General features: G+C 48.2%; 5 protein-coding genes and 1 pseudogene across 6 annotated transcripts; all 6 read left to right on the forward strand.

Moving 5' to 3' along the window:
- The first annotated feature begins 3,695 nt into the window (after positions 1 to 3,695).
- LOC101763036 lies at positions 3,696 to 4,726 on the forward strand (annotated as a pseudogene).
- Positions 4,727 to 17,749: 13,023 nt separating this feature from the next.
- On the forward strand, positions 17,750 to 18,418 carry LOC101774645 (ethylene-responsive transcription factor ERF018). Its single transcript, XM_004973553.1, has one exon. It carries the CDS (start codon positions 17,750 to 17,752, stop codon positions 18,416 to 18,418), a length of 669 nt encoding a protein of 222 aa, XP_004973610.1.
- Positions 18,419 to 24,775: 6,357 nt separating this feature from the next.
- On the forward strand, positions 24,776 to 26,204 carry LOC101775041 (serine/threonine-protein phosphatase PP1). Its single transcript, XM_004973554.3, has 2 exons — positions 24,776 to 25,647; positions 25,740 to 26,204. The coding sequence occupies exons 1-2, from the start codon at positions 24,901 to 24,903 to the stop codon at positions 25,911 to 25,913; spliced, it is 921 nt and encodes a 306-aa protein (XP_004973611.1). The 5' UTR covers positions 24,776 to 24,900; the 3' UTR covers positions 25,914 to 26,204.
- A 7,823-nt stretch (positions 26,205 to 34,027) lies between these two features.
- On the forward strand, positions 34,028 to 37,428 carry LOC101775446 (exocyst complex component EXO70B1). 2 transcript variants are annotated; one of them, XM_022827865.1, is made up of 3 exons: positions 34,028 to 36,418; positions 36,911 to 36,948; positions 37,175 to 37,428. In XM_022827865.1, exon 1 carries the CDS (start codon positions 34,311 to 34,313, stop codon positions 36,216 to 36,218), a length of 1,908 nt encoding a protein of 635 aa, XP_022683600.1. In that variant the 5' UTR covers positions 34,028 to 34,310; the 3' UTR covers positions 36,219 to 36,418; positions 36,911 to 36,948; positions 37,175 to 37,428. The 2 variants fall into 2 exon arrangements, with proteins under 2 accessions (XP_022683600.1, XP_004973612.1); XM_004973555.3 differs by having other exon boundaries at positions 36,911 to 37,428.
- Positions 37,429 to 51,854: 14,426 nt separating this feature from the next.
- On the forward strand, positions 51,855 to 54,665 carry LOC101775860. Its single transcript, XM_004973556.3, has 3 exons — positions 51,855 to 52,217; positions 53,824 to 53,945; positions 54,062 to 54,665. The coding sequence occupies exons 1-3, from the start codon at positions 52,082 to 52,084 to the stop codon at positions 54,386 to 54,388; spliced, it is 585 nt and encodes a 194-aa protein (XP_004973613.1). The 5' UTR covers positions 51,855 to 52,081; the 3' UTR covers positions 54,389 to 54,665.
- Positions 54,666 to 64,356: 9,691 nt separating this feature from the next.
- LOC101763850 (cytochrome P450 750A1-like) lies at positions 64,357 to 65,019 on the forward strand. The gene has a single exon (XM_004974704.1). The coding sequence runs from the start codon at positions 64,357 to 64,359 to the stop codon at positions 65,017 to 65,019; it is 663 nt and encodes a 220-aa protein (XP_004974761.1).
- The last annotated feature ends 86 nt before the right edge of the window (positions 65,020 to 65,105 follow it).

The following is a 65,105-nucleotide window of genomic DNA, read 5'->3' on the forward strand; positions in this document are numbered from 1 at the left end:
CCAACCGCCCCGACCTCTCCTAGCGCGTGTTCTGGCCCGACTGCGACCGCCCCGACCTCTCCTGGTGCGCGTTCTGGCCCGACCACGACCACACCGATCTCTCCTAGCGCGACACACACGCCGACCGCGACCATCCCGACCTCTCCTGGCGCGCATTCTGGCCCGACCGCGACCGTGTCGGCTCCAGCCTCCCTGACTCCGCTGTGTGGGGGGGGGTCTTTGCGCTAGCGGGTGAGTCCGTGCCTGCGCCGAGTCCGTGTCGCCGTCCGATGTTGATCCGGTGCCTAGAGATGTGTTGATGGTTCCTATTTCGCCACTGAGACGGAGAACACAGCTCCAAAGTGGCATAACTAAACCAAAACAATTCAAGGATATGGTCAGGTATGGTTTATTTTTGGCTACTGGGGAACCACAAGATTTTCATGAAGTGCTAAGTGATTCTAGATGGAAGGAAGCTATGCAAAATGAATTTGATACTCTCATCAGAAATAAGACTTGGCATTTGATTCCAGAAAAGAAGGGTAACAATATTATTAATTACAAATGGGTGTTCAAAATTAAAAGAAAATCAGATGGGACAATAGATAGATATAAAGCAAGGCTTGTTGCAAAGGGCTTTCGACAACGGTATGGCATTGATTACGAAGATACTTTCAGTCCAGTCGTTAAAATTGCAACTGTCATGCTTGTTCTTTCAATTGCTATTTCAAAAGGATGGTATCTCAAACAGTTAGATGTACAGAATGTGTTTCTTCATGGTGTTCTGGAAGAAGAGGTATATATGAGGTAACCCCCGGGTTTTGAAAGTAAAGGAGCTTCATGTCTTGTTTGCAAGTTGGACAAGGCTATTTATGGTTTGAAGCAAGCTCCACGAGCTTGGTATGCAAGATTGAGTTCTAAACTCATTGCTCTTGGTCTTGTGGCGTCAAAATCAGACACCTAATTGTTCATTTATTAAAGGATGGATGTCACAATATATATGTTGATTTATGTGGATGATATTATTGTCACAAGTTCATCAAGTGAAGCTGTTGCGGCATTGCTAGTTGATCTCAAGGAAGACTTTGCCTTAAAAGATTTGGGGGACCTCAGTTATTTCCTGGTATGGTGAAAAATATGCAAAGGAGATTTTAACGAGTAGGTATGGTGAATTGTAAACCATCATCTACTCCGCTATCTACTAGTGAAAAGCTATCTAAGCATGAAGGTGAACTGTTGAGTTCAGTTGATAGTACAAGGTATAGAAGTCTTGTTGGTGCATTGCAATACCTCACGCTTACTAGGCCTGATTTAGCATTCTCAGTGAACAAAGTCTGTCAGTTTCTACATGCTCCCACTACTATGCATTAGACTGCTATGGAAAGGATACTTTGGAATATTAAGTCTACTTTGGATCTTGGACTGAATTTCTAGGTGTCGCCTTCTACCTTGATTAGTGCATTTTCTGATGCTGATTGGGCAGGAAGTATTGATGATAGAAAGTCGACCAGAGGTTTTGCTATTTTCTTTGGACCGAATTTGATTTCTTGGAGTGCTAGGAAGCAAGCTACTGTGTCAAGATCAAGCACAGAAGCTGAATATAAGTCTATGGCAAATGCTACTGCTGAACTGATATGGTTGGAGTCTTTGTTAAAAAAACTTGGGATACGGATAGATCAGCCACCTTGCTTATGGTGTGATAACTTGGGCGCCACATACTTATCAGCGAATCCAGTATTTCATGCAAGTGCTAAGCATATAGAAATTGACTTTCACTTTGTTCGAGAGCATGTTGTGAATAAGGAACTACAGGTGCGGTTGGTTGCTTCCAAAGATCAACTTGCAGATGGGTTCACCAAAGCATTGCCGTGTGGTATGCTAGAGGCATTCAAGAGCAATCTAAATCTCAAAAGGAAGAGAAGTTTAGATTGAGAGGGGCTATTAGAAGTTGTCGTCGTATGTGACACGGTTTGTAATCGTTAGAGATATTTGGTGTTATGGATTATGGTTTGGCTGATAGATAGAGATAGAGATATACTTTTTGATGTATTTGAACACCAGTTGGACATCTATCTGTAACTATCTCCATTGTAACCTGTTGGGACTTTCCCCCTGAATAAACATGCAACCACGGCGAGCCAAGATAGGCAACCGTGTTTTGATCTTTGACAGTGACGGACATGATCGGAACCCCCGCGCTCGTGGTCATGGTGGAGCTCGGCGTCCCGTCGTACGTGTTCTTCACGTCACCGTGGATGGCGTTGTCCCTCTTCCTGCGCCTCCCGGAGCTCGACATCCTGTGCTTTGGCGAGCACCACGATGCCACAGAGTCCATCTTCCTGCTCGGGTACACTTCGATCCACGCGCACGAGCTGCTGAGGTAGATGCTCGCGGGTCGGAGTAGCGAGTCGTACGTTGGAATGTTGTCCATGGCCGAGGAGTTCAGAGGAGTTGACAACATCCTCGTGAACACGTTCCGTGATCTCGAGCCGGCAGTGGGCGACAGTCTGGAAGGTCTGGAGGTGCTGGTTCACCCAGTCGGGCCGCTGGTCTTGACCAGATCGGTCAGCATGGACTGGGACCATGAGAGTCTAAGGTGGTTGGACCGGCAGCCACGTCGATCGGCGGTCTAAGTGTCATTTAGCAGCGGTGGCACGCTTACATGGTAGCAAACGGCTGAGCTAGTGCTCGGGCTAGAGCTCAGCAAGCATAGGTTCATGGTTGTTAAGAGGCCGGATCAAGATACATCAAGTGGATCATTCTTTGGAGCTACTCAAGGAGAAGAAACTTCAATGGATTTCCTGCCCAAGGGTTTCATTGAGAGGACCAAAGGGATAGGGCTAATGATCCAAGCGTGGGTCCCGCAGTCATCGATACTTGCCCACACGTCAGTTGGGTGCTTCATCACACACAGCGGGTGGAACTCATCGCTAGAGAGTACTATGCCGTTCCTATGATTGCGTGGCCACTCTTAGCAGAGCAACATATGAACGCTTCAATGCTAGAGGTTCAGGTATGGGTGGCGACCGTTGGGCCGAATCGGTTTACAAGCAAAGAGGAGGTTGCAACTGCAATTCATCATGGTATGGAAGGGGAGGAATCTAAAAAGATGATGAAGCGAGCAAGTGAACTTAAAGAGAAATCAGAGCATGCTCTGAGCAAGGTTGGTTGTTCAACTCAAGCCCTAGCACAAATCACAGATACCTGGAAACAAGTTGCTGGTGCGAATGGTGGGAATAGATGAAGAAATTTTAGGAGTCCTGCTTTCGCTATTGTTACACTAGATAGATGACACCTCTCATCAATTTCAAGTTAGTGCAAATCATTCTACACACAAAATAGAACCCATCAGCCAAGTGTTTTCCCTTTAGAATTCCATCTTTATTATGGCCAAGGGGAGAGAAGAGACAGGGGGTCACAGCCTCACAGGAGTTGGTGAGAATTTGAAATACTAAAAATTAGCTGCAAATAAATCTGCAATCTAAAAAAATAGCGGAAATGTTAGTAGGAAGATAATAGTCCTTTGCAAACGGTTGTCGAATTAATGCATGCCTGAACTTCTTTATCGGTTTAATTGATGATGGCTATTGACATGACACGCGACTACTTGACAGAGATCTCTTTGATGGATGAGATAAGTGGTGCGCAGCCATGCTTCATCCCAAGACATATTTTCTTGCTATCTTTCCATAGCCGTAGCATACTACCATAGTACCATGGCGATGTCCTGCAACCGATTCGGCAAAGAAGAAGCCACGGTGGCGAGCGAGGGTGACGAGCTCACCTTAACCCCCGAGATCGTCGCCTCCCTTCCCAAAGGGCCACACTGCCCCGCGTTCCTAGGCATCCACCAGTACCGCGGGTTCTGGATCCCCGACAGCACCCTGCTACTCCTCCAGAGAGTCCACGCCGCCTTCGAGAGCCGCCCCACCGACATCCTCCTTGCAAGCTTCCCCAAGACCGGCACCACCTAGCTCAAGGCCCTCGCCTTCACCACCTTGCGCAGGACCGCGCACTCGCCGCTCGACGGCGGCGCCGCTGGCCACCCGCTCCTCTCTACCACCTCCCACGACCTCGTCAAGTTCATCGACACCCTGCAGTTCCTCGATGACGTCGACGACGGCAACACAGCGCCACGTCTCCTCAGCACGCACCTGACCTACTCCCTGCTGGATCGTGTACATCACCCGGGACCCCAAGGACACGCTGGTCACCCTGTGGCACTTCGAGTCCCACATGCAGCTGGAAGCCCGCTTCCAGCCTTCTCTGCCGACGGCCGACGGTGGAGGCAGCTTTGAGGAGGCGTTCGAGCGGTACTACTGGGGCCAGTGCGGGCTGGGCCCGTAGTGGGAGCACGCCCGTGAGTACTGGGAGGTGAGCAGGCGGCGGCCGGGGCACGTGCTCTGCCTCCGGTACGAGGTGTTGTTGCGTGACACGGTGGGCAGCCTGAGGACGATGGCGGAGTTCATGGGGTGCCCATTCTCGGCGGCGGAGGAGGCGGCCGGCGTGCCACGCGCGCGCCATAGCCGAGCTGTGTAGCCTGAAGAGGAAGCAGAGCGTGCCAAAGAACAGGATCGGGGCCATGGTCACCAAGGGCTTGATGAGGATAGAGAACAGTAGTTACTTCAGGAAGGGGGTGGTCGGGGACTGGAGTAACCACATGATGCCGGAGATGGCGGCAAGGCTGGATGGCGTCATCGAGGAGGTGCTCAGGGGATAGGGGTGTAGCTTTGCCGACACCAAGTAATTGATTGACATGTTCATCGTAGCTTCTCTCTATTTAAATGCATGATTGTGCATCATGCCGGCCATTCGTATTAATGTTTTCAAATCGTATAATCGCAAGACCACCGATAAGTTGACTAATCATGATTAGTCATCGATAAGACTGATTAGTTGAGCCTAGTCGGTACCTAGTCGTCCAGCGTAAATACCCTTACACAAAGGATGTATATATACTATACAGTTGCCTAGTTGGTCACTTCTCACCTGAGATTACGAGTATTGAGTACACAGATGTTGAAATTAATAGTAAGCCATCAATTACTGTGAGGCGTAAGCGCCGAGCAAATGAGCAAACAAGAGAGCAATATGAAGCTCGAGGATGAAGAGCAATAGGAGATACATTTTTTCACTCACCATCAAAGAAGGAACTCATCTTCGCTATCCAGTATAGCTTTGAGCGGACGGCCATGGCAGGGGTTGAATATGGCAGACGGCCGGCCAGTGTAGAGGAATAGGTTTTTTTAGAACGTGCAAAGCACATTTTTCAACGTTTGTTACAACTGTTGGTTACAGACCAAGAGCACAAAGAAGAGGGAAAAAATAACAGATCACCTAAAGAGAAAGCAACATGGAGAGAAAAGAAAAGGAAGGGGATATGAAAGGGAAACTATAACTGCAAAGGACCTAGTAGCGACCTTATTCCTAGAAAGCCCGCCTGCACCCAAAGCTTCGCCTCGTCCAGTACCAAAGGGGCCAAAGTGACCGGCTGTAAGGCTACCCGCTCATGGATTCTCCTATTCCGTTCTTTCCACAACGACCAAGCGTGGAGCCATACAAGCGAATCAAAACATTTTCATTGCGTCTTGGCGATTCTCTTCCTAGCTCGCAGCCACCATTCAACAAAGGGTTCCTCCCGCAATGGGGTTAGCGCCTGGAGTTGAACATAGCGAAGGACCTTGAACCACGTTTCTCTACTATGAGCACAACCTGTGAGCAAATGGTCCATGGTTTTCGACCTCTTGGGCACATAGGGCGCAATCATCTCTATCTCACAGACCGTGCCGTCGCAACCTGTGGGAGGTCCAGCAGCAACCGTGTAGCACCAGCCAACCGAAAAAATAGCATTTTCCTAGCGCTTGAACCTTCCAAAGTTGAGTGGCGCCTAGCATTTCGATGCGACCCTGAAAAATAGCACGGTACGTGGAGGCCGTCGTGAACTCCCCCATACTCGACCAGCGCCATATGAACCTATCCGGAACCTGACTCAAGGACCATCCAAGAAGGAGGTCCCATATCCTGAGGTATTGCAAAACCACCTGGACAGTAAAAGCATGTGTGATGTCACGCACCCACGCTCGATTTGTGAGACCGTCCCTTACGAATCTCGATCGGCTAGTGCGCACTAGAACTGCCGCCCATAGATTTGGGGCCAGCGAGCGAATGGAGCATCCGTTGATCCAGTTGTCCATCCAGAAGAGCACAACCTCTCCATTGCCCATATGTACCGAGATGGAAGCATCAAAGAAGGCCTTCGTTAGCTTGTTAGTTGTGAAAGGAAGACAAATCCAGGTTCGTGACATATCGACCCGTTCAAGCCAAAGCCAGCTCATACGCAGGGCCATCCCCATAAGTTGGAAATTTGGTATGCCAAGCCCTCCAAGCTCCTTTGGCAGCAGACATTGATCCAAGCGACCGCACATTTTCCACCCGAAGTGACCTCCGTGCCACTCTAGAGGAACCCTCTGATTAAGGTGTTGATGGCTTTGATAGCCCATGGAGACACTGTGATTGCCATGGAAATGTGCACTGGAATGGCACTTAATGTAGATTTTGCAAGCACTAAGCGACCACTCCTGTTAAGAAGCCTCCCCTTCCAAGCTAGAATGCGACCAGCGACCTTGTTGACCAAAGGCTACATAGCTGCCTTACGTAGCTTGTGAATTGAAAGAGGCACTCCTAGGTAAGTGCACGTAAACTCTAAGATCTGGCAGCATAGCACATCTTTAGATAACGCAATGTGCTCCTCGGAACATCTGATCAGAAAAATGTTGCTCTTGGTGTAGTTTGCCGCGAGCCCCGAAGCCTTTACGAAGCATGCCAAGATCTCCCTTGTCAAAACCAAATCATGCTCGACCAGTGATAGAAAAATGACCACATCATCCACGTAAACGGAGGCGCAGTGCTTGATCCCGGAGTGACCCAAGGATTGAAACAGACCACGATTGTCAGCTAGGTTGATCATTGCGTTGAAGCATTCCATGATGAGAACAAATAACATTGGTGAGAGCGGGTCCCCTTGCCTTAGACCCCGACCGTGGCAGATTCTTATTCCGGGAACACCATTCATAAGTATTTGGTGCTGGTCGTAGAGAGGATGACCGAGATCCAATCTGTCCAAGTCCTCGGACAACCTATGGCCGAGATAAGCTCTAGCAGAAAAATCCAGTCAACGGAGTCAAAAGCTTTGGCTAGGTCTATCTTAAATAAGACCCTCGGGATTTTCTTTGCTGCCAAGGCCTTTGTCGTACCATGGACATAGCGAAAGTTATTTTGTATGTGGTGACCCTTGATGAAAGCGCATTGGTTAGGCGAGATGAGCATGTGTACGTATAGGGCGAAGCGGTTTGCCAAGGCTTTAGACAACATTTTGCCAAAGCTATGAATGAGGCTGATGGGGCGATAGTCTCCTAGGGTAGTTGGGTCGATTTTATTGGGCAGGAGAGCTAGCAGTGCATCATTCAAGTGATGGAAGCTCCTGCTATCCATCGAAGATAGAGCGTTGAAAGCTCTGACCAAGTCGCTCTTAATGATAGGCCAGGCCGACTGGTAGAAATGACCTGTGAATCCGTCAGGACCCGGGGCTTTATCCATTGGCAATTCTCTGATGACATCCCATATTTTGGTTTCAGTAAAAGGGTGACCCAAGACAGATAGGTCCAGCTGTGGCATGCCCAGCGCCTAAAAGTCCAACACTCATGATCTATCATGACTCGACCCCAGAATTTTATCAAAGTAACTAAATGACGCGTCGGCCTTTTCATTTTCATCGACCCCAGTGTGACCGTCGACCTCCAGCGAGACAATGTGGTTCAGGCGGCGACGATGGTTCGTGTGTAAGTGGAAAAACTTGGTGTTAGCGTCCCCCTCGTGCAACCATCGCATACTGAGCGCTGTCGCGCTATAGTGCACTCCAGGAAGGTGAGGTCTAGGTATCGTATCTTCAGGAAGCGCCTCAACGACTGCTCTGCCTGAGAAAGCGACCAGTGGTCCTATGCCAACTCAAGTTGAAAGATGACCTCTTTGGTGACCTGAATTGGTGTGCAAATGCTCCCGACCGCTTTCGCACTCCATCTCTTAAGGCTTTTTGCACTCTCCCTTAGTAAGTGGTCGACGGTGCGCAGGGGGGTCTATAACCGGCCATGGTCCGTCCCAAGCCTCCTTGACCGTGTCCAGGAACCCCTCGAATTGCGGCCAAATGGCTTCAAACCGAAAGTGACATTTCAGGTGGAAGCCATCATCAAATCGTAGTAGCAAAGGGGCGTGGTTAGAGCATCGTGTCGCAAGAGCCTGCAGGAAGCAGCATGGGAAAAGGGCCTCCCAGTCAATTGAGATAAAGATTTTGTCAATACGTTCCAGGTAGGGTGCAAATGCTCATTACTCCAAGTGAAGAGTCGACCGTGGAGGTGTAGCTCTTTTAGTTCAAGGTCATCAAGGAACCTCCGGAAGCGACCCATCATCCTCCTTGACAACCTATTATTGTTTTTGTCCACTGCCTGGTAGATTAGGTTAAAGTCACCGCATAAGATCCATGGGTAAGTGATTGATGTTCTAACGGATTTTAGTTCCTGAAGGAAGGGTACCTTGTGTTCATCCTCCTGGCGGTCGTAAATCGTTGTGAGCCGCCAGGATTGCCTTGGAGCGCATCACAGAATGACCAAGACTATGATAGAGTGCGACCCCAGCACAGGGTTAGAGATGTCCCAAACATTCACATCCCAAGCGACCAAAATTCCACCCTGAGTGTGAACAACCGAAAGGGCCACGTAATCAAAATTCAATCCTAACATATCCAGCATGAAGGTCTTATTTACATCATTAAGCTTAGTCTCTTGAAGGCATAGGATAGAAACTTTTTCTGACCTGACTAGCTCTTTAACTGTTTTGCACCTAGCGCGCCGGTTTAACCCACATACATTCCAATTTACAAGATTTTCATTCATGGCTGAAAATCAAAAGAAAAGCGACCAAGTAGAATCGGCCGGATCAGGCCTGCCGAGCAGCTGCGCTCGCAAACTTGTCCTGGAACAGCTCCTTCGCAGCCTCCATGAAGTCCTCATCCTCCAAAACACACGCCTGTCCAGACGTGTTGACCATGTGCCCAAACGGCTCCCGGATAGCGAGACAGTGTGCATCCGAAAGACCAAAAGCAAACAAGCGAATATACTCCTTGAACGAGGCTGTATCTGGAGCCTCATCCCGTCTAACCAGCCCCAACCGACGCATGATTACATTTTGTCCTGCAGCCACCGGGTTAATGCCACGTCCTTTGGAAAGCACAGCAGTGCGACTACTGCGGCGGAGCGTCATCCTTGGGGCGGGATCTTCACGCGGTGTACCCTCAGCTTTGCGGGGATGACAGGAGGCTGGGCGCTCGTACACACTGAGGCACAGAATTCAATGACCAGGGCATGTAAGCTACCGAGAGAGGAGCCCCTTGTTGTGGTGACATTGGTTAGGTCCACCACTGGCGTTGAAGGGGTAGCCATGGCAGTTGGAGCCACAGCCACCAACGTCTCTAGTGATCCAAGCTCCTGTGTGGCCGCCGGAAACCCCTCACCCGATGGAGACCCGACCAAAAGTGACCTAGTGGGCGATGACGGATCTTCTGATAGAGCCCCTTCTGAGAGGGTGATATCCGGGAAGCGTACAGTCTCGAGGGCCGGGCCACCCATCAACAGTCGCTCCGCGACCGGGAGAGCAGTGTGCCCTGGGAGTAGCTCCTTCAAAAGTTCAAGGCGATTGAACACCAACCGAACCGAGATGTCTCTTGACGCAAACCACACCCGGCTGGGTGCCCTAGGCGAGGCACCAGCGTCCCAACCGTGCACCTCGTGGTGGGGGAGGTTGGCCTCCCAGAGCATTGGGTCGGGACCTCGCTCCAGGACTTGCGCAGTCTCCACCCCAAGGTCTAGGTCATGGACATCGAGCAGCCTACTGGAGGAGGGTGCAGATGTGGGTGTGCTCCCCCCAATAGAAGCAGCTTGCGCATGGGTCGAAGATTCGGGGAGTAAAGACCCGGTAGAGGGGCGTGACATGAACGCGGAGGATGGGCGCGAAGCAGCAGAGGCTAGTGGGTGGAACAGAGGTGCTAAGGTGGAGAGGTTGGCTTGACGGAGTCACTTGGCCGTAGGTGCTGGTGCATGAATCCCCTGTAGGCCCTAGAGTGGGAAGGAACCCGATCTAGGGGCAGCAGGGGCTGGGCTGGCACCACCGGTGTGCCCATCAACTAGCACCTGCCACTGTAGCCATGGCCGCTCGTGGAAGAAGTAGCCCTCATGAACCGACCCGGTGCATTGCTCGGCGGTTGCAGAGGTGGTGGCGGGTCGGCGCCCCTATGGCCACCCCCGCCACCTCCATGGGCAGCACCCTGGGTTGAAGCACCGCCAGCGGAAGTCAAGGAATCGGCCGGTGGTGTCCGTGCCTCCTGCACGTCCAGGATGTTGATGATGGCACAATAGCGTAGGCAAGGCTGGTACGAGGGGTGGATTGCTGGGATTGGTGTGATCATGACCTTCTCCAAGGGAAGAAGATCAGGGTGGATGCAGCCTATTGTTACCTTGAATTCCTTTAGATTTGCTTTAGACTCAATCTCTGGAGCCAAAGCAATGATGTTGCAAGAAGAGCCTAGAATCTCTTGCACTGTGCTCTGCAATCAATGGTGAACTGGCACCCCCACAATGCCGACCTGGAGCCTGTATTCCATGGAGGCGACGCTGGCCCATGCCTCACGGCACCAACGCCGGAACACGACCTTGAATGCTTCCTCCGAGAGCGGGGCATGAAGCACACGGAGCATGGCATCGGCATCCCGGAAGACTATGAGGAAATCTTCCTGGTGGTGTGGGTGAACGAGGAAGGACCTTGGCTCAACACCGAAACGACCCTCCACATAGGCCGTGATGTCAGCCGGCTACGCCTCCAGTCTCGTGGGCACCCAAGGTAGGGACGGACGCGGGCAGATAGGTGCAGAACTCGAAGGGATGGGATCCGGCAGCAGACCAGGGCATGGCCATGGCAGAAACGGGATTCGGCGGTGGCGGATTCGGGAGCAAGCTCACGCACGGGCAGGAGGTGGTTCGCTCGGACTCGGTAGTCAGGTAGGAGACTGAGATGGATCTAAAATCTAATGAGTTAAGTCGTCAGCCCAAAACACCAAGCTCAGAGTTGGTTCAACCTAGTCGTCCCCTCCCTCATCGGACGACTAATCATCATGATTAGTCGACGATTAATTGGACGACCAGCAGGCTAGTTGACCAAATCGAATCGGTGAGCATTATCGGTGGTAGGGAACCGATAAAGGCGATTGATTGCGATTAATTGGACAACTTAGGGGGTGTTTGGATAGCAGGGGCTAAAGTTTAGCCCTGTCACATCGGATGTTCGAATGCTAATTAGGAGGACTAAACATGAGCTAATTATAAAACTAATAGCAGAACCCCTGGGCTAAATCGCGAGACGAACCTATTAAGCCTAATTAATCCATCATCAGTGAATGGTTACTGTAGCACCACATTGTCAAATCATGGACTAATTAGGTTTAATAGATTCGTCTCGCGATTTAGCCTAGGGGTTGTGCAATTAGTTTTGTAATTAGTCTATGTTTAATACTCCTAATTAGTGTCCAAACATCCGATGTGACAGGGGTTAAAATTTAGCCCATGCCTCCCAAACACCCCCTTAATAACATTCGTATGTTGCTAACTGAAGTGTGAATCAAATTAGTGTCCCTTCTTTGGTAAAAGCAAGACAGTACCGGCCGCGCACTCTAAAAATGGAAAAAGAAAATTACAGCTTTTACCAAAGAGAAAGCTAACTGAACTGTGAATCAAATTAGTGCCTTTTTATTTGCAGCTTCGCGAGCGCGCGGCCCACGGCCCACGAGGCACACCCCACGTAAGGCCCGCGAAACACTTGTAGCTTTGCTTATTATAACGGCTGATTTTAAGTCTCGACTTTTTTAAAGAAATAGACCCTCGTATATACACACACTCTCCTCTATAAATACACTCATACAACCTTGCATGCATGACTATGGGTTGAACCGGCAGATCTCAAGATTGGCCATCTCGAGAAGTCACTACTAGCGTGTCGACGGACACGTTGCCTAGCTACTACTGAAAGAATAGTATCGTTATAGAAAAATATACAAGATCTACCATACCAAATAAATGCACCATTAATTGTTAAGATATATGCGAAATAGTCTCTAGCCTAGTGGTTAGAGCACCTGAGTAGCATCCAGCAGGTCTGGATTCGACTCCCCGTGGGAACAAATTAAATAAGTCTGGAATACAGGCTTCCTCGGCTAACTTCAGTAAAAAAACTGTTAAGATATATTTTATAGTATATTTAATAAAACTAAGTCGATGTTGTAGTTGCTTGATCATTTTTTTTTATCAAAGTTGGAATAGTTGACTTAGACTAAAATATCTAATATTTTTAAACGGATGGACTACTTCTAAATAATATTCTTTATGCATAGCAATGCAATCGAGAAAGATAAACTCCGTCACCCACACACAAGCTTCAACAAAGTAAATGTTCCACTAATGAGCTGGGCTGGTTAGGTTCCTTACGATGGATTTATCTACTTGTGTTTGAGTACTCGGCTCAGTATGAATGCTCGTAATTTTTTAAATTTATTCTAGGAATAGCACTATCTTTCAGTGGCAGGAGACACGCTTATTGACAACGGTAATTTTTTTAATTTATTCTAGGAATAGCACTATCTTTCAGTGGCATGGACATGCTTATTGATAACGGTACACCTATATAAATGGTTTTGCCAATCTCAAGATCCACTTTTCGAAGGTTCGGCTCAAAAAACCTGATGTTATACTATATAGTTCCTAACATTGATACCATTGTGTGGACATTATTAAAACACCAGCAAAAAAGTTGTACGTCCTAAGAGTAAAGTGCGCTGGTTTTTTTTTAACTTTTTCTACATTCTCTAGGTTTAATTTATAAACTCTTAATGCAAAGTGAACATCTAGGTCATTCAAACTTTTAAGAGGTTCCACTTAAGTGAGAATCCAGATCCAGTAGTGAGGCCTTGTTTAGTTGCCTTGAATTTGGGTGTCCAGAATTACTGTTGTAGCACTGTAGCACACTGTAGCATTTCGTTTGTATTTGTGAATTATTGTCCAAATATTGACTGATTAGGCTCAAAAGATTCGTCTCGCAAAGTACAACAAAACTGTGCAATTAGTTTTTGATTTCGTCTACATTTAGTACTCCATACATGTACCGCAAGTTTGATGTGACGGAGAATCTTCTTTTTGCATAGTGTCAAAATTGGGAGTTTGGGTGGAACTAAACAAGGCCTGAGTCACTTGAAAAGGTCCCGGATGCTCACTTGCAGAATTTATGGTCCTAAACAAGAATCCAAAACAAGTTAACCTAGAGCACATTTTACTCAATCCTAATAATCTTTCCATTACAGAACTATAATTTCTTTTATGCATGACAACATAAGGTTGTCAAAATTATGGTGGCAACTGAGAAGCGAAGGTGGAATACAAATCCTTTTGCGCATGATTGTTGCATGGTGGCTTTTGAATTTTTGTTTTTTCAGGCAACTACAGTAGGCATGATACGGACCTGAACTTTTCTTTCTAAACAATGCACTGTAAGAAAAGGTGTTGCACCAAACAACGTCTTTCTGTTACTGTGATATCTTTGATTTATCCGACACGATTTGGTATGTGACAGGGAATGAACATATATACTTGTGTAAGTGTGTAGTGTGTGCTCGTGAGTTAACTAGTACTTAAGGCCAAAGTGGGAGACAGAAGCTTTTTTGCTGTCGCGCATGAACCGTGCATGCTGGTGCAGAGGCAGCTAGCCGGTCACTGGTCTCAGCATTGACTGAATTATCTTTGCACCCTGCATATGTGTGCAGCTAGATTTAAGTTCGTACAACAACAAAAACTGCCCCCACTAAGAATTCATCCTCCATTTAACTATTAGGCCAGCAACATCCTGTCTTCATGAAGCCATCAACTAGACTTATAGCAGGTTAAATAGGTTAGCTCTTTACATCTGATTTTTTAGGCATTCTTTTTTCATATGATTTGGGTATGCACTTCCAAGAAAGTTTTGGAAAATTTTATGAATTCAAATTTGGAGATACAGCTCTTTCTTTCCTTCTAGACTTCGTTCTCTATGTTTTATGAAAATCAGTTAAAGGACAACTTCTTCACCTACCCTTATTTTTCTAACAACTCTCGCTCTATTATATTCACAAATAAGACTGTTCTCAAACAAACAAAAAAAATCACAAATAGGACTGCAACGACACATCAACAACTATAACTACAAGAAGCTACACAAACACCACCAGCAAGAAAAAAAAATGTCTAACAAAGTGGCAAAGAACGAAACCACCGCGGCAAGGCCCCAAAATACATGGCCTTATAGGTGCATATAATTAAGAGACTAGCGGTAGGCCAATCTTCCACCTTGGTGTGGTTTGAGCTTGGGATTGTAGCCCGGGGCCTGCGGCATGCATCCTCCTTTAGGTTAAAGTCATATATGCATGGCACTATAGACATTTAAACTAAAGTTTACTTAACTATGAAACGTTAGGCTAAGAACCACATGGAGGAGCTCCCTGGTGACACCCACTCCATTTCACGACACACAAGACCAGCAGAGGACTGGATTCTTTGATTACAAGGAAAGCGACTTACTCCTTCCGTTCCAAATTGTAGATCGTTTTGACTTTTCTAGTTGCATAGATATTATTATGCATCTAGATATAGTGTATATCTAGATGCATAATAATATCTATGAACCTAGAAAAACGAAAAAGGACCTACAATTTGAAAAGAAGTAACTCTTAGAAAGTCTAGCTGTTGGTGGTCGTCGTACTTTCCTTAATTAGGTAGTATGAAACATGTCTGAGATGGTGATTTACTTTCCAGATAAGCGCACTTTGCCGGTGGTGTCACACTGTCGCATGCAGTCAATTTACCTAGGGTATATACTCATTATTTTTAACCTAGCCAGCCTATGGGAACAAAGATGCTGAGTGCTTTGATCAGGACACGCACAATGTCAATGTGAGCAATAGAAAAGTGCACGATTGATTATTCCAGTATGTTTTATTTTGGTTTGGCATGTGTGATACCGGCCGGCATAATGTTTCAAAAGTAATCAAACCACAAGCAGAAGCCAAACAATCCAACGTAACCTACGGTAGGACAAAGACGCTTTTTTTTTTTTCATTTTGATTGCCCTTGCTAGAACATGACCAACTCCACTGGCCCATTTAGAAACACTTCCATCATGAAGTCTCCAGATAGTGAAGGAAAGTGATATTTCCTCATTAGGAATTTAAAGAAATGCTGATTTTATTTCCTCTGTGTTTACATAATATACATAATTTTGCTATGTGTATCTTATGATGCAGATAATTTTATTCCTCATAATATATTAGGCAACATTTACTGTATCTTTAAAAAAAGTCCTAGGAAACCGAGTTTTTACAAAAAATTCTTTGTTCGACCGTATGCTGGGAAAATGGCCATGTGGGACAAATGGCCATGAGCCTGCACAATCCTACCCAATGCAAGCCCGGGCCCCGAGCATGGAACACAGTCTATTAAAATGGCCACAAAACCACCACACAGCCAGCAATTATCCCCGCAGTGCTAAGCGACTACACCAAATTAAAGACTTGACAAAGTGACAGATCGAGAAATGTTCTTGTGTGGAATCTGGGAGGGCTGATCAGGATGTGTTCTTTGAATCCAGCCAACTGTTTTGGCATGGCGTCCCGTGGCCGATCCAAGCCTCTCCCTCCTCTGTCAGACCACGTTTAACTTGATCGGCTTTTTTTAGAAAATGGCTAAATATCCAGCCTCTGCGTGTTCTCAGCACATCAGCTAATCACACAAGTTAAAGAAATAGCATGCAAACAATACGAAGAAATCAAAAATAAAGTCTATTTTTGCTTCTCCATCCATTCCTGACAAAGCTATCCATGGCGATGATCTCCAAAAACTCTTGCAAACTTTATTACTGGAAACGAGCTCACCAGATGATGTTCCTAGATTTTGCACAGCACCCAGTGCACTGCCAAAGACAAATAAACTCATTGGACTTGGTGCCATCAGCGGGAAGCAACTGATCTCAGAGTTTGACTGTCTCTTTCCCTGATGAAGTTGCTATATGCACTCCAAACTTCATTATTACAACGTTATTGATTACTGTACACAAACAAGGACTTGTGTGCTCATCACTTTCGGCTACTGTATCATGTCTCCTACGAACAATAGAACCGGATATTATTGCTCATCACTTGCTTAAAGGAACGTTTACTAGCCAACTATATTCCCAAAAACTCATCTAGATCCCGTTTTGGAAACTAATTAAAGACTTGACAGACAGAAATGTTCTTGTCGTGGCATCTAGGACTAGGAGGATGGAGGGTGTGTTCTTCGAATCCAGCCAACTGTTTGAGCATGGCCGGCGTCCCACACTCGCTCCAGGCCGCCTCTCGATCCCTTGTCTGTCAGACCACGTTTAAATGATCTCACCAAAGATTCTTACAGACTTTATTACTGCAAAAAGCTCATCAGATGATATATTCCTAGATTCTGCACGGCATCCAGTGCCAAAGAAAATAAGCTCATTTAGACTTGCTGCCATCAGGGAGAAGTAATTGGGATATCAGAGTTTGACTGATTCTACCCCCTGAGCCCTGATGAAGTTGCCACATGAAATGAATCTCCATGTGCACTCCAAACTTATTCTAATATTACTGGTTACTGGACACACACACACATGGGTTCATCACAATATCCTACTTCCTATTAGTATTTTTTTTAGCGTAGTAAATGTACCTTTACATGAGTTTCTTTGCAAGTTCCAGATCTAGCTCAGGTTGCTCACATGCACAATATGCACAAAATTATTCAGTAACTGCTTGCACTTTTTTTCTTTTTCCAATAGCACTTCTGGCTATACTTGCAGATCATAAAGAAATGAAGCCCAAGTAGCGCATGTGTATCCTAGAATATCATTATCCACAGATCTGACTTTATTTTAGATCTGAAAGATCACCGTGGCTTCACTCAGCTGGGACAAAACAACAAAAGGCACATACCTGCTGCTCCCTCCATTCCAAATTATAAATCATTCCAACTTTTTGGAGAGTCAAAGCATCTCAAGTTTGACCAAATTTATATAATAAAGTACTAACATTCATGATACCAAATAAGTACCATTAGTTTCTTCATTAAATATATTTTCATAGTATATCTATTCGGTGCAATAAATATTTGTGATCCTCTCTATAATTTTGATCAAACATAAAATGATTTGACTCTCCACGAAAGTTGGAATGACTTATAATTTGGAATGGATGGAATATATACTATTGCATCAGCCACCCACTTGCATTTTCGCAACGTGCTCGTCAAAATGGAGTCACATTGATAGAGATGTAGAATATTCTAATTCTCCGTACCAAACTACCTGATGCGTGTTTCAAAAAAAAAAAACTACCTGATGCACCCATCAACCTCCTTCCTCTTCCCCTCCCCTCTCCCCCATGGCGAGGTTGACCATCAACTTCGTCGTGTTATCCATTGGTCGCACACACGGAGGATTAAGTCATCGCCCCCGCGTCTTCCATGTAGTATAAATCCCTCTCGGTTGGTCCAAGCTTCTTCCACTCGATCGATCACTAGCTCTAAATCAAGCTTAATTGGCGAGCCGTTCCAGTGTTCCACGCACACACACCACGAGGGAGAGCATGGATGATGGCGCCGGTGGAGCAAGCCGCAGCGACGGCGAGGGCTCGCCGCGGCCAGCGGCGGAGCGGCGCTACAAGGGCGTGCGCCTGCGGAAATGGGGCCGGTGGGTGTCGGAGATCCGGATGCCCAACAGCCGCGAGAGGATCTGGCTGGGCTCCTACGAGTCCGCCGAGAAGGCGGCGCGCGCCTTCGACGCCGCCGCCGTTTGCCTCCGGGGCTCCCGCGCCGGGTCGCTCAACTTCCCGGAGTCCCCACCCAACGTCCGGCACGTCCCCGGCGCGCTGCTGACGCCTGAGCAGATCCAGGCCGAAGCAGTCAGGCACGCCAACCAGCCGGCGAGCCCGCTCGCGTCGTCGCCGTCGCAGCAAGCTACCACCCCGGGGGGACGAGCAAGCACTGACAGGACGGCCTTGTCACAGCCATCCACTTACGGTAGTGGAGCTTCCCTCGCCGGCGGTGACGACGCGCTTGATTGGTCTTTCATGGATACATTGCCGTCAATGCCGGCGGCGGGGACTAATGCTCATCATATTGTTCCGGCCTTGGATGATTTCATGTACGGTTCCCCGCACCCAGTGATGCCGCCGAGTGGAGAGCCGTCACAGGATATGATGATCGACGGCGATGATGATCATACATTCATCTCAGATGATCTTTGGAGATTCTGACGGCGGTAACAAAGGCCTATGAGAATTGAGAAGGTTTTGCCCTGGTGGATGGAGTTCAATCGACTTTATGATGACTCTACCATGTCCCACACCAAGAGGTAGTTCCTTAAATTAAAATAGTTACTATTTTTAGTATATGCACTATACATGTATACATGGAGTACACAAACATGGATATATACACATCTGGATTATTATTAGACTTCATTGTTGCAAGCACTGAGGTAAGATGCTCGAGCTGAAGTCTTTTAAGAAATCGAGAATTTCCAAAATTTTGATTTATTTAATTTCCTTGAAGATTGTTCTCGCATCATTCATGGATGCAGGATCATCATCGCATTTTGATGGCGGTGGCTTAAGTTAGTGTGAATCGGTGAAACTAGGTTAATCGTGTTAATATGTGCGTGTGTTGTAATGTTTTTAGTCGTTGAAGTTAAAAAAAAACAGAGGGAGCCAATACAATTTTATTGGCAAGCAACAAGTTTGTTTTTTTTATGAAACATGACTGACATTTAGAAAAGAAAAATACAAGTAGATCAAAGTTTGTCTAATTTACTCTAATTGAACATACCAAGAAGAAGATATGTGCCACAGTGGTAACTAGTAACTTGCCAAATGTTGACAAAAAGAATCATCCACACTCATGGCAGATTGATCTGTAGAGTCCAAGGAGATGTTAGAGGGGGTGGGTTATCCAAGCAGTCATTCCTTAGCGCAATATAGTCATGGTTGCGTTGCGACCTGTGAGGCACCGGAGAGGATGAGAGAGACCCTGAGAGGGCGTGGTTAGCACAAAATTTTATTTATTGGCCAACAAATTTGATTAACAGCTGAAATTTAGGGAAAAAAAAATAAAAATTGATCAAATTTTGTCCACCAAGAAGATCTGCGGTAACCTTGTCGTAACTAGCCCTGTTAATTGGGTTGGGTTTATTGGTTTTAATGGTTTGGTTTATATAATAAGTTCATTTGAATTGGTTTATAATGAGTTGGCCTGCTAGATGGTTTGGTTTGGTTTGGGTTTTACAAATAAATAGTTTGGAAGGTGTTTGGGGTGTGTGGTATTATTTTTGGATCTAAAAGACTCTCAACCCGTGGGTTGAGACCCATTAAGAACCCAAAAGCTTGGAGCCTCATCTATCAAGAGTCGGACCCTAAAAATAAAACCTCGCGTTCACACCTTAAAATTTTGGATAAATTGATCGAAACTTGTTACAGATGAATTAGTTTAACAGTCCGCTACTGTATGCAAAGTAGTACGGCTGGACTTACATGTGGGGCCCGCGTCAAGAGTCGGACCCTAAAACTAAAACCTCATGTTCACACCTTAAAATTTTGGATGAATTGACCGAAACTTGTTGCAGATGAATTAGCTTGACAGTCCGCTACTTTGTGCAAAGTAGTATGGCTAGACTTACATGTGGGCCCCACGTTGAGAGTCACATACAAACTCAAAAAAAAAAGTTAACTAATGGGTTTTTATTGGGTACCTAATGGGTTTCTTATTGGGTTGTAACCATATTTGGCAAGTAATTTGTATAACTTATGCAATGGTAAGTTTGGGGTGGTGTGGTGTGTGATAGTGGAGGTTTGGTTTAGGGTGGGTTATATTTATTTTCTTATGAGAATAGATTGGTGTGGTTACAACATGGGTTACAACCCAATTAACAGGGCTAGTCGTAACTGGCAAAATTTAGACTATCTAGAGGTGGTCAAGGGCACAGGGCTGATTGTAGAGTCCAAGAAAGATGTTGTGGAGGACTGGAATTCAAGCTGTCAATCCTTAGCGCAGTAGTAGTCTCTCATGGGCTTATATTATGGCTGCGTTGTGACTTGTGAGGCATCAGAGAGGATGATGGCGAGAGACCATGAGAGGGTGGTTAGCTAGCATAAATTGAGAAGGGATTTTATAGTCATATCATGTGTGTGTAAGGCGGTGACGGGAATATTTGAAGTTGCGTACCCTTTGTTGTGTACTCTCGGTAATGGACAAAGCTTATCATCAGGTGCATGGAATTGTTCGAGGAAAGTAATTAATACTCAAGCAAGTGACGCGCCTCTGTCCAAATGAGGCGATGCATGTGCCATCACTCGCTTTTTATTTGGGACTAGCATCTTCGTATATCTTAAGTTTCAAGAGACCTGTCCGTCCTATTCTCTTGTTTATTACTGGTAATGAAATCTGCAGTTTTATAATCGCAAACCTGGCGTGCAAAGCGTGCTCTTTTGGTGTCTTCAAATTGTTTGCTAAAGCACACATCATGGCGACACATGGCCTGTACTACTAGTCTAAGCTAGTACTGACGTACCGTTAGTAGTTTAATCCATGCATTAACCGATACATCACCATGCCTTGAGCCTGACCTACTAGCCTGCGCGTTGATCAACAGATCGATTATTGCGCCCACGATGTCAGTGGCTGATGCAGTATTGTACTCCAAAGATGAAAGGCCAAAATAAAGGGATATGCAAAGCTGCACTAGAAGAGCACGCATGCTAGGGCCAGCAAGCCTGCAAAAATTTAACGGACTGCTTCGATCAGGGAGATTAGGTTTTGTTAATGCAAAAGGCGCCAAGTGCTTGGTTCATAATGGATCTTGCATATGATAAACTATAACGAAACAGTGCACGCCGCCGGACCATGCCCCAGATCAATATAAATCCCTATATGCAAAGCGGATATGACCCTATATCGCATGAGGAACTGATGGCTGGTGTGTGGAAATTAAATATACAATATGCTCTCCATCACAGAAGCAAGGCCAGAATCTAGCGGAAAGTGAGAGAAAAGGCATGTGCCGTGCCGTACATCCATGTTGGTTCGAGGGACGGAGGAGGAAGGAAGGGAGGCGAGGCTGAATAATTCCTGATTCTGTTGAACTTACTCCATTTGTTTAGAGGATGTTTTGATCCATGGACTAATTTTTAGTTCGGATCACATCGGATGTTTGGATACCAATTAGAAGGACTAAATGTGAACTAATTATAAAACTAATTGTATAAGCCGTGGCTAATTCGTGAGACCAATCTATTAAGCCTAATTAATCCATAATTAGCACATATTTACTGTAGCATCACATGGTCAAATCAAGAACTAATTAGGCTTAATAGATTCGTCTCGCGAATTAGCCTTCATTTTATGCAATTGGTTTTGTAATTAACCTATATTTAATACTCCTAATTAGCATCTAAACATTCAATGTGATAGGGACCAAACACTCTCTTAGTCCGCTCGAGGAAATAAAGAAATGGTGATGAATAATATTGTGTTATACCTCCATCATCATCATGATGCCATCGTGTGACGTACCAAAATTATCAGTTTGTTTGATTTCTCAAGCCAAACACTCCATTAGGATGCCTCTTATTAATAATGATTAATAAGGTATAGTCCCTCTGTCCTAGAATATAAGAGATTCTAATTTTGTCCCAATCAAACTATTTTAAGTTAATAAGGTAGGAATTATGGAATAAATTTTAAATCACAGAGAATGATTTATTTCTTTTAGGACAGAGGGAGATATTTCAGGATGAAGGGAGCGGTCACCTAACTTCCATGGTATATACATTGAGGAGAGAATATCCATGACAACTACTCCTTTAATCCAAGATGCACGAATCATTTAGTGCCCCTATTACATGTTGACGCGTGTTCAATTCGGAGGACATGACATTCGGTCCACCAATAGGTATCATCTAGAGCTTTGAGTTGACATGAAACAATCTCCTCCAATATGTTGTAGTTTTATAAACTGTCCATAGTATTTACTTGTGATGCACGGGATTAGAGCAATTAAATAATGTATACCTAATTTTATATAGACAAACCCCCCCCCCCTCTCTATCTATCTCCACCCAAAATTTTATTGCCATACCACCAATTTTATGCGGCACTTCATTTATTATGAATGAAATCTATATATGTGCCAGCTCGGCTGCTATAAGCTTGCTTACATCAGCATTTTGCTTAGTAGCACGACTAATAATTTAGCCAGCTGTTGGCTTTATACTACTTCCTCCATTCCTATTTGCAAAATTGATTTTTTTTTTCTCTTTTGATAGTTCTATTTGAGTTGTTGTCTCAAGTTTGACATAGATGGTTGTTCAATCCCAGTGCACAGTAACTTCTCTAGAAAAATAATTGGTGCATATGTATATGATGACATTGATACCAAGGTGCATGTATATGATAACGAGGAGTACATAATGACATGATTCATTACTAGATGATAAGTAGGGTTCATTCTCCTTGGTCAATGTGCTAAGATGAAATAGGTCTATCAAAGGAGAATGGAGGGAGCAGTAACATGCATGTCGCGTATAGTCAATCTAATAATAGCCCACCCATATAACAATTGGCTACTAATGTATACTACACCACTAATAAATGGCCCACAGTCTCATAAAATTTCTTAGAGGCGTGTCTCAGCTGGCTGTAGTTTGCATCCCGCTTTTAATCTCTCTCCTCCACCCTAGCGCCAATCTGATGTTGCAACTTCTACAGCCCGCTTAACTATATGACCTTCGTATACTTGCTCTTACATGACATAAAGTTGATGACATGTGGACGGACCCATATTAACTTTGAAGAATGCGTTGTATTTGATGCCTTTGACATATTGTCTATTATGCTATACGTACTTGGATGATGTGCATATTTCTGGATCTTTCTTACAGATGGTGGTTGACTCCATCTCATTGGATGCTCTAATATGGCACCTATAGATGGCATTTATATTTAGTGGTCGACTATATATTCTTAGAGATGTATTCAGCCCTACCATGTTACCTTTCACTTCAAATTAAAGTACTTACTCTGTTTACTCTGTTCCAAATTGTAGGTCATTTTTGGTATTTCTAGATTCATAACTTTTACTATGTATCTAGACACAGTGTATATCTGGGTGCATAGCAAAAATTATGAACCTGAAAATGCTAAAACAACATATAATTTGGGATGGAGGGAGTACATGTAATGAATCCTAAGCTAATCAACACTACTATCCCTACTGATTTTTGTAGTAGTATCGAGTAGAGATTATTATACCCTTGTAGCGTAAATGCGAGTGCATAAGGACATGCATGAGATGACCTTCTGGGACTGGGGCAACGTAATGAATCATGTTTATTGGACTATGATTTTGTGTATTTGTAGGTTTCAGCATTTTCTTAATCTTGATTCAACCATATGTGAAATCAAAGTCAATATTTCTAATAAATTATTCTAACATTTATGCGAAATGTTGAAAAATATATCTAAAATTGAACATGTATATTTAAAAATATAATGTTGAAGTAGTACATTCTAAATGTTGATTAAAAAAAGTAAGATAAAACATGTAAAATATACACATATTAGATCTCAATTAATTGCAATTATATAAACAACATGTTGGTTCAAACAGAATTAAGATTAGACTCACGATTTGAGAGAGAATGTATTTTAAATCTTAAATTCAAACCAATTAATCACTTATTCATCCCCTCTACAAATTATGCCACATGTCCTGCACATGGTTGGTTGGCTTGTTCTCACTTGCTATCCATCTCCTAGAGCACTAAGCTTGGAGTACGAAAGATACATTGGCTTGAGTGATTATGTCTTGGTGCAGGCCATCTTGTGCAGGCCTACAAATTGGGCCCAAATCCATCTCCGTCAGTACGTTGGCTTGTTCCCTCACTTGCTATCTTCCAGGCCTGACGGAGTTGGGCCGGCCTAGTTTGTACTGCAAGCAACATGCCGTCGCGTGGCCTGCACCCGAAAATGTTTCCTTCCCGAGAGATCGATCTTTTGGAGTGTCGAGCGTGTGTTTCCAACTGGGCCGATCAGAACAACGGCGCTCGACCCGAAAATGTTCCCAGGCCGGACCCTATCTTGGGCTAAAGCTTGAATTGCAAACTCATCGGGCAAAGAGATCAGCCCAGCCAAAAGATGGATCAGCCTTCTTCCCCCACTGGGCCGATCACTCTCGTCCCCCGGGCGGCTGGCGATCGAATTCCCTGTCGAATAAAATGTTGGTTCAATTTTTTTAAGAAACTTTTTTTCAACTTTTTGAAAAAAAATGTTGGTCTAACTTTTTTTTAAAAAATGTTGGACAATATTTTTATTCAATTTTAGTGAACCATCATCAAATGAGCTTTTAGTAGTCATACGCATGGTTGCTTGGTTGCTGGGCTGTGCTGCGGAATGGGCTTTCGTAGCCCCCGGCGGCGATTCACATGGACCCGTCCGGCGAGCCGCTCTTCCCGCCGCCACGTCGCCACCCGTCCCCGATTTGGCAAGTCGCCGCGGGCCAAGCGTTTGCGCGGCATAGCACGGGGAACCGAGGCAACCAGCTCGCACGACACGCGGGGGCCCCTCTCGTCTTCCCCCTCCCGCCCGTCCCAACAAGGGCAAGGCCGCCCCGCCTGTCCGGCCGGACCAAGGACGACGTACGAGAGGCTCGCCGCCGTCGCCGGTGATACTGATACACGCGTGCGTGATGGACGGGGCCGCGGTGGAGGAGCTGATACGGCGGCTGCTGGAGGGGAAGAAGCACGGCAAGGCGGCGGGGAAGACGAAGGTCCAGCTGACGGAGGCCGAGATCCGGCACCTCTGCGCCGCCGCCAAGGAGACCTTCCTCTCCCAGCCCAACCTCCTGGAGCTCGAGGCCCCCATCAACGTCTGCGGCGACATCCACGGGCAGTTCTCGGACCTCCTCCGGCTGTTCGAGTACGGCGGGCTCCCGCCGGCGGCGAACTACCTGTTCCTCGGCGACTACGTGGACCGGGGCAAGCAGAGCATCGAGACCATCTGCCTGCTGCTGGCGTACAAGGTCCGGTACCCGGACAACTTCTTCCTCCTCCGTGGCAACCACGAGTGCGCCTCCATCAACCGCATCTACGGCTTCTACGACGAGTGCAAGCGCCGCTTCAGCGTCCGCCTATGGAAGCTCTTCACCGACTGCTTCAACTGCCTCCCCGTCGCCGCCGTCATCGACGACAAGATCCTCTGCATGCACGGCGGGCTGTCGCCGGACCTCGACAGCCTCGCCCGGATCAGGGAGATCCAGCGCCCCGTCGACGTCCCCGACCAGGGCCTCCTCTGCGACCTCCTCTGGTCCGACCCCGACCGCGACAACTCGGGGTGGGGTGACAACGACCGCGGCGTCTCCTTCACCTTCGGCGCCGACAAGGTCGCCGAGTTCCTCAACAAGCACGACCTCGACCTCATCTGCCGCGCGCACCAGGTAATTCTTCCTCTAGCGGATGAGGCCATGGCTATGATTTCAAGATCGGTTTTGCCAAAAGCCAAATGTCCATTGCTTGCAACGATCGACAGGTCGTGGAGGACGGGTACGAGTTCTTCGCCGACCGGCAGCTCGTCACCATCTTCTCGGCGCCCAACTACTGCGGCGAGTTCAACAACGCCGGCGCGCTCATGAACGTCGACGCCAGCCTGCTCTGCTCCTTCCAGATCCTCAAGCCGTACAGGGGCAAGGCGCAAACGGAGTGACGACGACGGCCGGGACACACACGGGAGATGTTCATTAGAGGCTTTGTTCAGAATTGCAAGGAGATGTGCCTGTGCAGGACTGCAGGTGTTTCCTTTCGCAGTTTTGCTGCCGAGAGCTGTCGGCTCAGTCCGCGGTTTCTTCTGAATCTTTTGCTTGTACCTGATTCAATACGTGTATATATAAAAGATGGGATATAGTTTCTGAACTGCTTTCACCTTATGATCGTATTCATGCGAGGAGCGAAATGCCATCTAAAAGTTCAGTTCAGAAGCAGCTATATATGCAAAAGACAGAAACATGTCTTCTAAAGAGCATAGGACAGACCAGAAAGCAAGATTTTCCATCTTTTAGCAAATCAATGAATGCAACAGTGAGTCTGCAAAGGCATCAGTTTAAACAGGATTTCTCTAAAAATATGAAAATTCAGTTTGCTCTTTCCACTTTGGCAGAAATTTCTCTTAAAAGTTGCATCTGTCAACTTGAACTTCTCAGCATTTCAGACAGATGACTTTTGGCGACTGCTCTCGTCGAGAATTTGCACATATAGTCCAGATGGGAGAACTGTTAATGATTGTCTAAGTACACCAACCACTAATTCACAGCCATTTTCAGAACCATAAAATCTGAATTTCGGAGCGTATCATTTGAGATCTTCCAAGATATCACCATTTTCTGAAACTTTTCGCAGCTGTTAGGTGTACTATTGCTCATAAAGAACAAGCATTTGGGTACCTTCTTCAAATTATTTTCAAGAATAAATCTCTCAGTACTTCAAACTTGAGCACCTGCAGGATCTGAGGATGATGGATATCGATTAGCAGCCTTAAGATGCCTGCAGATAAAATTTTCACAGGAAAAATAATGCGAAAGGTGCTTCCAATCAAGCATTCCTAAGCAGAATCATTCCTTTTCCAAAAAAAAAAGTGAGCTCCAACCTGGCAGCTAATTTTCGTGTAAGTTCATCTGTGTGATGAGATCGATAGGAGGGTAACAAGAAATTAAGTGCTGATGGCTACCTATTGGACGGTTCTAATCATGGGCCTTAAGATGTTTACAAGATGAAGTGATGTCATGTCGTGCGATTTATCTGAATATTCAGCAGTGCCCGTGATACTGCCATTTCAACAAGGACGTTGATGTTCACAAAAAAGAGCCCTTTTCCGCATCAGAACGAATGCGCCCCATATTAACAAAATATCAGCTTATTTCGTGATTTCAATTCAAAAATTTGGAATCTGATTGCTCATTAGACATGTATCGCATACGGCAAAAAAATTGCTGTCTTTTCAGAAAAAAAATAGTCATTTACCACTCTATATGGCTATTCCTTCCCCCAAGGAAAGTAGTGGCAGCATATAATTCAAAAGCGGAATACAAATCTCAGGAAGAAGATTCTCTCATGCTGTTTAAACAAACATCATGTGCGGTGTACACATGCGTAGTATTAAAAAAAAATCAACCTTTGCGAAAAAAGGTCAACCCATTACTCTTGCATATCTTCCTGTTCCGGATATACACCTGCCCATGCCTACCAAAACCTTGATCCAACTTGGATGACAACTTTATCCAGTAATGCAAACGAAACGCAAGATAACAAAACTGAGCTCTATTATAAACAGTACAAGTTGACATCATGAATTTGTTTAAAATTGTCGCCCGTGCAGTCTAGAGATTTGCAACTTTTGGCGTGACAGTCTGAAAGATATCGTTGCATTTCACACTGAAGAGCATGCAAGATCACAATGCTGATGCCGCCCTCGCCACCCACGCCTTGGGCATCCACTTGTCTCGATCAATTCTTAAAAACTAAAAATGTCTCCCATAATTAATATCTTTCCTTTGGTATATATTCTCTCATCGAAACATATTTTTAGCACTTGATGATGCCTAGTGATGAGGCATGAAACACAGAGAGCCATATCAGTTTCCTTTTTTCATATTGCCATCCATGCCATGCAGGTGATAGAAAAATCGAATAAAGTACGTAATATTGACAATTGTGTACAAAGAAGAAGACGAAGAAGATTTTCAGGATCGCCGACAGCTCCTGATGTGAAGGCCCATCCAAAATATAAATTCTAGTGTTCAATTAAATGATCCGGTACAATAAGCTCTCTGAAGGATCACACGTGTCTCCTGATATGAAAGATCCTACACGAACATGAACACTTGGAAAATAAGAACACAAATACTACGGTAATGAATGCTGCTCAAGTCAGATCGCTGAAAAATTAAGCACTTTCTAGACACCAGGAGCTGTCAGCTTAATGATTGGTGAACCATTTCTTGTTTTCTCTAATTATGATTGGTGAACCGTCCGTTGTGCCTCTGCCCTGAAAAGAATGAAATGGTATGTGCTATTGTGCTGTGCTCTAAGAAAGAGGAAAACTAAAATAAAATAAAATGCCTGTGACCCTACAGCCTACAGCATGGAGCATTAGCATGTTGCTACGCTACTCTGCTACCTGCTCCTGCTCCCTGCTGCGTTTGTTCACACCACGCAAGAGAAGACACATAATGTTGGAGAGATGCCTCTTGTCAAACGAAGAAAAGGCAGGCGTTGGCGTCGTGTCCTGGACATGCTTGAGCAACGAATAATCCTGCAGGCGTTTTCTATGGAGACCATTTGCATTGATTAGGAGTTTAGGAGACCACAGGTTGTCATTGTTACCGGACGTGGATGCCTGAGAATCACTGATTAGGAGGAGAAGAAGAAAAGAAAACACAATGTTCAGATCAGAGAGGTCGTGGTAGCCCGTAGCCGGCCAGTACCGGTGTTTTTAAAAAGCCCTAGGCCTTAGAGTTGCGGCGGGACAACGCCAAGTGCTCGATCGTGGGGATTGGGACACAGGTTGTTGATGGCCGGTTTGGGAGCAAGCAATGGCTAGTGCAGAGGTACAGAACAGGAATGGTAAGCTCACCGAAAGCATCCCTTTCCAAAAAAAAAATTTTGATTTTCTTTTTCGAGAGGAACAGTAGCATGCATTGTACCTTGGTAGGCCATAACTCGCTCCAAGGCATACGGATTAAGGCCGTGAGGAGGGATCAGATTTGCATTCAGTGGGCAGTTCCTTTACAGAGCACAGTAGTACAGTGGCCCATGATCCTGGTAGGGCCTCGTCCGTCCCTGCTGGAGTGATGATCCCTGAACTCTCACATTCCATTGTTCATGCAGTACAGATGCTCATTAGGTTAAAAGAGCAAGATCCACTCTCTCTCCAAAAAGAAAGAAAGAGAGAGAGAAAGCAAGATCCACAAATGAAAATAAGTGGAGCCTGGAGAGGAGCCGCACCAGCCAACACCCAACAGCCATATATGCCTTTCGGCGTAAACCCTAATCAACCAACGACAAAACGGCACCGAACATCCATTTTCACCAGCTAGCCGATAAAAAAAGATGAACAGCCGAGTTTTTACCGGCTCCCACAATGACACGAATCTGAAAAAAGGCTTTGGAAAAATGCCGGCTTTACTCTGAAGCTCGATCGATGAGTTGTCACCTCACATGCCGATGCAGATAAACTAAACGATCTCCGAGACAAGAACCAGTCGTAAACAACTGACGGCCGGATAATTACCCCCTGTAAATCGGCAATTAACAACTGATGATCCCATCATATCCATGCGTAGGTTCTGTGCACGGGCGCAGAAGAGGACCAGTGCTCGAGAAGCGGAGGAGGATTCCGTCGCCGTCATCAGCATGCTCTGCCTGGGCGATGGAGCCATGCACGAGTACAGCGAGGACAGCACAGGCGTTGCGCCGATCTCACTGTCTCGCGGCAATAAAGTATGCCGCGAACCTGACTTGGGCGGCGGCGAAACCCTCGTCGGTTCATCGCACCCGGCCCCGCCTCTAATCCATGGCTGGCAATCGGACTGACGTGCGAGATCCATGGAACATGTCTGCTCCCTGTCAACGAAAGGCATGCATGGTGATGTATGTGGCAGACGGTATCTGGTACAATCCTACTCGATTTTATAATCAGTGATGAGGTAAAAAGGCACCACGAACTACCTCAGTCCCAAATTACTATTCATTTTAGTTTTTCTAGATGCTATACACTTAGATGTATTTTATGTCTAGATATATAGCAAAATATATATACCTAGAAAAGTCAAAACGAATAGTATTTTGGGACGGAGGATTACCTGTCTACCTCTTAGTTTTGAGGTAGAATGGTGACACATTTTAGTCTGTATTGTCTAAATGTTTCTAAAATAAGAAAAAGGAAATAGTATTATTGAGTTAAGAGAACATTAAGGGAAATGGAGAAGAAAATGGTAACAAATCGTGAAAAGAAGACATAAGACTGAGTAATTTTTATGTCTAAAACTTTTTTATTTAATATTTTTAAAAATAACATGAATTAGAATTAAAAAACATAAAAGGTTGAGCCTTTTTATCTAACAACTCATTTCCACCGGAAGGAAATAGAAGAAGCGTTCTAAATAAAGCTAAGTAGATGGAAAGACAAGCACCTATCCATAGGTGAAGATTAGTTCTCATTAATTAATTCCCTCCTTGGAATTCTAGCTGTATTTGCTTTACCAATCTTTGAGGTGCCTAAAGTCATACTTAAAAAGCTAGATTATTACATGTTATTTTTTTCTTTTTTGGCAAAGTGATGATCACAAAATGAAATATAGATTTGCTAGATGGAAGATACCGTGCTTACCTTAGGATCAAGGAGGCATAGGCAAAAAGAATTTAGTTGGGTGAAACAAAAATCTCATTGGCAAATGGTTGTTTAATTAATAGCTTAGAAATAATTATGTACTCAAGTGCAAAAAGAATTGGGAGACTCACGATCATGGTCTACCTTTATGAAGGCTATAAAGGATTTCTTGAGTCTCGAACCTGGTTTGGCCATACATCTTTTAAACAACAATAACATGTTCCTTATAATATTATATTCTTAGGAATAAGAATGCATACCTGATGTTTTTAGTTCTATTCTTTTAGAATGTTCCTTTCATACATCTTTGGTGGGCGAAAAATTAGGTATTTGGCATGATCTGATTGCTAAATAGATAATGTGCAACTTAATGAGCAGCAAACTTTTCAATGGGATCTATGCAAAATTGGACGATTTTCAATCCAATCTATTTATAGAGCTCTCCTAAATGATCCCATGAGCCAAAATAATAGCTACATTTATAAAGTAAAAGATCCTTTTAAACTTTAAAATATTCCTATGCTACTTATGTAAATGGATTAGATAGAAGGCAATGGAAAGGTAGTCGTAAATGTTGTTTTTTTAATATGCATGAATCCTTTTCTTTGACCGTCGAGCTGTAAATTCATTTGGTGAATGGTACACATTGCTTATGGCCTCAATCCTCCAGCAAGTGTCTCAAATAATTTGAAGCTTGATTAAGGAGGGTAGACAAAAACCTAAAGTACCAAATTTTGGCTAGAGCTAGGGCTTTTTGTTGGGCAAATTGCCTTAGTGAAAATGTTATGGTCTTTGATAAAGCATCAATTAGTTCTTCAATATATACTATTTTCTAGAGTGCTCACTAGATCCCCTTTTGATCATAGCTGGAAAATGAGGATGTGTTGATGCTCCTTATTAACACACTTTTAATACCATTTAAGTGGTGTTTTCATACATATTCTTATACTAACCCGCCACTTGACACCTGAAATAACCCTGTTTTCGCATATGCATTGTACTTTGGAGGACATTCTATTTTTGCAGGAAATTGAACCTAAAAGCATATTTTTCGATAAATCCCTGAACAAGCAATGAACCTGTCAAAAACGAAGGCCAGCGGGCTCAGAAAAAGCCCAGGCCGATCAGCCAGGGTCTTCTGGCCCCCTTCGACATTCATTTTTAGCAAACACTCCTCCAAGATTACTTAAGGGCTAAGATTGTGAAGATATGGCAGGTATCACTTCGCGATCAAAGAGGAATCGAAGAAGATCAAGCGGAGATTTGGAAAGTTATCAAAGATCAATCTCATCCTGAAGCTATCGACGTGCCAGGCCCACATGCATAAAAAATAAGCTTCCAGAACATCAGAGGAGACTTGCGACGAAGTTGGGCACAAGGGGATAAAAGGAAGGGCTAGGCCGATCGGCCTGAGGCTTTCCTTGCTCCCCTCGCCTTCCAATTTTTGTCACGCACTCTCCAGACTATAAATACCTCGAAAATTTACCAAGCCCCAAGATCCATCCACCAGAAGTCGACGAATAGAGGGACACACACTAGAGGGAGCTAAGGGCCGCTGCAAGTTTTCAAGGTTGTCTAGGAGATGGCTTAGGCTAGACCCTAGCCGCCATGGTCGTCCCTACGCGGTGAAGCTATGGTGGAGTTCTGGAGCCGAGCCTTGTGATCATCAAGGCTTATGTACACACGATGGTGATATCAATCTAATTTTATGCTTGCTTTGATATATTATGATGCATGCTTATTCTCATATGTTTAACTAGCATATGTTCTTAGTAGGAATAGATGTAATCATGGTAATTAGTCTTTATCTTGCGGATACATCTTAGTAGTGCGTAGGAAGTCAGTGTGATTACCTTTGCATGGTGATAGCATGTGGGAGGGAAAAGGCCGAACGATTGTGTAATGTTGAGTAGGATCGATGATGAGTATTGCAAGAGTCGTTTGAGGTAAAGCTTTAGGAAACCGGAGGCGTTAACACGCACCTCGCAATGGTGATCACAAGAAAGTAGCCCGCTTGCGAGCCACCTTTTCTGAGAGATGACTCTTTATCAAGGTGCTACATAGATTGGTTACCACTTTGGCTGGAACTACAACAAGAAGACAATAGGCTCATGCTACCTTTGGTTGTGTTACCTCATATATATGGATGTGATCTGTTTACCCTGTCTATAATACTTATCTCATGATTGGGTTTACCTTTATATGCGATTCGTGCTTCTTGATAGGATTAGATCTGTTTAGCTAGATAGAGAACCCTAGTCAGTTCACTGCCGATCCACGGATTGATAAACCTTGGATAGAATACTCTAAGGGAAAAGCTACGATGATCCATACGCTTACGGTTCACAAATTGGCATGCTAACTGCCGTCAACAGGATGACCGCCACATACTAAAATAAAGTGCCAATTTTTTTGAATCAACACTTCAACAGTGATGTAAATCTTCGTGAAGCATGTGTGGAGGTTCACTAATCCATTTTATGCTTGAAAAACTCCTTTATTCCTTTTATTCTTTTAGTTTGTTGTATCCGTGCTGTGTCGGTCTAGTACTTCTTGTTTGTAAAGAGAATATGCCCCCGTGCAGTTGGCATTTTGATTATTCCTTCATGTAAACAAAAATTAAAGATTGGGGTGTTACAATGATAGATTAAACCCCATTCTATTTAATTGTGTGCACTCATCCAGGGCCACATGCCCCCCTCCTCCTATTGCCATTTATGAACATACCATTTACCCTCTCTTTCTCCACACCATCTTTCTTACCTTTCCTCGTTTCCAATGTCTCATCAATCATCATCACCAAAGGACAACATTTGGATAGTTATCAACCCTAACTTACCAATTGTTTTCCCCCTCACTTTCACTAACCTTCACTGTTATTGTAAAACCATCATTGTGAACAAGCATGTCGAGCTATTCCACATTAATTTTGGTGTAACGGGTTAATAAATTTAAATTTGTGTTTGGAGATATATCATGGAGCTTCAATGGCATTGATGAGGCACAATTGGCAAATTATATCTAGTGCCATTTTATTTTCCTCCCTCGTCAATTTTGGTCTTCATTCTTAGGTGGGGTGTTGAGCTTGCTTGATACATCCATTCCCCTTCGATGCACATTGCTGCGCCCCCCACCCCCCTCCTACCATGAACCATGGATGTCCAACTCTACCCACAAGTATATTTTTACATTGGGAATATCGTTTCTACCTTAAGAGTAACAAAGCTCATGGCTCCTTAACAAGTAAAAAGAAGAGGAGAGAGAGAGAGGGAGAGGGGGAGAGAGAGAGAGAGAGAGAGAGAGAGAGAGAGAGAGAGAGAGAGAGAGAGAGAGAGAGAGAGAGAGAGAGAGAGAGTTTGTGGCTCTCGCTCCCTAGTCCTGGCGAGTCCAAACAAAAAGGAAGTTCACAACACAAGGACGCAAAAACAAAACGCGACCGGCAGCTGAGCTGAGCAAGCAGCACAGAGCGGAGCCAGCTCGCCTCGCCTCCCCTCCCCTCCTCAGTCGCCTCCACTTCTATATCACTTCCCTCTGCCCCCGCCCCGTGCGCCATCGCGCACATCCACGCGCGCGCGCGCCCACACGTGCGGCTCCCCGGATTCGCGCCGCCGCGGCAGAGCCAGCCAGGCAAAGCCAGGCCAGCAGCTTCGGATCGAGGAAGAGGAAGGGCAAGAGGAAGACGAGGAGGAGGAGGCGAGGAGTCAACCCAGCTTGCCAGCCATGGACGGATCGGCCGCGGAGCTGGAGGCGGCGGAGCGGGTGGTGATGCGGTGGGACTCGGCCTCGGCGGGCGCCGGCGCCGACGAGCCGATGCTGTTCGACGGCGCCGGGGACCGGGCCGAGGCGGACCGCTTCCTCCGCGCCGTCGACGACCTGCGCCGCCTCGCGCCGCCGTCGCCCGCGGCCGTCGGGAGCCCGCGCCGCCTCTCGTCGTCCTCGGTCTCCTCCGCCGCCGCCGGGAGCGGCGCCGTGCAAGTCGCCATGGCGCGGCTCGAGGACGAGTTCCGCCACGTGCTCTCGTCCCGCGCACTCGACCTCGAGATCGAGGCGCTCGCCGACCTCAGCTCGCTCTCCATCAACAGCGACCGCTCCAACTCGGCATCCTCCGCCGACCTCCCCGCCGCCGACGAGGACGACTCCGTCTCCGCCTCCATCGGCCGCCGCAGCAGCGCCTACCGCTCGCTACGGAGCATCCGCGAGATCGACCTCCTGCCCGACGACGCCGTCGCCGACCTCCGCGCCATCGCGTCCCGAATGGCCGCCGCTGGCTACGGCCGCGAGTGCGCGCAGGTCTACGCCTCCGTCCGCAAGCCCGCCGTCGACGCCTCCCTGCGCCGGCTCGGCGTCGAGCGCCTCAGCATCGGCGACGTCCAGCGCCTCGAGTGGGACGCGCTCGAGGCCAAGATCCGACGCTGGATCCGCGCCGCCCGCGCCGCCGTCCGCGGCGTCTTCGCCAGCGAGCGACGCCTCTGCTTCCACATCTTCCACGACCTCCCCATCTCCAGCAGCACCATCTCCGCCGCCGCCGCGCCCGCCACTCACGACACCCCCTTCGCCGAGGCCGTCAAGGGCGCCGCGCTGCAGCTGTTCGGCTTCGCCGAGGCCATCAGCATCGGCCGCCGCTCCCCTGAGAAGCTCTTCAAGATCATAGACCTCCACGACGCGCTCTCGGACCTCCTCCCTGACGTCTCCGATATTTTCGCCGCCTCCAAGGCAGCGGAGTCGATATACGTGCAGGCCGTTGAGATCCGGTCGCGTCTCGCCGACGCCGTGAGAGGGATACTCTCGGAGTTCGAGAACGCCGTGCTCCGCGATCCGCCCAAGACCGCAGTGCCCGGCGGCACCATCCACCCGCTCACCCGGTATGTGATGAACTATAGCAGCCTCATTTGCGACTACAAGGTCACGCTCTCCGAGCTGATCGTGTCACGTCCATCGGCTAGTGCGCGTCTTGCTGCTGAGGGCAATGAGCTCGTGCCGTCCTTGGCGGACCTTGAGCTTCCTGAGCTTGAGAACCAGTTGCCGCTTGCCTCCCACATTGTCTGGATCATTGTTGTTCTTGAACACAACCTGGAGGGCAAGGCGGCACTCTACAAGGATCTGGCTCTTTCACATTTGTTCATGATGAACAATGTACACTACATTGTGCACAAGGTGAAAGATTCGCCAGACCTCTGGGGCATGATTGGTGATGACTACTTGAAACGTCTCACCGGCAAGTTCACAATGGCAGCCACAAACTACCAGCGGACCTCGTGGTTGAAGATCTTGAATTGTTTGCGTGATGAGGGGCTCCATGTAAGTGGTGGATTTTCGTCAGGAATATCCAAATCGGCGCTGAGGGAGCGGTTCAAGTCCTTCAATGCTGCGTTTGAGGACGCGCATAGGGTGCAGTCTGGGTGGTGTGTGCCAGACAACCAGCTAAGGGAAGAGCTAAGGATCTCAATTGCAGAGAAGCTGCTGCCAGCATACCGGTCGTTCCTTGGCAGGTTTCGACATCATATAGAGAATGGGAAGCATCCAGAACTTTACATCAAGTACTCTGTTGAGGACCTTGAGATAGCAGTGGGTGATTTCTTTGAAGGTGTTCCTCCTTCCCCGCATAATAGGAGGAGATCACATGGATGAAGAACTTGTACCTCAGGCATTCAACTGGACTGCTGTTGCTATTTATTCTTTTATTCTTCACACGGAAGCTGGTGCTGGCATTTGGGGCTCTGTTTAACTGTTCTGATACTATATTGCTGATCTTCAACCAGAGATGGCAAAATATGAATACATTTTGGGATCTTGTTGAAGCTGTCAATCGCCCCAGTGGTTCCTGCTCTGTAAGAGAACTTGTTCATTTGTTACACTATTATTATATAAATTTTGCAAAGTAGCATGTCCATATAGGAAATTCTTTCAGTAATGTTTGATAGTTGGAACTCATGGCATTTCTGCCCCTGTTTTGCATCAGCCTTTGTTGCCCTTTTCATTGTTAACAATTATCCAAAGGGTCTATGCTTTGTGGATTAGATGTAAAAAGATTTACATGACTCTCATGTACCACATGATTTTGTAATATGATAATATCATGGTGTTACAAATTTGAAAGAAAATTTCGAGTCTTCGCTATAACACAGTTCTTTTCAGGTGTCAAAACCAATGAGAAGCTAAACTGCTAAGTAGCATTGTTGATACCTCCACAATAATTGCACTTTGTTTCTATTTTCTCATACTAGCAATAAATTATAAAATGGATGCAATTCTATCACTTCCTTTTGTCCCTCTTTTTCTCATGTGATGGATCATGGATGTCAAACCTGTGCTCATTTCAGAGAGAGAGAAAATAGATGGAACTGGAGAAATGGAAAAGGTGAGAATAACTCTATCATGTCATGCTTGTCATGGTTCTTGTTCTAAACAAATAGGCACTTGTTCCAAAATAATAAATAAATAAAACTGCATTTAAAATGTGTATAAGTATGTGAATAGTGCTAACACCCCCATCTTTATTTTGGTTATATTTACCCTCCTTTTCTCCTGACAAATGCACAATATTGACGTATCAATGTGTGTAACTGAAAATAATATGCCTGCAGTGGTGCTGTATGTGTTCTGGCATCAGATGATCCAGCATTGCCTATGATGTAATGACATACATACCTTTAAATCAAACGTGAAGTGTCATGTGCTACATATGTAAACTTGGAACTTTAAATTTGGTGCACTAGCAGCTGATTGCTTCTTTCTAGCTATAATGTTTTTGATTTAATTCTTTTGATAGGAATACTCTAATGTAAGCTGAAAAAATTGTTATAATATATTTTGAAGTGAATTGACCATCGTAACTATAGGCTACAGGTGTGCTTTGGCATCTTCTCTATGCATATTGAATTTTTGCAAGTATAATACTGGCAAATTGAGACAATGCTATAATCTCAGTTCCTAACTAGCCAGCCCTTCCAGTTGCAGCTGCTTCTATCCAGTCCTGTAGTGTGACAATTGCTTAGTATCTGCAGTACTTCTTCTCTCCTTACCCATTTGCCTTGCAAATGACTAAATGACAGGTTTGTCTTTGCTAATTAAATATTCCTTCTTGGAGAGGGCAGACCATTTGGCCTTTTTGTTATTTTTCAGAAAACGAAAAGAATGTTGGGAGTACATATTTTTCGAAAAAGAAAAGAATTTGATATTCCTTGTTCTTACAATCAGTATGGTACCCACTTCTCCACAGGGACAGCAGTTTGATCTGACATCAGGCGCATATCATGAGTACATTTTTTTTTTAATCTTTCCTCTTTTTGTAAATAAATTCTGCACATAGACATTATATGGCACTGAATAGGCAATAATTTTTATGTGATAACATGTTAGCATTGCAATAGTTGGTATCAATCCAACTTTTTTTTTCCGCATGTCTTCCACAAAATAGAGCTATGCATATGCTGAGATTGAAATGCACGAGCTGTACTGTCTCAGGCCAAGCAAAATTTCAGTTATATGAGTTCCTGTTATTGAGCTATCCTGATGATGCTCAGGCCTCCTTTTAGTAAGCTGGTACGGTGGCATATATGCAGACTGCTCTGAATCTCTGCCTCTCTGATACTCTCCAGCTGGTGAGCCGTTCGTGCATACTGTATCTGTTTATTCTTCCTTTCTTCTCGTTTACGTGGACTGTGCATAATTACAATGGTTCATTTGAATAAGCTCAATCAAGCTTAACCACCGAATGATTCGCCGATAATGGGGGATATTCTCCGAAAATAACACTGGTGTTAATCAGGGAAGAACGTGACGCTCACCATTCCAGAGCTATTAATCATGCGGCGCCCGTTGCGGTGCTGCTCTGCTTTCTCGGCTCAATGATTGTTTTCTGCCGAACTAATCTGCAATGCCCGCGTGAATGAGAGAAAAATGGATGGTTTTCGCTTGCCTTTTCGTGTCTCTTCTTCTTTTTTTTAGCCCCACTGGCCCTTCGAAAGTTATAATTGAGGGGAGCAGGATGTGGATTCATGCCGTATGCCCACTGGATGATTCGGACCAGCGTCAGGTCGCAACAGCTCTCCGGCCATCGACGGGTTCAGCCCGGCGTCCATGCGTGCGACACCCGTGTTGTCGTTTCATATGCTGCTGTGGACTTGTGGCTGCATCTAGTAAAACATTTTAAACTTGGATCACAAATTACTTTTTCCTTGAAAAATAGTACCAGTAGATTTGTCGATAGAAGTTGTTTCAGAATAGGATGCTTTTGCAATACGTTATAGATGGCTCCTTTTTTTTTTACTTTATGTAATGGCTTCCACAAAACAGACTAGTAAAAGTCGCGTTCTATGGACTACTATATGTGTGTATTCGTCATTGGAGAGTATTATAGTTTATAAAGAAAAAAGTTATTTTGCAGGATATTGAATAAAAAATTAAAGGACATGAAACAAATGTCTACTCAACTTACATACGTCCTCTTTAAATTTCAAACTTAGAAAAAAAGTTCACGTCTTACTGATAAACTCAAAACCCTCAAAGAAAATCATAGGCACATAAAACTTTTTTATTCTAGAAATAATCCGATGTTTATAATGAAAGGTCTATGAGAAAAACGTACTTTGACCAAGTCATAGTGACATACTTTAACCAAATCATGGTGAGACATGACACATGAGAGAGTGGTGGTCGACTCATCGAGACAAAGGGTGGCAAATCTTGAAGTGTCTTGATCATTACGCAACAACGTTGAGCAAACATGAGGTGGATGGACACTATTGAACAAAGCTTTGCTTTTGGCGCCATGCAACATTCAAATACAGGGACAATTTTTGGTTGGATGTGATTAACTGATTACGTGAATTATTATACTACCCTAAAAGTTGTTATTTAACGCCACTAGACAAATCATTTATGCTCTTATGTAATTTGTATTGTGAATAGCCCGTAAAATCAACTATACATATAACAACCTGTTGACGCCGGATTTCGTCACCAGTAGAATCGGCGTCAAGGAGAAAAGAAATCGGAGAAGTGCAGTTGGGAATCGGTCAAATGGTGCTATAATGAGGAATCGGCTGGCAGCTTTTGCTTCGCTTCAGGGGGAATACGCCAGGCTCCCAATCGGCAATCCTTTGCCGATGAGAAATCGGCCGATCAGGAGGATGGACTAATTGGGCCTGTATGGGCTTGGAAAGGGATGGAAGGATAAGGTGGAGGTCAGCCCACGAAGCGTGGGGTAGCTAACCTAGTACGAATTGTGCTTGTAGATATTTGTTTTCTGTTTGAATTAGAGATAGAATTCTAGTCGGTTAAGAAGTTATCTGTACGGGGCTATAAATAGCTACCTTTGTAAATCTGTAAAAACACAATCAATCAATACAACAAGTTACCTTCTTCTTCGTACTTACTTTCGAGCAGGCGACTTCGCCATTACTTTTTCTTCTCACGAGTTCGTGCGGGTTGGCAGGGCTGCATCATCTTGACCTCCGGCCGATTCTGTAAGTTCCGTTTATCGAGTAACATCTAAGCTTTAACTTCCGGCGCATCGCTGTTGTTTCGTTTAGATTTATTCATCAGTTATCGATATCAACTAGATTCATAGGTTTTTACCTATTTTCCTAGTTTTTATCACCAATTATCTCACTAGGAATCAGTAGTATCGGCTTTTCATTATTTTCTATAGTTAGATCCATTCGTTGCCGATTAGATCTTTTCCTAGTGTTGTTATCATAAGCTTTGTACCGATTACTTCAGTATTCTTCTATCTACAAGGCTATAGGGATCGGGCTGACTTATAGCCGATCTCATTATTACAGTAAATCGGCTGATTCGCCGATAAACTCTCTCGATCGGAAACTTAGCCGATCGTAGTTTCTGAGCCTGACACGTGTTCTTCCTTGCCAATCAACAGGTCAGATTGGCTGGCACGCCGCGCGAACCGCACCAGGGCATTCACCCGAACAGGAGCTAAGCAGATTCTCCCGGGTCGTGTGTCGGTCGCTGGGATTCGGTTGACCGATTTCTAGCGCCAACACACTTTTGGCACGCCCGGTGGGACCAATACAACCGCTATCATGTCAAAAGCTGCTGAAGTCTCCGAAGAAAACGTCATCGAAGTGACGGAAGCAGATCTAAAGGACGACCAAAAGGAAGATCTGAATAATTATTTGGAGCAAGTCCGGAAAACTTGCTTGAAATCCTTCAGTCGTTCCAGGAGCGGGGAGACGGTTAAAAAGACTCCTTTCCCTACCCCCCGTCAGATCACAATTTCTGAAGATTCGGATAAAATGTCCGATATGATTCAACAATCTCTTCATCACGCCTTCATCAATCAATCCCCAGTACTTTCAAACATGGTGCACAATGCTGTTGTCAACTCCTTCGCCGGAGGTATACCTCAAGGGTACAGGGGACCAACGTATTTTCAGCCGATTCCACCAAATCAGGCTTATCAGGCTTCACAGCCGATCCAATCTTCTGTCGGTGGATCCGGTGCTTCTGCGTCATCAACTCCTTTGGGATATGGTTCTATCCAACTATCCTCTGCACCATTCCCTCCAGTCAGCCCTTTACCCTGGGGGGCACCTTTAAACAAGGCCGGTTTGAATCAATCGGTCAGTCAAGGAAATCCTCCGTTCCAGACACCATCCCAAACGGCCACTCGGCCGATCATACCAACATACCAGCCTATCGCTCCGGAGGTCAACAAGACGTCAGATCTCATGCTATATGATGAGACAAGTGGTTCATACAAGCAGCCGTCCTTTACTACACCACCGGCTTATACTCAGATACCACCTTTTCATCAACCTCCTTTTATTCAGCCTCCGATTTATCAGCACGTGCCAATACCACCACCAATTGTTCCCCAGCAACAACCAGATTGGTCGGCGCAAATTGCAGAGGTAATGCAAGAACAATTCGGCTTGAAGCCGAAAGTGCAAACTTATACCTATAGAACACCCTACCCATCTACATATGACTTGTTGCCATTTCCCCATCGGTACAAGGTCCCTGATTTTACCAAATTTTCGAGGATGGATGACACTTCCACCATAGAGCATGTGAATAGATTCATCATCCAATGCGGGGAAGCAGCTACGCAAGATGCCCTACGGGTACGGTTGTTCTCATCGTCCTTGTCTAGATCGGCCTTTCAATGGTTCACGACTCTACCACCAAACTCAATTATTACATGGGCCGATCTAGAAAGACAATTCCACAAGTACTTCTATGCCGGGGTCCATGAAATGAAGCTGTCCGATTTGACTAGCCTTCGGCAAAGAAGTGATGAGCCGATACCCTCGTATATACAGAGGTTTCGGGAAATCAGAAACAAATGCTACTCCCTGGCTCTGACCGATGCGCAATTGGCCGATATAGCTTTCCAAGGCCTTCTGCCACACATTAAAGAGAAATATGCCTCGCAAGAATTCGAGAGCCTGAGCCAGATTGTTCACCGATTGTCCGGACAAGAAGTGCGTCCGTTCGATCCGAGAAGGAATTTCCAGAAGAAAGTAGCATTCCTGGAGGAAGTAGAGGACGAGGAAGATGCCGAAATCGGACTTGCAGAGTGGATTAAGGGAAAGAAGCCGATATCATTCCCGTTCGGCAAGAAGGAGCCGGAAGCATTCGGTTTCGATACAACTAAAGTGGATAAAATCTTCGATCTTCTACTCCAGGAAGGGCAGATTAAACTCTCGCCTTACCATACAATACCCTCTGCCGAACAATTGAAGAAAATGAAGTATTGCAAGTGGCACAATGCCACATCACATGATACCAACGAGTGCAAAATCTTCAGGCAACAAATACAGTCGGCCATTGAGCAAGGCAGACTCAAATTTGAAGTGCCGGCAAAATCGGCCAAACCAATGAAGATCGACCAACACCCCTTTCCTACCAACATGGTTGATACAGGAAAAAATTCCCTCCAAACAAAAGTGCTGACGTCCGAGTCGGCCAGAAAGAGTGGCGCTGTCGATCCCAGAAATCAAGTTACGTCTGAAGACGTCAAAGGAAAGCGACGAATGGAGGACGACGATGGTGAGTCAGAAGGGCCACGTATTACTTCCCAGTTCCTGCTCCAAAAGTACCAACGCCAACATGAACGTTCGAGGTCCCGAGAAGAAGCGATGCGTCGGCACGAGGAGCACTGGAGATGCCCGTTCTTCATTCATTGTTGGGAAAATAACCTCAGGCTACCATCGGCCGATACTTGCCCTGAGTGCAACGGTCCCTATCGAGGCAATCGGCCGTTCCCCAGGTCTCGCTCCAGAGACGGAAGACCAGAACCGATCAGCAGGGATTGGCGTCGCCAAGATGACCAGCGCCCTCCCGTGCGTGATCGGCTGGGGGGCAGAAGTGACCGATATGATCGGTTGGAAGATAGAAGCCGTGATAGGCAGGGGGGCAAGACTGATCGACATGATCAGTCAAACAACAAAGCTAGCGTTCATAGCCGGCTCGAAGACATGGCCGATGCTCGAGTAACGGACGAAAACCCGTTAGGACGCGAACCGGAGTGGGAACGCGCCAGGAAAGAAGGGAGGCCAATAAACCCCAGGTGGTGCCCCGACGGTTTAACCAAATCACAAAAACGGAGGATCCAACGTCTCCGCCAATGGGAACAGCAAGAAGAAGAGAGCGCGACGGAAGGGAGACCTCGGGTGTGGCGCCCGAAAAGAAACGACAAGGGAAACAATGCGTCGACAAGTGATGAATCGGCAGCCGAGATCGGTATGGTTTTCATATTGCCGATGGAGTTCATGACCCCCGCCGATCAACAAGATGTATCGGCAATAGAAGAACAGACAGCACGGTTGGCTTTAGAACCAATGATGGCCACGTTCGAAAAGCCCGAAGATGACGAACGACAACATATGAAGGCGTTGTTCCTTAAAGGGCATGTTGACGGTCGCCCCCTTACAAGATTGATGGTCGATGGAGGAGCCGCCGTCAATATCATGCCGTATGCCGTGCTCCGGAAGTTGGGGAAGAGCGATGACGACCTAACCAGGATGGACATGATGCTCAAGGACTTCGAAGGCAAGGTGTCGAACGCTCGCGGTGCTCTCTGCGTCGACCTCACCATCGGCAGTAAGACCCTTCCTACCACGTTTTTCGTCATTAATGGCAAAGGGTCCTATAATATGCTTCTTGGCCGAGACTGGATACACGCAAACTGCTGCATCCCGTCAACCATGCATCAGTGCCTCGTACAATGGGTCGGCGATAACATCGAGGTGGTCAAAGCCGACTCCGCGTACAGCATCGCAGCAGCCGACGCACAACAATGGAGCTGCGAAACCGTCAGATGCATATCAGGAAGGGTGTGGGAAACCGATTTCCTGAAGGTCACCGATTTTGGCCTACAGCCGATCCGAGCAGTCGGCTCCGAAGACGCGGAATAAATGGATCAGTTCGCCCGAGAAGATGGGAAGCTGGGGTACGGATTCACGTCGGCCGATTCATTAGAGATGATAGACTTAGGCGACGGAACCAAACCAAGGCCGACTTTTATTAGTGCAAGTTTAGACCCAGAATATAAGTGTAAATTGACAAATTTATTAAAAGAGTTCAAGGATTGTTTTGCTTGGGAGTATCACGAGATGCCCGGTTTAGATCGATCTATTGTTGAACATCGGCTACCCATAAAGCCAGGGTATCGGCCGTACCAACAACCCGCACGACGATGCAATCCTAAAATTTTACCAGACATAAAAGCTGAAATAACTCGGCTAATTGAAGCAAAATTTATTCGGCAATGTCGTTATGCCGAGTGGATTTCTAATATCGTGCCAGTATACAAGAAAAACGGGAAGCTGCGCGTTTGCGTTGATTTCAGGAATCTTAATCAGGCCACACCGATGGATGGTTACCCCATGCCTACGGCCGATGTACTGATCGACGCCGCCGCGGGACACAAAATTATCAGCTTCATGGATGGAAATGCCGGGTACAATCAAATACTTATGGCCGAAGAAGACATACCCAAAACGGCTTTCAGATGTCCAGGCCATCTTGGTTTATTTGAATGGGTGGTGATGACTTTCGGCTTGAAGAATGCTGGCGCTACATATCAGAGAGCCATGAACTACATTTTTCACAAACTCATTGGCCTCCTGGTGGAGATCTATATCGATGATGTTGTGGTCAAGTCCAAAAGCCACGAGGAACACCTAGCTGATTTGCGAAGAGTGCTGGAATGCACCAAAAAGCATGGTCTTAAGATGAATCCTAACAAATGTGCTTTCGGCGTCTCCGCCGGACAATTCTTAGGTTTCATGGTACATGAACGAGGTATAGAAGTCAATCAGAAGACCATAGCGGCCATCAACAAAGTCGTTGCTCCACAGAACAAAACTGAGCTACAATCTCTAATCGGCAAGGTAAACTTCATCAGAAGGTTTATATCTAACCTATCTGGACGACTCCAGGCGTTCACGCCACTTCTGAAGTTGAAGCCCGACCAGGAATTCGTATGGGGAGAAGAACAGCGCAAGGCGTTAGAAGATATCAAACGATACTTGGTCTCACCGCCAGTCTTGGTTCCCCCTCAAACTGGCAAGCCGTTTAAACTATATTTATCAGCCGATGAAAAAGCTATTGGATCGGCTCTAGTCCAAGAGTTTGAAGGCAAAGAGCGGGTCATTTATTACGTCAGTAGGAGACTCCTGGACGCCGAAACAAGATATCCTCCGGTGGAGCGTTTATGTTTGTGTCTTTACTTCTCGTGCACCAAACTCAGGCACTATCTACTGTCGGCAGAATGTATAGTCATATGCAAAAATGATGTAGTGAAATACATGCTGTCGCTACCGATATTGAAAGGACGAATCGGTAAATGGATCTTAGCTTTATCAGAATTTGACCTACGGTATGAATCGGCAAAAGCCGTCAAGGGTCAAGTCATGGCCGATTTCGTCGCCCAGCACTGTGGACCGGAGGTCGCCCTCGTGGAACTAGCACCTTGGCAATTGTTTTTTGACGGGTCATCATGCGGGGTCGGATCAGGAATCGGCATTGTCCTCATATCGCCTCGGGGGGCAAGCTATGATTTTTCTCTGCCGATAGAAACCGCCGCCACTAACAATCAAGCGGAGTACAGAGCTGTATTGAAAGGCTTACAACTATTGAGAGAAGTCAAGGTCGATTCTGTTGAGATCTTCGGGGATTCTATGCTAATTGTGGATCAACTAACCGGAAGGGCTGAGTGCAAAGATGATATATTAAGAATCTATCACGAAGATTGCGTATAGCTTTTAAAAGAGTTCAAATCGGCAGTAATCGAGCATGTTCCAAGAAACCGCAACGAGGAAGCAAACAAACTCGCCCAGCACGCATCTGGGTATCGGCCGATTCTGGGCGCCATGGCCTTAGAACTTGCAGCCGACGATTGGCGTAAAGAAATTGCCGATTACCTGAAGGATCCGTCTAAAAAGGTGGAGCGACGAGTACGCTTTTACGCCACCAAGTACGTGCTGCTCGAAGATGATCTGTTCTACCGGACGATCGACGGTGTCCTCCTTAAGTGCCTTGGGACAGAAGAAGCCAAGACTCTAATGGGAGAAATCCATGAAGGGGTATGCGGAGCTCACCAATCGGCACACAAGATGAAGTGGATGATCAGAAACAACGGGTACTATTGGCCTACGATCCTCGAAGACTGTTTCAAATATTATAAGGGTTGTCAGGAGTGTCAAAAGTTTGGAGATGTCCAACGTGCACCCGCGTCGGCTATGAATCCCATCATCAAGCCATGGCCGTTCAGGGGGTGGGGAATAGACCTCATCGGCCAAATTTATCCACCATCGAGCAAGGGGCACAAATTCATCCTGGTGGCTACTGATTACTTCACCAAATGGGTGGAGGCAATCCCATTGAGGACTGTGACTTCGGCTATCATGGCCGACTTCGTAAGGGACCACATCATTTACCGATTCGGTATCCCTCAAACTATAACAACCGATCAAGGAACAATGTTCACATCGGGGGAATTTGAGGAATTTACGACCGATATGGGCATCAAATTGTTGAATTCTTCTCCGTATTACGCTCAAGCCAATGGTCAAGCGGAATCCTCCAATAAAGGAATAATCAAGTTGATCAAAAGGAAGATTGAAGAATATCCGAAGAAATGGCACCTGTGTTTGACTGAGGCCCTGTGGGCATACAGAATGGCCTGTCATGGAGCTACCAAGTTATCCCCCTATCAGCTGGTATACGGCCACGATGCAGTACTGCCATGGGAATCAAGGGCAGGATCAAGGCGCATTTCACTTCAGGACCAGTTGTCAGCCGATGATTACTCATCTCTGATGAAAGGAGAACTTGACGACTTGGCTGGTCAACGACTAAGGGCTCTGATAAGTATCGAAGAGAATAAAAAGAGAGTAGCCAGGTGGTACGATAAGAAGGTCAAAGTCAAACAGTTCTCTCCCGGAGACTTGGTATGGAAGTTGGTACTACCGATCGGGTCGAAAGATCCTAAATTCGGCAAATGGTCTCCTACCTGGGAAGGGCCGTATAAAATCGGCAGATGCGCTCCAGGAAATGCCTACATTTTGGAAACGATAGAAGGAGAAGAATTCACTAGAGCTCTGAATGGAAGGTACTTAAAAAGATATTACCCAAGTATATGGGTTGGGGCCTAAGAAATCAACTTTAACACAATCATACATGGCCGATACGAGTCGGTTTAACAAACACGTAAAGTCGACCAGAGAAGCCGATTACATTCATTCGGTACGGGCGATAGATTACATGGCCGACAAAACATTAAGTCGCCCTTAGAATAAAAAATTACAAAAAAACAAACTAATTGTTCTTCTTCTGAGATGATCCCCCATTCCGCTCCAAAGCACGAAAGCGCGAGGCCTCTGCCGCCGCCAGGATGACGGGCCGAGGAAGCAGACGAACCTTATCGGCGGGAGATCGCTGGCTGCCGTTCCCCTCTATGTAGTCCAGGACAGTGCGGGCTGTCAAGGTGACGTCATCTTCAGGAACGTCACGATGACGACCCCTCATGACTGGAGATCGGCGACGGCTTTCAGTCACCACGGCATCCAAGACTACACGAGCCTCTGCAGTAATGTGGTCTTGGAGCTCCTCTTGGTGGGCCAGAATCAGAGCCTTGTCCTCCGAGGTCAACGGGTCTTCAGAGTGGATGCACTCGATGGCTCGCACGAGCTCCGGACCAAGGCGTTGGGGCTGAAACAAAGGAGGAATAAGGTGAAGCATTCGTTTCCTAAAGATCTAAGAAGAGAGGTTGGGACTTCACCTGGTCGACAGAAGAGGATGATGATGAGGCCATGACGAAATAGTCGCACCGATGAGAAGAAGAGGAAAGGTGAAATGGGAGCCAGATCGATGCTATCGGGAGTAAGCGCCAAGGTCGATATTTATGGGGAAAAATACGTGGAAATCTGATGAGGCCACGTCCCATCGGTAATAAGGAGGGCAGTAAATAGAGGGCGTCGCGAAGGGTCGGTCAAAGAAGGTGGTAAATATTCGTACAAAACGGTCAGTGTTTTACAGATCACCCAAAAGGGTATCGATAGCTGTGATGGCCCGACGCCGGATCTGATCGGCAGAGTCAAGAACCCGTTGGTCTTCTTCTGCCGATCCAGGAACCTCCGATGCGTTGCGGTGGAGTCTCAGAGCCTCTTGAGCGAAACGCTGCCTCTCCCGTGTCAAATCGGCAATAGCAGAGGGTAAATCTTGAAGTCTGTTCTCTTCGGCGCTGATTGCCTTGGTCACTTGTTCCATCTCTTTAGCAAGTTCCGCCCTCCGTCGTTTGAGGCGATCTATTTCACTAATGATCGCCGGGCGTGAATCTTCTAGGACATGGATACGCCGATTCGCTTCTTGAGCCTGACGCTTAAAGGCATTTTCATCTTCACGAATCTGGGCCAGTTTCGCGCGATCGGCCATATGACGAAGGGCCCTAAAGACGGGGATCCTCATGGACTCAATAAAGGCCGCCGGTGCCAAGGCCTCTTCCGCTTCCTCTGGTACTCGTCCGCTGACGTCACTGAATAGCTGCCGAATCGGCGAAGCATCTTCCACCAATCGGCCGATGTCCCCTTGCAGGAGGGATCGGATGTTGGTAAGTTTGGCTCGGACGTCGTCTGGAACGGAGCTTAGAGCGACTTGGCGGGACGCGATTTCCTCATCATCAGAAAGAGCAACCGCGAAGGAGAAAAGGCTGTTGTTGGGGGAGTCTTGTTCCTAAGAAGATAAGGAAAAGGGGTGAATCGGCGTGGAATCAGAGCAAATCGGTGGGTTGAAAGCTGGTTAGGAATTTACCATTTTAAAACGAATTTCTTCATGCTGCGCTTGTAAAGCCGTGGTGCCTTGCTCAGTGGTCTGTGCCATGGGTTCATCTGATGAAGAGGACTCCACGATAATCGGCGTGGTGCTCGGACCAACTCCCTGGGAAGAAATCGGTTGTCGGGAAGCGCTTGGTGTGCCGATGGCCTGCGTCAAAAATCGGTTAAATACATTACGCGGATACCCGAAGGAAATCCGTAAGATAAGTACCGTACCTCAATGGATGAGGGCAGGGGCGCATTGGCGTCCGGTCGAGTGGTCGCCGATTGTGGTATTTCCATAGAGGTGCTCTGGGAAACATAGAGTTAAGAAAAGTTAATGTTTAATTAACGATCGGAGATGGCAAAATTCGGACTTACCTGCATAGCTTCCAACAGTAATGACGCGGCAGTTACCCCGGCTTGTGTGATGGCTTGTGTATCGGCACTTTGTGCGGCCTGGGGTGGTGCAGTCAAGGTTTCTGCCGATACGAGCACAGGAGGATCCGCCGATTCCGTACGAGCCCGGACTCGGCGACTGGTTTTCTTGATGACCTTCTTATGAACCTTCTTCGATCGGCCAGCAATTATGTCAACTGACGGAGCGTCGTTGCCGATAGGGGAAAGATTCGGTATTTACCTCCGGGATAAAATTCTGAGTAATCGGTGTGGTCGCTGATGCAGACGTGGATGACGGGGCCGTGATGGGGACCGCCATTGGGATTTCTGATAAAGCTCTTTCATCTGCAGATGAGGTGACGGCCGTCGCTACCACCACCGGAGACACCATCTCTGGATCATTGCGTGCGGGGGAGCTGCCGGAAGGAGTCGCCATCGGAGGGAAGGGGGAAGAAGTACAGGAACTGGAACTAGAGAACTTCGATGGCAAGGGAGAGTTAAGGAAGAAGGATGCGCGCGCGTTGGAAAAAGAGACGTGAGCTTGAAGGTGAGCTGCGGTGAAACGCTATTTATAGGATGCCTGAAGAGAGGGTAAAGACGGAATTTTCACCGCGCCGGCGCTTCGAGTTTTTCGGGGTAGTGGCTGTCGTGGGCGCCCGTTTCAAAAATTGCAATGATCAGCCGGGAGACCGCGAAACGGAAGGATATTTTCACTGCGGCCGTTTCGGAGGAGAGGTTATAAAAAATTTCGAAGTAAAAGACTGTGTTTTACTCCGAAACTGGGGGGTATGTGTTGACGCCGGATTTCGTCACCAGTAGAATCGGCGTCAAGGAGAAAAGAAATCGGAGAAGTGCAGTTGGGAATCGGTCAAATGGTGCTATAATGAGGAATCGGCTGGCAGCTTTTGCTTCGCTTCAGGGGGAATACGCCAGGCTCCCAATCGGCAATCCTTTGCCGATGAGAAATCGGCCGATCAGGAGGATGGACTAATTGGGCCTGTATGGGCTTGGAAAGGGATGGAAGGATAAGGTGGAGGTCAGCCCACGAAGCGTGGGGTAGCTAACCTAGTACGAATTGTGCTTGTAGATATTTGTTTTCTGTTTGAATTAGAGATAGAATTCTAGTCGGTTAAGAAGTTATCTGTACGGGGCTATAAATAGCTACCTTTGTAAATCTGTAAAAACACAATCAATCAATACAACAAGTTACCTTCTTCTTCGTACTTACTTTCGAGCAGGCGACTTCGCCATTACTTTTTCTTCTCACGAGTTCGTGCGGGTTGGCAGGGCTGCATCATCTTGACCTCCGGCCGATTCTGTAAGTTCCGTTTATCGAGTAACATCTAAGCTTTAACTTCCGGCGCATCGCTGTTGTTTCGTTTAGATTTATTCATCAGTTATCGATATCAACTAGATTCATAGGTTTTTACCTATTTTCCTAGTTTTTATCACCAATTATCTCACTAGGAATCAGTAGTATCGGCTTTTCATTATTTTCTATAGTTAGATCCATTCGTTGCCGATTAGATCTTTTCCTAGTGTTGTTATCATAAGCTTTGTACCGATTACTTCAGTATTCTTCTATCTACAAGGCTATAGGGATCGGGCTGACTTATAGCCGATCTCATTATTACAGTAAATCGGCTGATTCGCCGATAAACTCTCTCGATCGGAAACTTAGCCGATCGTAGTTTCTGAGCCTGACACGTGTTCTTCCTTGCCAATCAACAGGTCAGATTGGCTGGCACGCCGCGCGAACCGCACCAGGGCATTCACCCGAACAGGAGCTAAGCAGATTCTCCCGAGTCGTGTGTCGGTCGCTGGGATTCGGTTGACCGATTTCTAGCGCCAACACAACCTAAGCTAAAATCACGTAGAGCTACTACACCCAAACTAATGCTTTAACATAAAATTCATGCTAGATTATGTAGATAGATTTAGGCTCAATAATTTATAGACTCATGACCACATGGTTAATTGTATTAGGTGGTTTCACTCTAACTTCCTCATCTAGATGTAGCTCACATCATGCGCGTCACCTCCTTGCTATATGATGCATGCCCTACCGTTGAACTCCTCGATTGTCACCTTAATTTGGCTCTTAGTGTATTGCATCTCCCATGACTCTTGTACCTTTGCTACTACCGTACTCAGCTCCAGCGCAATTTGTACCACTTCATATAGCTTTGGCGACTTCATAGTCACTAGGTCCATCACTTACTGTGTCACTTTGATTAACTACTCTTACAACATGCCTGCCCAACTAGCCTTCGTCATCGGTGATGACATGTGACCGTCACCAATACCATTTTCACATTATCTCTCTAGTCTCTGCAACTGAAGATGATAAATTCACCATCCTACCTTGAAAATACTGAACTATAGTTTTGATGTGCTGATCTTAAAACCGTTGTTCAATAAGACATCCTCGTAAAATTGGGTAGCAAGAAATTAGATTTATTTGAGGAAAGAATTTATTGACGGTTAAATTGCATTATTCCCGGCCTAATTGCATAGGATTACCGAAGAACTTTCCCGGATTCAACACCAAATTGACCTGACCAGCGGAAGAAAATGTTGGCCACCACCAACCACTCCCCGTCAGGTCGTCACGTTCCAGCCGGGGTAAACAAACACGGCAGAACCTGCTGCGCTGCTCGGAATTCAACGAACCAACCAGCCAAATCCTCCCCTTAAAATCCGAGAGCCCCGGCGGCGAGCAGGGCACGGCGCCGGCCGACCGGATCTAAGCGAGGGTTCCGGCGACGAGGAAGCCCGCAGGCGGGCGCGAAGAGAAGGCGGGGGGAGGAGATGGCCTCGGAGGAGATGACGGCGACGGAGGTGGCGGCGCTGCTGGATCTGAAGCCGCACCCGGAGGGCGGCTTCTACAACGAGACCTTCCGCGACGGCTCCATCACGCTCTCCACCTCCCAGCTCCCGCCCCAGTGTACGTACGCGCGCGATTCCTCCGTATCGTGTGATTATTGGCGCTGAACTAGTGTTCGTTTTACTTTCTCGCGGTGTGGGAACGGATTATTGCGCGGACTAGGATGCGATCGGACCCGGATTTAGGTGAGATTTATTGCGTCTTCGGCTCGGGCATGTGCAGACCTTAGCTTAGGTGCTAGATATTGATGGAGGTACGGGTAGTCTTTGATTCACTGCTGTTTGACTAAATTTGTCAGGTTCAGTAGGGTATTTCTGCAAACTAGGAATTCCAAGCAGATAAGTCTGGCAGCGTGTGCTACTTTTGTGTCTGATGACAAAATGAATGCAACTTCTCTATGTATCATAGTAATTCATAAAGTCAGTGCAGGGAATTGAATGATAAATTTGCTTGGTTGTGGTTCTTATCGTTGTTCAGCTAAGCAGTGATGGACAAATGGTGCTCTTTTTATTGCATACATAATATGACTCGAAGTAATGTACTCTGCGACAAGGTATAGGTATCCCTGATGTTCTTTCCTGTTTCAGGATTGTAGCATCATGCTTCCTCCTTTTCTTCTAGGACCTGCAATAAAAAATGCAGTAACGGCTGATATTTATATCAGTCAAATTAGGTTTAGTCTGGTCAGAATCACTAGTTTCTCAAGTGCCCTGTTTCCGATCAGAACCCTGAAAAGGCTGGTTAGGGAAGGGTGGATCAGGATCCAAATGCTTCGGATTTAGTTCAAACTTGTGTTCAACAACAACAACAACAACATAGCATTTCAGTCCCAAGCAAGTTGGGGTAGGCTAGAGTTGAAACCCAATAAGAGCCACAAATCAGGGTTCAGCCACATGAATAGCTGTTTTCCAAGCACTCATATCCAGGGCTAAATCTTTGGGTATATTCCATCCCTTCAAATCTCCTTTTGTTGCCTCTTCCCATGTTAATTTTGGTCTTCCTCTGCCTCTCTTCACATTACTGTCACGCCTTAGGGTTCTACTACGTACCGGTGCCTCCGGAGGTCTCCAGTTGGACATGTCCAAACCATCTCAGCCGGTGGGTTTCATCTCCATTAGAATGACTAGGTTCAACGTTGGCTCGCCAAGCCTATCACAACCCTCCTCCTTTCAGGGCTTGGGACCTGCTATGTTGAGACAACATAGGCGGAGTCCAAACTTGTGTTCAAAGTCCTAAAAATCATGGGGCCTCCAAACAGGCCTAAATGTTATGAACGGCATTCGTTTCAGATTTTCAGGTCATTTCCTTGTAGTTTCTTGCTTAAGGTCTTATGCATACAGTGATGTTCTTGTATGATCCGCTAAGGTTGAAGAACTTACCTGCTGCTTTCATAATTCAACTTTGTATATCCATGTATGAATGTGAGTATATAGCTGTGGAAACTTCTCTTAGTAACTTCTCATCCTTTTTATTCTATGAGTAACTAACTGTTAGCTAAGGGTGTGTGGGTGGATCTTCTCTAGCTAGAGGGACTGAATAATATCTCAGCATACCACTCCTATATCTACTGGCATCTATCCCACTGTTTTTAAGTGTGGTGTCAGACACTAAGCACACTGGATATGAAATCAAGCTGCTGTCTAATATCTCTGAACATATGCTGCAGATAAGGTTGACCGTGCTGTGAGCACTGCAATCTACTTCTTGCTTCCTGCAGGGAGTGTTTCACGTCTCCACCGCATTCCCTGTGCTGAAACCTGGCACTTCTACAAGGGAGAGCCTCTCACGGTTAGCACCATCTACATCTACATGCTTGACACTATTGACTATCTCTTCTTTCTGTTCCATGACTAAAGCAATTAGGCAGCTAATTGGTTAATATGAATACTCCGTATTTGTTTTAGGTCTTTGAGCTGCATGATGATGGCCACATTGACCTCACTGTCATCGGCCCGCACCTCGAAGCTGGCCAGCGCCCCCAGTATACCGTGCCACCGAACGTGTGGTTTGGTTCCTTCCCTACGCTGGATGTTGAGTCGTTTGCTTCCGATGGCAGTGTTCTTGTAAAGTCTCGGAAGAGGGATCGTGAGCAGCACTACTCCCTGGTTGGCTGCACCTGTGCCCCTGGTTTCCAGTACGAGGACTTTGAAATGGCCACATTTGAGGACGTGAGATCCCTTGCTCCCAAGGCTGAACCTTTCCTCAAGTTCCTCATTCCTTGCACCGAGTAACTCTGGGGCAACCTAGGTTGATGCTGGATGTTGTTTCAGCCACCCCGGCATTTTTAGCGTGATTCCATGAGGGTTGCCCTTTCACTATCTTGTAAACCATGTACTGTACCCATGCGCTTGGTACTAGTTGCAGCATTTTGTGCACTGAAACAGTATAACAGTTACAGTTGAGCTCATGTTGAAACGATGGATGGCTTTTAGTGTATCTTAGAATCCTGACTGAGTTTGATCGATGAATTGTGTCATGCATAATAGAATGGGTAATTGTTCGTAAACATACTGGACGCGTCTCTTAAGATCTTGCGAGTTTTACATGTCATCAGAGATTGAAATATCCCAGGCGTTCAATGGCGCCAAACTTCTAGAGGAAAGACTAAACTCTTGTACAGTTATCTATGACAAACATAAACTTCCACTTGGACAAAGGGCGTGGGTGTTAGGATCTGAACTGTAACTCTCATCGAGAGGATGGCACTAGGAAGAGTTGGGGCAATTTTTTGGGTTTTATTTTCACAATACCATGTCCAACCAAGGGTTGGGGATACAAATTTATAGCTGGTCAAGCAGCCAACCAGCCAAGCATCAAGGCATATGCCAGTCTAAGATGCCTTTTTGATGCTGTCCTATCTAGTCTAAGATGCCTAGGACTGTCCTACCCTAAAAGTAGTCAACAAAAGTGGTTAACATCAAGGCATATGCCAGTCTAAGATGCCTTTTTGATGCTGTCCTATCTAGTCTAAGATGCCTAGGACTGTCCTACCCTAAAAGTAGTCAACAAAAGTGGTGCTGCAGCAAGCATATGCTGCAGCCCCACTATCCTCCTCCAGTCAACAAGGACCAGCAGTACCTACAGCCCCACTGTCCTCCTCCAGTCAACAAGGACCAGCAGTACCTACTGTCCTTAACTGCCAAGGACCAGCAGCCTACGTGCTGCAACCAGCAACCCCACAAGGAAGCCAAGACTTATCCAGCATTCTCCCCCTAAGCCTTGTGCGTCGTCTTGTGGGAACGTTGGACCATCCCGGTCCAGGAACAGAGCTCAAGGAACTTGATCCTCCCAAGGGGCTTGGTGAGTAGGTTCGCAAGCTGATCCTTGGTGTTGATGTAGCTCGCCTAGATACTTCCTTCCTCCAAGCAGCCTCGGATGAAGTGGTACCTCACCCGGATGTGCTTGCTCCGCTCAGGGAAAGCGGGATTCTTTGCCAGGGCCAGAGCGGACTTGCTATCCACCCTGAGCTCCACCGCTCTAGTGTCTCTGCCAAGGAGATCACCGAGCAGTCGGGCAAGCCAAAGCGCCTGAGTCGAAGCAGTGGAGGCCGCTATGTACTCGGCCTCGCAACTGGACAACGCCACCACCTGCTGCTTGACCGACTGCCAGCTAACAAGGCACTTGCCGAGGAAGAAGAGAATCCCGCTCGTGCTCTTGCTGGTGTCGATGTCGCCGGCGTGGTCGCTGTCGCTGTACCCGACGAAGTGTGCCGCCCTAGGACACCTCGGGTAGAAGAGACCGTGGTCGAGAGTCCCTGCAACGTAGCGGACGATCCTCTTCACGGCCTGCTGGTGCTCCATCGTCAGTCGCTGCATGAACCGACTGACATAGCCGACGGAGAAAGACAAGTCCGGTCGTGTGTGGGCGAGGTAGCGAAGGCTCCCCACAAGACGCCGGTACTGCGTAGCGTCTACCTCCTCTGTCGTGCTGTCGCGGCTCAGCTTCAGCCTCTCCTCCATCGGAGTGAGAGCTGGGTTACATTCGGTGAGCCCGGCTAGCTCCATGACGCGCTTGGCGTAGGCGGTCTGTCGAAGCGTGATCCCGGAGTCATCCTGGTGCACCTCGATCCCCAGGTAGAAGGAGAGAGGCCCCAGGTCACTCATCTGGAAGGTGGCCTTCATTTCTTCCTTGAACGCCGCCACCTCCGCGTCCTTAGTGCCGGTGATCACCAAGTCGTCGACGTAGACACCCACCAGCAGGGCATTTTCTCCATTGCCCCGCCGGTAGATGGCCGCCTCGTGTGGGCTTTGCTCGAAGCCCATCCCTTTGAGCGTGGAATCCAACTTGGCATTCCACGCCCTCGGAGCCTGCCGCAGGCCATAGAGGGCCTTGCGCAAGCGCAACACCTTGCCCTCTTTGCCGGGGATCGCAAAACCCGACGGCTGGTGTACGTAGACCTCCTCCTTCAAATCGCCGTTAAGAAACGCCGACTTGACGTCCATGTGATGAACGCGCCAGCCTTCCTGGGCGGCCAGCGCAAGGAGGAGTCGCACGGACTCCATCCGTGCCACGGGGGCGAAAGCATCGTTGAATTCGATCCCCTCTTGCTGCACGAACCCGCGTGCCACCAAGCGAGCCTTGTGCTTGACGATGGCACCGGCTTCATCCCTCTTCAGCTTGAACACCCACTTAAGGGTGATCGCGCGGTGACTACGAGGGAGTTCAGCAAGCTCCCAAGTGCGGTTCTTCTCAACCGCGTCCATCTCTGACTGCATCACAGCGCCCCATGCCGCGTGTCTCTCGGCCTCCGCGAAAGACCGAGGTTCGCCGTCGTCGCATGCAAGGTGCAACTGTGCCTCCAGGTCGTGAGGCATCAGTCCCGGCACCGGCTGGTCACCGAGGAGGTCTTCCATCGTACGGTACCGCAACTGCTCGCCGTCGTGGTACGCGTCGATGCGCTCCTCGTCGTGAGAGAGCGGAGTAGCGAACTCCACCGGGCTGTGCTCGACATGAGCTGGTGTCGGAGTAGACGTGCCCGGAGGAGTGTCCGTCGGTGCTGGAGTACGTGGCGTCGCCGGCTGTGGTGGCGCCGGCGAGAAGCTCGTCGCAGCCGAAGTCGCGGCTGGAGAGCGTGGCACTGCCGGAGTAGCAAGCATCGGAGTCGGTGGAGGTTCGGGGACCAGGGTAGGCACGCTCGACGAAGAAGAGCTGCCTACTCCCCCAGCTCCCTCGAAGTGGACGTACTCGACAGCGAAGTCGGCGTACGTCCGAGTCGAACCGTCATCCACCGCCTTGTCCCACGCCCATCCTCACCCTTCGTCGAACACAACATTGCGCGCTGTGCGCACACGCTGTGTCTCCGGGTCGAGAATGCGGTAGGCCTTCGAGCCCTCCGCGTAGCCGATGAACACTCTTGGAGTGCTCCTGTTGTCAAGCTTGCCGATGTGGCCAATCTCCTTGGCAAACGCGAGGCAGCCGAAGACCCGCAGGTGGGACACCGCCAGCTTGCGCCCATGCCAAGCCTCGTATGCCGTCTTGCCGTCGAGCGCCTTGGTGGGCGAGCGGTTGAGGATATAGACAGCCGTCACCACCGCCTCTCCCCAGAGAACAGCCGGCATCCCCCTCTGCTTGAGGAGGGCCCAAGTCATCCCCACAACCATCTGGTTGCGCCGCTCAACGACACCGTTCTGCTGCGGGATGTACGGCGCGGAGTAGTGGCGCTGAATGCCCTCATCAGCGCAGTACGACGCGAACTCAGCCGCCGTGAATTCGCCGCCGTTGTCGGTGCGCAGCACGCGCAGCTTGCGGCCACACTCCGCCTCCGCAGCAGCCTGCGTGCGCCTGATGGCGTTCGCAGCCTCCCCCTTGCTGCCGAGGACCATCACCCACATGTAGCGGGAGAGGTCGTCGACGAGCAGCAAGAAGTAGCGTCGTCCTCCGGGTGTGGCCGGTGTCACCAGGCCACACAAGTCCCCGTGCACGAGCTCGAGCCGCTCCTTGGCTCGGAAGCTCACCTGCTGGGGAAAGGGGAGCCGCCTCTGCTTTGTCAACACACAGACATCGCAGAACTGCTCCACGTGATCAAGATATGGTAGGACTCGCACCATCTCCTTGGCACTGAGCCACTTCAAGGCCTCAAAATGAAGGTGCCCGAAGCGCTCGTGCCACTGCCACGCCTTGTCATCCCGACGAGCAGCGAGGCAGAAGGGTTGTGCCACCTGCACATTAAGGATGTAGAGGCGATTTGCGCCTCTGGTTACCTTGGCAAGAAGGTGACGACGGCGGTTCCAAATCCTCATGACTCCGTCGTCGATCACCACGCGCGAACCGTTCTCTTCCAGCTGTCCCAAGCTGATGATAGAGTTCCTCAGTGCGGGGATGTAGTACACTCCGGTGAGCAGCCTGTGCTCTCCAGACTCGGCGGTGAAGATGACGGAGCTGACGCCCTTGATCTCTACGCCGGAGGCATCCCCAAACTTGACGGTGCCTCGGACGCTAGAGTCAAGCTCGGTGAAGAACTCTCGCCGACCGGTCATGTGCTGGGTAGCGCTAGTGTCGAGGCACCACCCCTCAGTCCTATCGTTGTTGGAGCCGTCGCCGAGGAAGGCGTGTGCCCTCGGCTCGTCAAGGTGGAGGAGAACCGCTGCGGCCGATGCCGCTGGAGTTAGCTCGATGCTTGCATGTGCCAGGAGCAGAGTCGGCTCCTCCTCCTCCGCTAGTGCGACGTGAGCCTGGCCGCGTCTTGGCTGTCGACAGTCCTTGGCCCAATGGCCAAGCCTGCCACAGTTGCGGCACGTGTCGTCTCGTGGCGGCCTATGCTCGCCGGCGGCACCACCCTGGGCGCCTCCTCGCGCGCCGCTAGCACCACCCTGGGCACCTCCTCGCGCGCTGCCCTCGGCACCTCGTCGAGCCTTGGGCGCCTTGCGTGGCTTGCCGCGCTTGCGGCCGCCTGTCGAGGAAGAAGGCTCCCCCTTCTTTCGATCACCCTGGCGGGCCTCCCACTGCTCCTGAGTGAAATGGAGCTTCCCGCCAATGATGACAAGCCCTGAGGGAGGCTATGACTCGTCGCTGTCGATGACCTTGAGGCGACCTATCGCCCCCTCGATCGACATCCTAGAGAGGTCCAGTAGAGACTCGATCGAGCGAGCGATCTGCTTGTACTTCTCGGGTACGCAGCGGAGGAGCTTCTCGACAGCTCTCTCCTCGCCGTAGTGTCGTCGCCGTACTGCACCATCTTCTGCAACAGAGTGTTGAGACGGAGAGCAAAGTCATCAGCGTCCTCACCTGGCTTGAAGGCCAGGTTCTCCCACTCCTTGCGAAGTGCCTGCAGTGTGGACTTGCGGGCGCGATCGCTGCCGATGCGTGCCGCAGCGACGGCGTCCCAAGCCTCCTTGGCAGTTCGCTTCTGGGAAAGCGAGAACTGCATCTCGGGTGGGACTGCAGCGATGAGGGCGTCCAGCGCCCGTCGATCCTCATCGTAGTCGACGTCGCCGTACCGGACTGCCTCCCACATGTGCCGCACCTGGAGCCTCACCCTCATCACCGCGGCCCACTCGACGTAGTTGGTCTTGGTGAGGGTAGGCCACCCACCACCGGGGCCAACTTCCCTGACAACAGCATGGGCCCCGTGGCGGCCATGACGGCGGTCCGGGGAGGGAGAGCCACACTGCCTGTAAGGGCCGCGCTCTCCGTCGACCCGGCCGTCGTGCCGCCGATCGAACTCCATCTCCGCCTCCAGCTGGGCAGCCCTCTCCCGCAATCGCTGGACCTCTGGTGCGACGTCGATGTGCGGGTCGCCCTGGAAGTCGCGGTCACCATGTCCGCTAGGAACACGATCGTCGCGCGCACCCCCGCCTGGAGCGCCGCTGGCGCGTGCACGCCCGTCGGGGCTGCTGCCGCCGCGCCCGCGGGGGTGCTCGGCTGCCCACTGCGCCGCCCGTTCCTGCGCCGCCTCCCTTGCTTGCACGAGCCCTACGTCGGTACCGCCATCGGCAGAGGTAGCGCTGCTGATGCTACCGCCACGTCGAGTCTCGAGCTCCGCTGCTGCCGCACGTGCGGCATCTGCCGCCGCCGCCGCTTCCGCTTCCGCCCTTGCTGCAGCCAGCTCCACCGCCGCCAGCCTCGACGCCCTTGCCGCCGCCGCAGCGGTCTCCGCCGCCACTCGGGTACGCTCCTCTGCCGCAGCGAGCTCGGCCTCCTGCCGACGTCGTGCGCTCGAGGCGATCGAGTGCTAAGACTGTCCTGCGGACATAGCGCGCCACCGGGGGGCTGCGTGGGGAAGAGGCTGCTTCCGACGAGCTGCCGCTCGTCTGCGTAGAGGGAGAGGAGTGAGCAGGGACAGTCGGTGCTTCTGCTACCGGCTGGGGACGAAAGGTGGTTGGGGAGGGTTGTGAGCAGGAGATGTTCAAGCTATAGGATAGTACGGCTCTGATACCAGCTGTTAGCATCTGAACTGTAACTCTCATCGAGAGGATGGCAGTAGGAAGAGTTGGGGCAATTTTCTGGGTTTTCTTTCCACAATACCATGTCCAACCAAGGGTTGGGGATACATATTTATAGCTGGCCAAGCAGCCAACCAGCCAAGCATCAAGGCCTATGCCAGTCTAAGATGCTTTTTTGATGTTGTCCTATCTAGTCTAAGATGCCTAGGACTATCCTACCCTAAAAGTAGTCAACAAAAGTGGTGCTGCAGCAAGCATATGCTGCAGCCCCACTGTCCTCCTCCAGTCAACAAGGACCAGCAGTACCTACAACCCCACTGTCCTCCTCCCGTCAACAAGGACCAACAGTACCTACTGTCCTTAACTGCCAAGGACCAGCAGCCTGCGTGCTGCAACCAGCAACCCCACAAGGAAGCCAAGACTTATCCCAACAGTGGGAAGGAGGCTGCAAAATGAAGCAGAATCGTGTGCCAAGCTGTGTTGGCTTACCACTGTTAAGTTGCACTTGTTAACCAGCATTGTGGTGCTACCTACCCTTTCAATCTCAAGCTAAAACTGTGAACTTTTGAGTTCAAGTTTCAATTGGGATTTTTTTTTTGGGACTTTGAAGGGGGGGAGTTACCAATCTGAAACGAGATTTTGAAGACCATACCTCGAAGCTTCAAAGTCTGGGCACACCCAGTAACAACAGGTAGAAGTAGACACCTAATATGGAACCAATTAACGAGACCTTACTTGCAGCTAGCTACAGGCCTGTCGTTGCGTGACAAAAACAACACGAGTACACGCGCAACTATATCGGTCCAATCATGTCGCAACTTAAACTGCAACGGTATGTGCTCGGCGCAGCACCATGATCATGCATCACATGCGTGGAGTCCAGCAGCGAGCCTGGGCTCGACGACGGCCTGGAGCGGGAACTTGCGCGTGATCGACAGCCCGAACACCTCGTCCATGCTCAGCTCCTCCCTCGGAATCGGCGAGCTGCGTCAGCACGTTCACCATGTTGCCCGCGACAAAGGCGTTGCCGACTTGCCGTCGCGCCGGCGGCGCTCGGTGTGCTCGTCGAGGACGTACGTGCTCCATGAACGCGTCGAACATCGCGCCGAGCCTCTTCATCCGATCCGCCGCACGTACCCCTGCAGGTCCAGACGGTCCAGCCACGGGATAAGTCGCCGACGTTGAGTACGCCGTTGAGCAGCATCAGCTCGTCCAGGATCCACTTGAGCTCGGCCAGCGTCGCCACCGGGCCCTCCACTGCGTGCGTCGGCGCCCTCGCCGAAGAAACCGCTTGCCGAGCGCCATCGGGGGGCTCCACTGCGTGCGTGCGTTGGGCAACTAAACAAGGCCCCGGTGTTATAAATAACCTGCGGCCCCCTGTCCGTTTCTGATCCAGCTTGTTAACAGCCATCATTATATATTCACCACGTGTTGCCTTGCCGTCGTGACTCCTGACCACCACAGTTAAGCAACGACTCTGCGTGTCTGGGTCTTCGCGTATTATACGCAGTGCAAGCTCTGCTATCGGTTCCCTCAATGAAATGGACAACATCTCCGAGAGGGGTTTACTCGGGAAAGAGCTGCCGGACACGTGCTTGTGATGTTTACGAGTTAACAACTCAAGGCGGTATGTGAATTCAAAATGGGAAGAAGAAAATCGAGGTGATACTCGTCACGAGCGCGCGGTTCGGTATACTTAGAAAAAAAATTCGCCCGTTTCAAACAATCTTCGCCCGCCCGTCGCCTGCTGCCTTACCTCCCAAGCGCACTTTAAACTCAAAATTCATGGAGGTGTCCTCTCCCCAATATTAAAATCCTAACCAAGCTTCCGATCCATATATGATCACAAAGTTGCTTTGTTCATGGAGCCTAAAATCGCTCCAGGATTTCAGGCATTTACATGTAAGGAGGCATGCAAGAAAAAAAAATTATATGTCACTGTTACTGATATATATTACACCCCTACGGGACAAGAGTTCTACGTACTCGCTATCCATTTCTTTTAGACGAAGTTCACCAACTGACTGTGACTGTTCCTTTCATTATTTGTTTGATAACGATAGGTCTCTTTTACCAAGAACCCATCACAACCCGCTCCTTTTTTTTTTAAAGAGCAACGGGGGCGGAGCACGCCTACCTTAACGTTCATTCGAAGGCCAGGCTGGAGGCCAGCAAGTTTGTTATGGCACAATCCACAGATTACGTCAGAAGTTACGAGCACAACACAACAGATACAACAGAAAGAAAGAAACACCCTCTCATAGAAATACAAGACACGAGGACAAAGATTAAGACTTGCAAAGGTTGAAGAGCGAGCCGCCATTCACCATGGGCACTACGACTAGCACTGTAATTGCCAGCTCCGTTGAGACCAAAGTGATACCCACCACCCCTCGTAGGTACGCCTCTCTGTTGCCACCCTCAAAGCATCAAGGGAGGGAGGAAGCCCCGATGGAAAGAGGGGCCGCCACAATAGAGTGGGGACTAAGGGGGCGTTTACTTCCACTGACTTATTTTTAGCACGTGTCACATCGAATGTTTAGATACTAATTAGGAGTATTAAACGTAGACTATTTACAAAATCCATTACATAAGTGGAGGCTAAACGGCGAGACGAATCTATTAAGCCTAATTAGTCCATGATTTGACAATGTGAAGGAGGAACCAAACAACCTCACGAGACGAGACCATGACCACAGGGAGAAGGATACTGCAGCTCCCGATGATGCTAAGCGGCTGACCATGCGAAGTAACCTTCCGCGCATCGGACGCGACGCTTTCGCTGCAAGATCGTTGGCAACACGAGATAAAGCACGCTCCAATGGCAGAGGATATCCTGGTTGGGAGCAAACTTCGCGAAAACACCAGGCCGTGCGAGGTGCAGCAGCACCCCCGCGCACCGAGCGCAGCACTTTCGTTGTACGGCATCCGGAGTCTAGGTGCCAACTCTGCCGGAACTCTGTACCGCTCGTCAGAGACGAGACACATAGGAACGACCACCGTGGACGCACCTCAGCCTTCCTCGATGATGAGGAGATTGATTCACGCGACCACCGCGCCAACCAAAAGGAGAACCAACATGAGACGACGAGCACGCACCAGGGGAGCATGGTTATTGTGGCAGAGCAGCCCCAAGCCTCCGAGCGGAGGGGCCAGATCTGGGCCGCCACCAGGATTTGACGAAGGGGAGCCAAGCCATGCCCGCGCTCCACCGCACGGCCCCCCGCAGCAGCATCTGCAGCACACCGCTGGGAGGACCACGGCGCTGCGAGGACGTCTGACGGCGCCGTCGGCGGTACCGGCCGACAGCTCCACCATTAGCGCCGGCGAAGAGCACACCGGACCTCATGGCTCAAGACCAGCCATGAGAAGGCAGATCCGGACCATACGACGCCAGACCTATCAACCACAAGGAAGACCGGGGCAGCCAAGCACGCAGAGGAGACGGAGGAGCAGCAAGATTTTGCATGAAAATGTCAGGGAGAAAGGAGGAGGAGACCTCTAGGGGAGAGAGGGAGGAGATGCTGCGCACGGTCACCGGCTTCGTGGGCCGCCGCCGCCGCTTGCTGGACGCCGGCGGCGACGGCCAGGGAGGGCCCGCGTGGGGTGGCCTGGCGGCGGGAAGCGGAGTCGCCCCTCCCGTCTCGGAGGGGTACGCGATATTTTCCAACCGCTCCATTTTTTTTTTCACAGTAAAGAAGTAACAATCCTAGTGCTCTATAAAGTAGCACAATGTCCATCGTCCCAGCCCGTCCACGATAAACCCCAGTCCAGTCACTGATTAACTGATACCATCTCCCCTTCCTTGTCCAGCGCCGATGGAGCTACCGCCACTGCTGGCCACCTTCCTTGCCATGGTGCTCGCCGCCGTGATCCTCCGCACGCTCAAACCAACGTCCAGCCGCCGTGTTTACAACCTTCCCCCTGGTCCGAGACCGTGGCCTGTCATCGGCAACTTCAACCTCATCGGCGCGCTCCCGCACCGCTCCATCCACGAGCTCTCCAAGAAGTACGGCGAGCTCGTGCACCTCCGCTTCGGCTCCTACTCCGCCGTCGTCGGCTCGTCGGTCGACATGGCCAGGCTGTTCCTCAAGACCCACGACCTGCTCTTCCTCGACCGCCCCAGGACGGCCGCCGGCAAGCACACCACCTACAACTACGCCGACATCACGTGGTCCCCCTACGGCGCCTACTGGCGCCACGCGCGCCGGATCTGCGCCACCCAGCTGTTCAGCCCCGGTCGGATCGCGTCGTTCGAGCACGTCCGCGCTGACGAGGTGCGCTCGCTCGTGCGCGGTCTCTTCGCCGCGGCGTCGGGGGGCGCCGCCGCCGTGCCGGTGCGCCTCAACCGGGACCACCTGTCCACGCTCAGCATGAACGTGATCACGCGGATGGTGCTCGGCAAGCGGCTCTTCGACGGCGGCGAGGGCGCGGCGGCGGCGGAGGGGCCCGGTCGTCGCTGGGCGAGTTCAAGTGGATGATGGACGAGCTGATGTTCCTCAACGGCGTGCTCAACGTCGGCGACTGGATCCCCGTGGCTGGACTGTCTTCGACCTGCAGGGGGTAC

Source organism: Setaria italica, chromosome VI (genome assembly GCF_000263155.2).
Source record: "Setaria italica strain Yugu1 chromosome VI, Setaria_italica_v2.0, whole genome shotgun sequence".
Lineage (NCBI taxonomy): Eukaryota > Viridiplantae > Streptophyta > Magnoliopsida > Poales > Poaceae > Setaria > Setaria italica.

Bases quoted from the DNA above. Each gene is read 5' to 3' on its own strand.
- LOC101775446 (XM_004973555.3), top strand. From the start codon at position 34,311: ATGGACGGATCGGCCGCGGAGCTGGAGGCGGCGGAGCGGGTGGTGATG.
- LOC101774645 (XM_004973553.1), top strand. From the start codon at position 17,750: ATGGATGATGGCGCCGGTGGAGCAAGCCGCAGCGACGGCGAGGGCTCG.
- LOC101763850 (XM_004974704.1), top strand. From the start codon at position 64,357: ATGGAGCTACCGCCACTGCTGGCCACCTTCCTTGCCATGGTGCTCGCC.
- LOC101775041 (XM_004973554.3), top strand. From the start codon at position 24,901: ATGGACGGGGCCGCGGTGGAGGAGCTGATACGGCGGCTGCTGGAGGGG. The intron at 25,648-25,739 runs GTAATTCTTCCT...AACGATCGACAG, and splicing joins TCATCTGCCGCGCGCACCAG to GTCGTGGAGGACGGGTACGA.
- LOC101775860 (XM_004973556.3), top strand. From the start codon at position 52,082: ATGGCCTCGGAGGAGATGACGGCGACGGAGGTGGCGGCGCTGCTGGAT. The intron at 52,218-53,823 runs GTACGTACGCGC...CATATGCTGCAG, and splicing joins CTCCCAGCTCCCGCCCCAGT to ATAAGGTTGACCGTGCTGTG. The intron at 53,946-54,061 runs GTTAGCACCATC...TATTTGTTTTAG, and splicing joins ACAAGGGAGAGCCTCTCACG to GTCTTTGAGCTGCATGATGA.